Raw genomic sequence first — 72,089 nt, 5'->3', positions numbered from 1 at the left:
AGTGTAGCACTGTCACCTCAAAGTGGGGCCATCCTGGGGCTGTGGAGTACTCTCCAGGTACTCCAGGTTCTTCCCACAGTCCAAAAACAGTTGTTGTTAGGCTTCTTCATATTGTGCAAAGCAGACCATCTGCTTTAGAGGTTTAACAAAAGTATTAACTATTCAGGAATTACAGACATCTTTATCCATAGATGTTCAGATGGACAGTTTTGTGATCAGGTGAGGTCTGCTCCCTCCCTTTTCCATGACAGATGAGACAGATAAAAGCTCCATTGTAGATTCCTAGTGTTGGGTCTGTTTCCATTGGCGTTCTTAATATGAGCTCTGAAAAAGATGCCAATGAGGATGCCATCCTTATTTTGGCTGAAAAACCAAAGTAAATCTGTAAGAGTGGCCAAACCAACAATCTGGTATGTTCTTAAAATGAAGGAATGCAACTGGGCACCTCAGCAACACCAAAAAGCCTGGACTACCACACAACACAGCTAAAGTGGATAGCCGCAGAGCTGTCTCCCTGGTTCACAAAAACCCATTTACAACATACAACCAAGAACATGCTGGAGGAGGTGGGCACGCCTTTATCAACAACACGTTCTCAGTATGTTACGCTAGGTGACTAATCATCAACATGTTACGCTTCTGGGCACCCAACACGTTCCTAAATGATGACATCGGGAAAAATTAGGAAACATGAGAACCGTTTGGAATCAATCCACACGTTTGTTCATTTTCCTCAAATCGCTTTGGAAAATATTGTTTCATGTCATTAAAGTGCTGGTTAAGGTTAGCGATAAGGTTTTACCGCAGGACCGTCATTCTACTGTATTTCACCCATACACCCATACCTTATGAACGCCGAAGGTCGCCTTTCATGTTCCTCAGGAACGCCAACGTGACAAATCGTCAGGATGTTACGCCTCGGGAGTGAGAACGGGCTGTTATCAGTGTCTGTACCCAAGAGACTGTTTTATGAGTGTAATTCTTCTTCTTCTTTTGTTTGCTTCCTTTAGGGATTGTCACAGCGGATCATCTGCCTCCATCCCAGCCTATTCCTGCATCTTCCTCTCTCACCCCAAACCTCCTTATGTCCTTGTTCACTACATCCATGAACCTCCTCTGTGGTCTTTGTCTTTGATTCCTGCCTGGCAGCTCTGTCTTCAACATCCTTAGTCCAGTATCTTCAGTGTCCCTCCTCTGGAGCTTTCTAAACCCTTTCAGCGTGGCTTCTTTTACTTTCCAAACTGCACCAACTTGAGTTGTCTCTCTGATATACATGTTCTTGATCCTGCCCCTCCTTGTCATTCAAAGTGAAATTCTGGGCTGCTTTCATGAATGGAGACATGGATGGTTTACATCAAGGTGCAAACCACTGGTTATACTGGAGAACAAGAAGGTCAGACTGTAATTTGCCTAGCTGCCTAGCTCTGCACAAGACCTGTACCATAATGACAGGAAGAGAAAAGAAAAACAGCTTGTGATTGGAAGCGAACCACGAGCACATATAGCTGTCAGTGGAACAGGGTCACTGGTGTTTATGTGGCAGGATCAGTTCTGAAGTACCGGGCTATACTCTCTGCTCAGATTCGGCCAAATGCTGCAAAACTGATCAGACAGTGCTTTCACAGTGCAGATGGATAATGACCCAAAGTACAGTGCAAAAACAGCCTAAGGGTTTATCAAAGCAAGGACGTGGGATATTCTTCAGTGGCCAGGTTAAACCAGTAGATCATACTTTTCCATTACTGAAGACAAAACTGAATGAACAGAGACCCACAAACAAGCAACAACTGATGGCTGCAGGCCTGGCAGAGCTTTGTAAGGGAGGAAACACATGTGACTGTCAGGGAGCATTTTGAGTTTATTTTGTAATTTTGATTTCTTAGTTTAGATTTGAATAATTTCTTGTGTTATTTTTAGTTAAGGTTTAGTCTTGTCTATGTTATCATCAAAGTCCCTTTAGTTTTGAGTCTTTGTCTGTCTTCTGTGTTTAACGTTTAGTCATTCCAATGCCTTCATCTCCCTCATCTGTCCTCATGTGTCTGTCCTTGTGTCTGTCATGTGTTTCATGTTGTCAGCTTGTGTTGTCATGTCTACATCCCGTTATGTTCCTGTTTTATTTTGAAGAGTCTCGTGTTCCATGTTCGGTGTGTTTAGTTTCGCTTCCCCTGTGGTGTTCAGGTTCATTTGTGTCAGCTTTGTCTCCCAGGCGCTTCCACTTCCCTCATTACCCTGCTGTGTATTTAAGTCCTCTGTCTCCCTCTGTTCAGTGTCTGGTCTTCTGTTTATCTCACCTCATGTTCCTGGAGTTCATGTCATCTCATGTTCATGCTCATGTTTAATGTTTGTACGTAGAGTTTTCCATGTCTAGCTTTACCTTTCCCAGTTTAGCTCATAATTTAGTTTTCGCAATTTTGTTTCTACGTTTTTCTAACAGCCAGAATAAAAGGCTTGCTTTTTGTTAAACTCCAGTTCGTGTTTCCTGCTTTTGAGTGCACTCCTCAAACACGCTGGTTGTCCCGGCCTTGACAGGTGATATCCAAAGGTTCTAGACTTCAGGCAGTCATTAATTTTCATCCAAATATTTAAAACATTTTCATATTTAAAATTATGTTAGCCTCTGAAAATATGTGACTCTCTGAAAGAACGGCTGTAATTCCGATACAGTAAATGTAATACTTTTGTTAAGATCCTTGAATAATGTAAAAGTGTCATTTTCCAAATCTTTCGGCCTCACTGTGGACGAGGTCTTTTCCATAATCATTTATCAGCTGTGACTAAACAGTTTTTCTTTCTTTTACTTTCCCCTCCCCCCATCGACTGGCACACGCACACACACACACACACACACACACACACACACGCACGCACGCACGCACGCACGCATGCACGCACGCACACACACACACACACACGTACAAAGCAGAGTACCTCATCTGCCAAATAAAAAGATGGAGAAAAAAACGAGGGGCTTTGTAAGTACAAAAAGCTGTGTGCTATAAGCCTGAAAATAGGTGCAGACAACAACAAAAGCATTTTCAGGGAGCTGAACACAATGTGACGGTGAAAAGAATGGAAAACAGGAATGCCGTGCGTAGATTCCCCCTTCTTTCCCCAACTCATCTGTCCATCCCCACTCCTCCTTTTCTCTTTCCCTCCTCCATACCCATCTCTCCGCTCAAAAGGTTAGTAAATGTCAGATGGGAGTTGTCATCATCTTCAATGGCGTCATCTTTCTTCATAGAAACACTGTCGGTCTCTGTGTGTGTTTGTGTGTGAGAGGGAGCAAGTTAAAGGGAATACAGTGAACAGAATGAAATAGAACAGGATATTGAAAATGGGAAATTACTGCTTGCAACAAAGAAGGTGCACATACACATATGCACACTGAGGCATGCACAGAAACAGAACTGAAGCAGAGCAGAGGATGCACAGCATATACTTCTCTATAGCGCGTTGTATGACTTTCCATTTCCCCCCCTCTCTGTTTGTCATGTTGAATAAGAAGAACAAAAAACTTCACTGAGAAACTTAGCATCAGCATAGCTGGCAGTGACTTCCAACACACACATTCCAGCTCCCTCTGTCTCGCTGCTGTGTCTTCATCACAGCCTGTATTTGCCTCTCTATATATTTTATGACTAATAGAAGTAGCGGGCCTTTGTAGCGATGACAAATCCCCACACTCAGACAGTTTTACAGCCCCTAAAGAGCCCCTTGACAAACGACAGGGCTGTAAACCCAATATTCTAATGCTGTGTGTTATTGTAATGGCGTGTGTGTATGTGTGCACCAGTGAATATTTAGGAGATGTTAAGAATTGCTTATCTCTGCCAATTAGAAAAGTGCTTTAGCATCAGAAACAAATCTCAGTACAGACACACCAGCGCACTCACAGAATGGTTTATATACTGAACAGACCACTGATATGTCTGCGTTAACGTTCATTGAATAACACAGTATGTGGAAGAGGCGCATTCTCAAAGCATCAATGTGCACCCGATGATTCATTCGTATACTTGAATATGTTTGTGCTGAAACGTTTCATGAACTTGTGCAGGAAAAAGAAGTGAAGCATGGGCCTGACAGAAACACCTGACATGTATCAATGATTCAAACAAATCCAGTTTAAAAATATTGGATTCCAGTCAGTTTATGGACACAAGTGCGAGCACGGTTAGTTAATGAGGTGCTCATAAGGCTTTATAACACAATATAATATTGCGTGTCGATAAGCCTGGGTATATATAAGGATTCGCCAAAGTTATTGTCAGTAGTTATAAAACATATTTATTGAGTTTATTTGTACATTTACTGGCAGTTGAGTTTGCATGGATTATTGCATGCTTTTGTAATATCTACTTTATCAAGGCTTCTAATTTGCACAATAAAATCCACACTTTGGCAAATGCCATGAAGAATGTTGTCAGCTGACTGTGTGTAAATGTTGGTTGGTAAAAATTGTGCACGATTTATAATTAAAAATAAATTTGTGCCAAATAGTCACCGAACAGGTTTGCATGGCTTCAAATCATCTGACTCTTATCAGAATTAATTTTGCAGTATCAGCAAAACTACAAACACAACATTGAGCTCACTGAAAAAAGTGCTCTTACTAACGCTCATCAGAAGCGCCTGTCATTTATAAGCTGTTGCATCTGTGACACCTCAGGGCCCACGTGCACAATCCTCCAGTCTTACAGTGCATATGCCTCACACCTTTTCTTCCTTTACTTGTCCATAATCCCCAAACGACTGCACGCAGTTATTTCCCCTGAGGGCCGGTGAGCTGATCTCTGCTGCAGGAATGCATTAAATTCAAGAGCTGTTGACGCATGCTCAACAGAAAGCAATAACCTGTGCGGGGTCATTTTTCCCCCCTTTCCTTTCATTTTCTGAGGTTGAACCGAATTGCCTTTTAGTGCTAGTGTGATTATGTTCCGTTTAACATGGGAATTACAAGAATTACACACACAAGTGTAGCACAGCATGCCCTGAAAAGATTAAAAACAGCTGCACTGGGAGGGAATAAAAAGGCACCGAGGACAGGGGTGTAGGGGCAGAGTGAGATGTGTAGCTTTACAGTTTTAATAATAATACAGAGCCTTTAACTTCTTAAGGATGACTTATAGTTTTAAGGAAAGCAGTGGCTTACATTTCTTCACTGTAGCCCGAATTTATGTCGTCTGAACAGTTTGCCTTGACTTGGCTGTTGGGCGAAGATATTTTATACTAACAAGATGCTCCCTTTACTGGCCACCTGCTGCCACCTGCTTAACGTCCCTGGCATGTCACAGTGTGTGTTATGGGAAATAAGCTGACTTGTTTTGAGTGTTAACCAGCTTCACTGGTCAATCAGAGTAGAAAAGCACTATAAGACCCAGTCCATCCACTAAATATGGGAACACAGAGCCCCGATCTATGACCTGCACTTTGTGTAACCTCGTTAATAAAAATGCAGGAAGGTGAAAATAGCCTATCACCCTGAAAATCCTTCAGTCAACAATCAAAGAAGCATCACTGGCAAGGGGAATCCCAAGTTGCATCACCCTGAAAGGCATGAACTCTGCTCCCTGTGGGTCGGCCCGGAGGAAGCGGCTAAATTAAACGGTGAAAATGGCTGTAAGAACCTCACGCCTCTCAATCTGATGTGGACTAACTTCATTATCAGAATCAGAAGAGGAGCCTTTTCAAGCTGCTGGCACCAGACAGTTCATTAAAGACCCGTCACCGCTTTGTTACCCAGCAGCTCCCAGGGATCGATGTGTAATGTGCTTTTTGTTTATGGAGACAGAGAAAAGGGGAGGAGAGAGGACAAACTAATTGAGCTCCCCAAATTATTATCCTGATAGCCTCGTGACCTGCTCCACTGCGGGCGAGGGCGCAGCAGAGGCATCCTACCAGTCAGCAACTACAGGTGTGTTTCCAACTCGGACCTGCCACATGTACCATTTCTGTTCAAAGGCAAATTTGAGTCCTCCTGCCTCTTGTCAATAGAAAATGGAAATTACTTTATTTCTTGTTTGATTCTCGCTATCAACAGCCAATAGAACTGAACTGTAGGTATAATTAAATGTCTCAGCTTTCACACACACACATATATATAAGTACATATAAGTGAATAGCACTAATATGGTGTCTCACAGTCCGTGGTGCTTTTCTTTAATTGCCACTCTCCTTTTCTATCTATCCTTTCTTCTCCTTCCTCTGCTCTCGCTCCATCCCAGTCTGTCCCTTCTCAACATACTGCATTTGAAGAATTAGCCGCACTAACGTAGGCCCTAATTGGCTGTCACTGTGTGCCTGAAAATGTGAAGCCACTTCCTCGATATAATCATGTTTACACGCGAGCGCCGGGTGCCAGACTGCTGGGCTTGTCTCTATTGAGCTTGTTTAGGGAGTAATTTACTGTAAAATTGGCTATGATAGTCAGTCACTGTGTGTGAGAGAGAGAGAAGAACCAACTCAGCGTAAAATGGGGGTTTTTCTATACACTGACTCGCCGAACTGTGCAAGTTATTTTTTTATTGTTTGAGGAAGGAGGTTTGTAATGTAGAATCAGCTGAGATGAACCTTATTATGAGCAAATGAGCTAAACCAGTTTAATGCGAGCGACACAGACTATCAGCGCATTAGAAGAACTAACAAATCACGTAAGATGGATTACACAACACCAGAAACAAACAACATCAACATCTTGCTGCTACATTTGTTTATAGACAATTTCTTTCTGCTGCTTCACTTTATCACACTAATTGGAGGCAATAAAACAATCATTTGAGAAAGTGACAAATCAGGATCCAATTTGAAAAAACGAACGACCATAATTTCTCTGTTACCGCACTTAGAGAGACCTCGATCACAAAGCAGTCGCTTCAAATAGAAGGCTTCATCTTTAGACTTCAGGTACGGTTTTTCCATGAGTGTCAAGAATGTTTCTAATTAAAAGCATCTTCATTCTGAAGCACAGTGATCCCAGGAATTTATTCCTTATGAGCTCGCCCCGTTAATTCCCATTCCCAGCACAGCTAGGGCCGGGGGTCCACTTGAGAAGTCGACACACTGTGAAGTAGCCCTGACATTTTTCTCCTCTAATTGTGTTTTCCTCTCTTTGCTTCGGATTGCAGGAGCACGTTTATTTGTTTCAGTTTGTGTTTGTGGCTGTGCAACAAAATGTGGCTGTATGTTCGAGCGCCTTGTGCTGTGCGTGTGCGCACACATACTTATTCATCTCTTTGTGTGTGTACAACAACACTGTGTATGTTTTTTGCCAATTAGGCACTCAATGACAGGACATGTGGCGAAGCAGCTAGCTGAGCTATTCATGGATCAGCAGTTATGGGAGGAAATTTCAAAATACCAACTGGACACACACACACACACACACACACAAAGAGCCACAGTAATTTCAATAGCTCAGTGAATAAATGTGATCTCAGACAGTGGATGCTGTCTTTCGTTGGATCATGTGTTGACACAGTTGTCCTTCTTTGGTGAGCTCTTTATTTCACAAAAATGTTTTAGAAATAGCATTTTGAAGCATTAGCTTGTAATTATTATTACATTTATATTAATTATTTTATTTTTAGGTAGCAGAGGCAGTTTATGAAGCCAGAAGCTACCACATTTGGATGAGAGGGTTAGTTGTCAGATGATGCACATGATAACCAGCTGCCTTTACTGGCCAGATAACTAATCAAATAGAAGTTCACAGACTTCATGTGTGGACCCAGTGTCGGGTATAATGGTGGAGGTTAATTTTATTTTTATTGTACAAAAGGACAAGAGTGCAATGGTAAAGTGGAAAATGCATCCACGACAGGAACAGCTAAACACACAACATGCTAACGCAAAGCTAGCCAAGAACCCTGAGTGATACTGAAACTCAGTGCATGCTGACCCCAACCCAGCAGTCACACCTGATCTTCGTGGGGTAACAAAGGCAGCAGAAGGGCTTGTAGCCTCCATTTCTACCAGTTCATGTGTCTAAAGTAGAATCAAGATCGGTTTGAAGCGTCTTTAGGCCGCTTTTCATCTTTGCTTTGTGCTCATATGTAAAAATGATCCTCATTAGGACAGGGACTTGCATAGATGTGTGAGACTGTAGTCTGCAGGCTCCTATTAATAGTTAACTAGTAATTATGTGACGAAGTGTTTCAGGTCATCTTACGGAGTAACAAAAACTACTGTAACTGGCAGTGTAAGGTTCAAGGTTCTCTATGCATCACATGCATAGTTATATAAGTATAACACACAGTGAAATGTAACCTGACACGCTCCTCGACTTGTGTAAAAGTGGCGGGAAGAACATTATATATAATATATTCATTAGGTGAATGTGCAGTAGTAGCATGTTTGCAGCAAGCAGGTGAATTCTGTACATTGTGTAAATTAAATAAGAATAGACAATCTGACTATTTTACAGGATGGACAATATGAACATATTTAAAATTAAAGGAATTTGAAATGTACATTGTGCTGGTGGGTTTAGAGTGTCTGGAAGAGAGTCGTGTCTCAGTCACTTATGGATGATGTGAGAGGGCGGGTGTGTGTGGGGGGGGAGCAATCCTGCAGCAGCGTTCTGCTGTACGGATCACTCTCTGGAGAGCTTTTTGGTCCTTCACACAGCTGTTCCCAAACAACGATGTCATGTTCTGTGTGAGGATGCTCTCCACAGCGCCTGTATAGAAAATCCTGAGGATCTTTGGAGAGACCCTGAACTTCCTCAGTTGTCGTAGGTGATACAGGCGCTGCCTAGCCTTTTTGGTCTGGACCTGAATGTGGGCAGCCCATGTCAGGTCTGAGGAGATGTGGACACCAAGATACTTGAAGGACTGCAGCCTCTCCACTGGAGCTCCATTGATGATGATGGGCTTGTAGTCTCTGTGCTGACCCCTTCTGAAGTCCACCACCAGCTCCTTGGTCTTGCTGACGTTCAGCTGGAGGTGGTTGTCCTGGCACCACGATGCCAGATTCTTCACTTCATCCATGTAGGCCGCCTCATCGTTGTTGGAGATGGCACCCAACACCACTGTGTCGTCAGCAAACTTCACAATGGTGTTGGAGCCGTGGGTGGCCACACAGTCTGAAGTGTAGAGGGAGTAGAGCAGTGGCGAGAGGACACAAGGGATTACTGTCTCCGGCAAGTAATTAAGTAAACGCAGCACAGAAGTCCAGTTCAGCAAATCTGAAGTCTTTACCTCATTGATAGTGAGATATTTAAGAGGAAAAAATGTTTTAACCATTTGTTTTAATCCTGTTACAGCCCAGAGTCTGCAGCCTGGCTGTGACACAAAAACAGGACCACAGCGTTGAGATGATGGCCAGCCTACCACACCTGTACACAGGTAAGGTAGGAAAAGGTTAATACCTGCTGAAAGACTGGGACTGTCCTCTGAACACACTTTCGTAAGGCAATCTCATATTTAACTGGATACTCTTAACACTGAATTATCTGCAGTGTCACTGACTTTTGTGACTACGTTCATATTTGAAAGCGTGATGTTAATACAGCAGTTTAAATCCTGTGGAACAGGGGAAGGACACAGGAAGAGGCTAGTGGCCGTTCCTACTTTTTGAACCTCTCAACAAATTCAAGCTTGATTTGAGCTCCACAGATTTTCATATACATGCACTAAATAAAATAAAATGTGACTAAATTGGCTCAGGGAGCCAAAGAAGTATTGTAAGTATTGTATTTGGTAGGTAAAATATGTACAGCTGATTATGTTACATGTTAAGAGGCTCTGGTCTATTTTTACAAACTTACAGAGAATTAAGAGAAGCTTTCACTTATTTTATTTGATAACTAAACTGATTGGCTGTGTCCCTTTAAATACAGACAAGAGAAAAACGATAGAAAAGCCTCAGTATAAGAAATGAGAGGTGAACACAGAGCGGGCACGAGTCAGAGGAAAAAGATGCAGTGGCTATAAAACAACGATGTCGTCTCTTCAGTATGTGTATAAAGTAAGACCTGTGTTTTGTGCTGTTTGCCTTTAGATTGAAACATGTTGAGTGGATTCTCCGTGTGATAACTGTCGCCCACTGGACCAAATGTGCTCTAAGTCACCTCTTCCTCGATCAATCAGCTCAGCTCTCGTCTCCTGAAGCGATGCCATATGGCCTCGCTTCCTCTCTCCTCGCACTCTGTTTCGCTGTCCTAGTAAATGTCTCACCTTCTTGCCTTCCCTCTCCCATCTCCCTCCTTTGTTCATACGTTACTCAGATACTCTGTCCCGTGCTCGCCTCTTTTCTGTCTCCTTCTTTTGTCTGAACGCACAGATGTACAAGGACTCACACTTCCCAGCTTGCCCTCCTGCCACCAATTTTTCAGGGCCACACCTGTGCATGAGTGAGAGCTCTGCCAGTGGACATGACATGTCTCCTTTTTCCTCCCTTTGCCTTCTTCCTACTCCTACGCTTGCCTCCACTACTTGTTTCTCACCTGTTTAATGTGATGTGTGGCGATCAATGCAGCAGCAGTAGAGCCAAAGACAAAGAAAAACACCTTTTATCAGTGATTATATGTTATGTTGTGATTTTTTGGAAACATATATCTGTGTGAGTTGTTCTCCATGTTTAGGAAACGATAGCTACTGTGTGAGTGAATCTGTTTTTAAGAATTAAAAATCACAGCGATGGCTGTCACTGCACTCCATGTCCCTTCACCTAAGGAAGAAATTTCTCTCAGTGTTGCTTCTGGTAGAGAAGTGGTTGCGTCACCTGGATAATTGGACAGTATTTCAGCCGTGTGTATGCTGCGAGGATTTTAAACATTAGATCTTTATTGCAGTTCCATGTTACAGGTTCTGATTCTGTGCTCAGAATCTGTAAGGATGCTGTAATAGGTTTTACCATTTCACAGTGCAGAAAATAAATGTGACTGTTGGTGCCTTAAAACATCTCCAGATTTATGAAATTATCCAGAAATACTGCTTGTTTATTTAAATGATTGCATTATGTGATACATGACCTTGGCAGCATTGACAGACTAATATGGGGGACTGCACGTGACTGAAGAAAGTCCCAAATGTGATGTGCTTCAGTATTACTGCTGTCGCTGCGCCCTCCTGTCAGCGTCAGCGGCCTAAACAGTTCGACTGACATGTTGCTTTCTCACCAAACATGAAGTTTCATGTTAATTGTGTGAATATATTTGCAGTGGAAACCCTTAAATTGCAAATAAAAGCTAACTACGTATAGTGGGATGTTAGAAGTTGTCCTAAAAGTCGTACGTTTTCTCTCGTTTTTCTTTACATGCTCTTATATGGTAAAATTCAAACAGATAGCACCAAAGAATCGCGAGTGTTACAGTATAAAGTGATTTAAAGTAATTGTTTTGTCTCTGTTTTTGTAATCGGGTGCTGTAGAAGTGAGCTTGAATTTAACTGAAAGTGCCTTCCATGGACAGCATGCCAGATATCCTGTTTGTGCTGCTAAGTTTAAGCAACATATTATGATACCACTATTGACATGATGATGATGACATCTAAACAAGATGCCGCCGAGTATGGCAGCCTTGTCGCGAGCTCCCCCAAGCAACAGCTTTTTTCTGTGTTTAATTTTACTTTTCCTTCATTTTTTCGCGAGTAGCACATGTCTCCTTGTGTACGACCGACAAACCTTACTGGACATAAAAGACGGTCTTTCTTATAACTTTCCGGAGTTCAAGTTTTGCAACACGGACGCTCCGTTTGCAGACCCCCCATTCATCTCACCTGAGACGCCTTTGTTCTCTGGCCCTGGAGGCCGCAAACGCCGACGCAGAGAGAGAAGATCTGGCGTTCTGGTTCGACTGAGACGGCGCAAGACCACCGTTACCCAGTTTATTACTGGCTAATGTGCAGTCTCTGGAGAACAAGCTGTGCGAGCTTCGGGCACGGATCTCATTCCAGCGAGAGATGCGGGACTGCTGCGTGATCTGCCTCACAGAAACCTGGCTATCGGACAAAGTACCGGACTCCGCAATACAACTGCCGGGGTTCTCTGTGCACCGCGCGGACAGGTCACAGGATCTTACTGGGAAAAGCAGAGGCGGTGGTGTGTGTTTCATGATCAACAACAGCTGGTGTGATTATGCGAACGTGCACCCGGTCAAATCCTTCTGCTCACCGGACCTGGAGTACCTGATGATTAAGTGCCGGCCATTCTGGCTACCGAGGGAATTTACAGCAGTGATTATTACGGCTGTTTACATTCCCCCACAAGCCGACACTGACCGAGCACTCAGGGAACTGTACAGCGCGATCAGCAGCGAGGAAACCGCACACCCAGAGGCAGCGTTTATCACAGCCGGGGACTTTAATAAGGGAAACCTGAAGAAAGTCTCACCAAAACTCCATCAACACATCCATTTTAACACGCGTGGAGACCGGCTACTCGACCACTGCTACACCTCTTTCTGGGATGCGTACAAAGCCCTCCCCCGCGCCCCATTCGGCCAATCAGATCACTGCTCCATCCTGCTCCTGCCCGCCTACAGGCAGAAGCTGAAACAGGAAGCTCCAACCCGGAGGGCGGTGCACTGTTGGACGGACCAATCGGAGTCTGCGCTGCGGGACTGTTTTGATCACGCGGACTGGGAAATGTTTCACGTGGCTGCTAGGGACATTGATGAATACACAGACTCAGTCTGTGGATTTATCAGGAAATGCGTGGAAGATGTCGTCCCATCCAGAACAGTCAAATCCTTCCCAAATCAAAAACCCTGGATTAACGGAGATGTTCGCGCGGCACGGAACACCGCCTTTGCCTCCGCGAACACATCGGACTACAAACACGCACATTACCAACTCCGGAAGACGATCAAAGCAGCCAAACGTGAGTACAGGGACAGGGTGGAGCAACAGTTTGACAACCCTCGGAGTATGTGGCAGGGACTAAACACGATCACAGACTTTAGAGGGAAAACCAGCACACCGCAGACCACGGCCTCTCTGTGTGAGGATCTAAACGTATTCTACGCTAGATTCGACACAGCGAACACCATGAGACCGGACAGTGTGCGCACCGCGGATGACGTCAGTGCGCACACTGTGTCTGAGGAGGATGTGCGGAGGTGCTTCAGGAAGGTGAACGCACGCAAAGCTACTGGTCCGGACGGGATTCCCGGCCGCGTCCTCAGGTCATGCGTGGCTCAGCTGGCTGGAGTGTTCACACACATCTTCAACCTTTCCCTCTCTCTGTCTGCTCCAGCCTGCTTCAAAATGGCCACCATCGTCCCTGTACCCAAATCCTCCACCATCTCCTCATTGAACGACTGGCAACCTGTAGCCCTGACCCCCATCGTAAGCAAATGCTTCGAGAAGCTGGTCAGGGACTTCATCTGCTCTGCACTACCCGACTCACTGGACCCTCTACAGTTCGCATACCGCCACAACAGGTCCACTGATGATGCCATAGCCCTGACACTACACACTGCCCTGTCACACCTGGAGAAGAGAGACACGTATGTGAGGATGCTGTTTGTAGATTACAGCTCAGCATTCAATACCATCGTTCCCTCGAAGCTGGACAGGAAACTGCAGGATCTAGGACTGAGCAGCTCCCTCTGCAGCTGGATCCTTAGCTTCCTGTCTGACAGACGCCAGGTGGTCAGACTGGGCAGCATCACCTCATCCCCCGTCACACTGAACACTGGTGCTCCACAGGGGTGTGTACTGAGCCCTCTCCTGTACTCACTCTACACCTACGACTGCACGGCCACTAACAGCTCCAACATCATTGTGAAGTTTGCGGACGACACTACAGTGGTGGGTCTTATCACCAACGGTGATGAGACGGCTTACAGGGAGGAGGTCAGCGCCCTGACCCACTGGTGTCAAGACAACCATCTCACCCTCAACGTCGCAAAGACAAAGGAGTTGATAGTGGACTTCCGGAGGTGCAGAGAAGTACACACCCCCATCACCATCAACGGCGCTGCTGTGGAGAGAGTGAGCAGCTTCCGGTTCCTTGGTGTACATCTGGCTGAGGATCTTACGTGGTCAGTACACACAAACAAAACAGTGAAGAAGGCGCAGCAGCGCCTCTTCTTTCTCAGGAGACTGAAAAGATTCGGCATGAGCCCCCGCATCCTCAGGACCTTCTATCGCTGTGCCATTGAGAGCATCCTCACTGGATGCATCACCACCTGGTACGGCAACAGCACCGCCTACAACTGCAAAGCTCTCCAGCGAGTAGTGCGGTGCTCTGAGCGGATAATTGGAGGTGAGCTTCCCTCCCTCCAAGACATCTACAGGAAGCGCTGCCTGAGGAAAGCGGGGAGGATCATCAAGGACTCCAGTCACCCCAGCCATAAACTGTTCAGACTACTTCCATCAGGAAGGAGGTTCTGCAGCATCCGGTCCCGTACCAGCAGACTGAGAGACAGCTTCTTCCATCAGGCCATCAGACTGCTGAACACGTCATAGACACCTCAGCTTCACTACTGGAACTTCAACATTATGCACTCCATACTGTACAGTAATGCCACTGTTTTGCACATATTCAACTCTGTATATTTTATTTTATATATTTTATTTATTGTTTACTCTATTTAATTTGTAAAATATGTGTACACACACACACACACACACACACACACACACACACACACACACACACACACACACACACACACACGTAGAAAAATATGTAGTATACACATCCAGAAATGCATATACTATTATATATTGTACATATATTTATTAGTTTCAGATGTAGCCATTCTTGTATTTTGCTTGTTTACATTATTGTATTTTGCACAACTCTGTTGCTTGTGAAGCTCGCACACAAGAATTTCACTCACATGTGCTGTACCAATGTACCTGCACATGTGATGTGACAATAAAAGTGATTTGATTTGATTTGATTTATTCTTCTTTCACAGCATGCAAAAGTCTGCAGCCATTTTCCATTTTGCAGGCTTCCAGGCTTCTTGAAGGACGGTATGGTATTGGTACAATGGTACTGATGGCATTATATCACTAAAACTGCACCGACCCACTAATGATGCTAAGTTTAGTTTAACTGGTCCAAGTGGCTCTTTGACTACATTAAGCAGTCTCAACTCTGACATTAACCACTGTTAACCACCTGACAGTCAGAAGCTTTGCATTACCTTTGCGGCATTTCATCTGACCAATAAGGTTGAGCTGAGACAATATCATGTCTTATGTTTAACCACCGACGTTTGTTCATGAAATTAAGCGGCTCTGCACCTTTGGCTTTTGCTGCTCTTTGACTTTATAAGTTTCTGAGTTATTATAGAAAAGATAAAAGTGGAAAACACATTGTTGGAAGAATCAGAAATATCAGCTTGTTTACTTTCAGTCGGTTTTTTTGGATTTGTGTATATGGTAAATGGCCTGTATTTATATAGCGCTTTACTAGTCCCTAAGGACCCCAAAGCACTTTACACATCCAGTCATCCACCCATCCACACACACATTCACACACTGGTGATGGCAGCTACATTGTAGCCACAGCCACCCTGGGGCGCACTGACAGAGGCGAGGCTGCCGGACACTGGCGCCACCGGGCCCTCTGACCACCATCAGTAGGCAACGGGTGAAGTGTCTTGCCCAAGGACACAACGACCGAGACTGTCCAAGCCGGGGCCCGAACCGGCAACCTTCCGATTACAAGGTGAACGCCCAACTCTTGAGCCACAATCGCCCTGTAGATTATAAACTGTAGATTAAGGACAGAGATGCAGATTAAGAGGCAGATGTGATGAACAGTAACGTAGCTTGTTTCCCACCTACTCGCGGTGAGTAAGTACGTGGGAAACAGGTAAACGAGCAGAAAGCACAGGTTGACTCTAAATGTGTTCATTTAAAAACACAAACACAGACTCGTAGTAACTAAGACACGTGGGGGAAAGAAAAGCAAACCAAAACTGTATTTAAGCTTTAAAAACATGGCACAAGTCTTGTAAATTTGCATTTACCTTCGTTCTTGTCACATAGTCACTTTTCAGTCCCCTCACTCTCGTCCAAACTCGGCTGGCCAGACTGGCTACCTGCTGGATGCCACAAAACCATTAGTGTGGTGTGAGAGGCTCCCACTGCAGCCCTGCACTCCTCTGCTCTGCACTGAGCTCTACTTCTGTGCTCTCATTTCATCTTTCTTTTTCTCATCATATACCCTCTCCTGCTGTCATCTTTTTCTCTCACTCCACTCTCTTCTTTCCCTTTGCTTTCTCATGTTTCTCCCCAGCACTGCAGGACCTGCGTCGCTCGGGTCTTCACATATTACTTCTGTTATCTCAGACTTGTCTTGTTCATAGTTAGCACTTTGTTTTAACTAGTCCTGAATCCTGTTCATTCGTTCTGTGACAGATCTGTGAGCCTCCTTTACCCTGGTACAAATAAAGATTTTATTCATTATAAATACTTTGTTACAATAATGTTAGCTAAGTTTTACTTTTAGGCAAAACTGTCTGCGTCAGAGGGCGACGCTGTCAGGGGCTGTGACCCAGTGTTTTGAGTTTATTTTGTATTTTTGATTTTTCTTATGTTAGTGTGCCATAATATAAAGTTGTTGTGATATTATTTAGTTCAGGTTTTGTTTCAACCATGTCTCCATGATTTATGAGTCTTTTCCTGTCCTCTATATAGTCTGTCTTGTCCTGTGTTTTACTTTCTGTTATGCCAGTGCTTTAGTCTCCATCTTCCATGTCTCCTCAGGTATTTCATGTCTTGGATTGTGTGTTTGTCTGGTTACATGTTCCTGTGAGTTTTGGCTTTTCATGGATCAGGTTTTTCCCTCAAGCTCGTACTCTGTTTATCTCACGTTATAGTTTTTCATGTTCGTGTTCAGGCCATGTTCATGTCAGAGTTTTCATGTTTTAGTTCTCGCCCATGTTCGCCTTGCTTTGTTCTTGTGTTCATGTTTTTCAGCCAAATAAGCGGCTCGCTTTGTGGTTAACCTTAGTTCATTTTCTCCCACGTCTCCTTAGGGTCCATTTTGCAAACACACATATTCATCTCTTATTTTATTAACAACAGCAGTGTGATTCTGAGAAAATGAGAAAAAAATGTCCCACATCTATAATTAAAGGCAATCGTCATAATTTCTTGACTTAAAAACTGTGACTGAACTGACATATTTGAGACTGAGGTGATAAGGGTCACATCTCGTCACCATCACATGTCCGTGACTCGACTTTGGCTTCATGCATGAAGGTATTTAGCTTCATAATCACGAGCGAAGTTCCTGCACTGGGGAGAGAGAAGATGGAAACAAATTGCCAGATAAATACTGAATTAATTACCTATTATTATTGTATTAATGAAAGCAATCTTTACAAAATGTTGTATTCCGTCAATAATAATTTATTCAGTGTACCACATTAGACAAATATCTGTCAGGTCATTGATCTGTTTGTTCCTAAAGTAAAACACACATTCATGGATTGATTCGTCACCACAGCAAATATTTTAGCATACTGCAGGAGGAAAAACATACATATAATCCATAACATAAATAATGTTCAGTTAACTGCACATTCAGGCTTTTGTTTATGCCTGTGATAAGCATTATTATCATCCGAAGTCCACCATCTTTATTTAGTAGAAATGTATGTGGGTTTAAAATGTGCAGCCTTGGTTCCTCTACGGACTAACAGCTGCAGCACACTGTGCAGAGCCTCTTTAATGGTTTAATTACCTGCATAAGGTTAGCATTGTTTTGCACTTACATTTGATGTGACACGCAAAGGCTGAGCTGTAGTGAACTGCTGTATTATCTTTACAACATGTCTGTGCAGGTTCTCCGTCATGCAGGTCAGTGTCATCTCTGAGCTTGAAACGAAGGTGAGTGGACTTCTTTAAGTGTCTTCGTCTTACTTAAAGAAGTCCAGCTGCCTTCTTTTCAAGCGCTTAAGGTACAAAGAGCGGCTTTGCACCCTTAGCTGTTGCACACTCACACATAAGCCTGTATCACTGCACTGCAGTCATGCTGCTACACTGACTACATGCAGTGGACACATGTGTAATCACAGAAGCATCCAGGTTCCTCAGTGTGTGCAGTACTGGAGCACAAGCTGTGAAATGATGTGTGACACTGCAGACAGTAAGAGATAATGTTAAGTGTTCACCGTGACACAAATTAAATAGAATTTAGATTAAAACTCTTGTTTTAAGTTTTTTTAGGCACTGGTAATACTAGTCCATGTACGCGGAGAAGACAGATGTGGAAATCAGATCACAACGATGTACTGACCTTATTAATTTAACAAAAACAAATCCAAATGGATTTAATTTGTTCTTTGCAATAGTCTGATTTATGTGTTTACGCTGAACAGACCTGGTACTCAGCATTTAGGTGTTCAAAAAGAGTTTGTGACTGTCAGAGTGACAAATCTGATGCATATATTAATCTACTGAAACATTTGACACATTATGACATGAAAAGGAGACATAAAATCTTTTACGTCATAAACACCAAAATGCCAAAAGTCCAGCAGCTGGGCTCCTCAGATCACAGACATTTATAGACTGTTGTTAAATTACAAAAACATATAGACCTGAGATGTGCTGCTACCATAAAATTCAAAATGAACTAATATTTTTTATTTAAAAAATGTAATGTGTGTATTCTCAGTGGACAGTACAAGGACAAGAACAGATTTAGTCTGGTTTGGGATATTCTTTTAATTGAACATTTAAAATGTAGTTGAGCAGCACGATTTTTATATTTATGAAGATCTTTCATCAGTTTGTGTTCTTCTGAGAACATCCCAGCTCAGTACGAGCTGCATGGGTTTATTATATTCTATTCTTTGTTGTGTCTTGTATCTGTCTGTAATTCTGTGTCCTGGTCTCTCACCTGTGCTCCCCCATCACCTTAGCTCATAACACAAAATCAACACGGGCAGTTTTGCTCGTGAAGCTGGAGCCTCACAGAATCACAGCACATGTGTCCATCATGACTTACAGCTTCCTCTGAATGTAACAAACATTAAATATTTTAATTTAAAAATAAATATTAAAAATAATCATCATGAAAACTAATTTATTAAGTGTTGATGTCATTCATTTATTTCTTTTGGGCAGTAAATAAATAATTTGCAGAGAAACAGTTGCTTGAGGAAATTGATTATGTTGTTGTAATTGTGTAAACCTGCGTCGACCTACAGTTTCTGGTCATGTGGAAAAAGCTTTTGTAATCCAGTCAGAGAGTGCCTCCATCTAAAGCTGCTTGGAAACAGCTCAGTTATACAGAAAGTGTAAAGGCCATTTCTCTGAGTCTGTGTCGCTGCTGCTACATTTAGTCTGTTTGAAGTTTGACATCATATGCACCAGTTTCACAACAGTATCATAAAATCCTGCCTTTGGGATACATGGTTGCAACTTCAATGAAACATCTTAGTGTTCTTGGAATATCTCGTAAAATGTTGTTAGTCGTGTATGTGAGTCTCATTTAACTGCATGAACTCAACTCCTGAGACCCACGTTTGTGTGTGTGTGTGTGTGTGTGTGTGTGTGTGTGTGTGTGTGTGTGTGTGTGTGTGTGTGTGTGTGTGTGTGTGTGTGTGTGTGTGTGAAACAAAGAGGACGGGCGTAAGCATGGGTGCCAGATCATTTAAAAATGATAGAAACTCATTCTGTATTTGTGTAACCTCAGAGTGAGTTGGGGTGTAGAGGTCATAGGTCATCTTTCATTTGAATAACCGCAAAGGATTCTGGGAAGTAGCTAGCCGGTCGTCACGGCAAAGCTACGAGAGCGTCTCTCAGCATGGGCCCGAAAAAAGTTCTGTCAGCCGAGGAAGGAGACGATATTAAGAAGTCGCTGGAGTTTATGACAGAGGAGATTTCTACTGTCAAACTGCAGCAGAAAGCCATCCTGGACCTGGTCGAGGAAGTTAAGGCTCTCCGCATCCAGAACGCCGAGAAGGATCGGCGGCTGGCGTACCTGGAGAACAGAGTGGCGGATTTGGAGCAGTACACCCGGATGAACGATGTTATCATCACGGGGCTTCGCATCAAACCCCGGTCATACGCCCGGGCGGTCGCCACTGACAATGTAGGAGGGCCAGGAGAGGAAGATGTCAACTCCACGGAGCATCAAGTGGTTACCTTTCTACGGTCCAAAGGTGTGGAAGTGGATTATAACAACATTGAGGCTTGCCACCCTCTACCCCGAAAAAATGACAGTGACAAACCAGCCATCATTGTGAGATTTGCAAACAGAAAACAGAAAACAGCACTGTTAAAACAAGGAAAGAAACTGAAAGGATCCGATGTCTTCATGAACGAACATCTGATAAAAAGAAATGCGGACATTGCCAGGAAAGCACGTTACTTGAAGAAACAGGGAAAAATTCAAAATGCATGGACCACCAACTGCAAAGTATTCATTAAACTCAATGGAACACCGGAACAAGCCAAAGTGTTGGTCATCAGAAATATGGAAGAGCTGGACAAATACTGAGGTCAACTTACTCTGGAGGTATGAATACACATGTGACGTGACACACAACACAAAACATGGCACAGTCCAAAAAGAACTTCATCTGCATCCGGCAACAATATCAACATGACTCATTGGAATTCTCTTTATGATAATCTGGAACTGAGAACATTTCGATACACAGACCATAATGTTCTAGACTTAGAAAAGGATATAGACCCGGAAAATAATTTCTTCTACAACGTCAGCTGTAACTGCTGCTACTTCACTGATGAACAGTTTAAGCACACCATCAACACGGAAAATAAATTATCAATAATCCATTTTAATAGCAGAAGTCTGTATGCCAACTTCAACAATATAAAGGAATATCTAAATGAGTTGACAAATCCATTTGGAATTATTGCCATTTCTGAAACATGGATCAATGCGGAGAAAGGAATGGACTTTGGACTGGAGGGATATGAAGTGAATTTTGTAAATAGAAGGAACAAGAGTGGAGGGGGAGTAGCTGTGTATGTGGATAAAAACCTAAACTACAAGGTGGTAGAAAGTATGACAACTGTAATTGATAATTTACTAGAATGTATAACAATTGAAATTTATAAGGAAAAAGAAAAAAATGTAATAATTAGCTGTATATATAGAACACCTGGCTCTAGTATTCAAGTATTTAATGACTTCATAGAGGAAATATTCTCTAAAACAAATCAAAAAGTTATGTTTATCTGTGGTGATTTTAATATTGACCTGTTGAATCCAAAAAAGCATAAAATGACCGACGAATTCCTAAACACTATGTACAGTTTGAGTTTACATCCTAAAATAACCAGGCCTAGCAGAATTACACCACATTGTGCCACCTTACTTGACAATATTTTCACTAACAATATGGAAAACAACATTGTGAGCGGATTATTAATTAATGACATCAGTGATCACCTACCAGTTTTTGCAGTTTATGACACTAATTATAAGAAAAATCAGCATGAAGAACAACTGAGATACAGACGTGTAAGGACAGAAGAAACTATGACTGCATTTAAGAACGATCTATTAAATCAGGACTGGGACAATGTGTACAAAGAAGCTGATATTGATATTGCATATGGCATATTTTTAAGAATATTCATGGAGTTGTACGATAAAAACTGTCCAACAATAAAATACAACAGATAAGGTCAACAGCTTTAATCATTATTTTGTAAATATTGGACCAAAACTGGCAGAACAAATTCCTGAGTCACTGCCATCAGTGGACTGTAGTGAAAACCTGATTGATAGGAACCCTAACTCAATGTTCCTCACATCAGTGGAGGAAAAAGAAATAATTGACATTGTACACATGTGTAAATATAAAACATCCACTGATTGTAATGATATTGACATGAAAATCGTCAAGAAGGTCATTGAAGGAATTGTAGGACCTCTAACATATATTTGCAACTTATCATTTCAGACGGGAAAAGTGCCAAACAAAATGAAAATAGCTAAAGTTGTGCCGCTGTATAAAACCGGGGACAGACGCCACTTCACAAATTACAGGCCTGTTTCTTTACTACCACAATTCTCCAAAATCCTAGAAAACCTGTTTAATAAACGATTAGACAAATTCTTAGATAAATATAAATTACTCTCTGACAGTCAATATGGATTCAGATCAAAAAGATCAACATCTCTGGCATTAATCGAATCAATTGAGGAGATTACGAATGCTATAGATCAGAAACAGTATGCAGCTGGAGTATTTCTGGATCTCAAGAAAGCATTCGACACAATCAATCATGACATATTAATTAATAAACTGGAACGGTATGGGATTAGGGGGGTTGTACTGCAATGGGTGAAAAATTATTTAAGTGACCGGAAACAATTTGTGAAGCTGGGTGTCCATTCCTCATCATGCTTGGACATTGCTTGTGGTGTTCCACAAGGCTCTGTACTGGGTCCAAAATTATTTATTATTTATATAAATGATATTTGTAAGGCATCTGATATATTAAAATTAGTATTATTTGCAGATGACACAAATATTTTTTGTTCCGGGGGGAATCTAAAGGAGCTGCTGGATACAATTACTTCAGAAATGTGCAAAATTAAAAAATGGTTTAACAGGAACAAACTATCGCTAAATCTAAGTAAAACTAAAATTATCTTATTTGGGAATTCCCTTAGAAATGCACAAGTGCAGATTCATGTAGATGGTGTGGAAATTGAAAGAGTACTTGAACATAAGTTTCTTGGTGTGATTATAGATGATAAATTAAACTGGAAGTCTCATATAAATCATATACATAACAAAATTTCAAGAAGTGTCTCAATCTTGAGTAAAGTAAAACACATTCTGGACCACAAATCACTCCACATTATTGTTCCCTGATTGCACCGTATTTGAATTACTGTGCAGAGGTTTGGGGCAATACTTACAAATGTTCGCTATCATCAATCTTTATATTACAAAAAAGGGCCATAAGGATAATCCATAAAACTGGTTACAGAGATCATACAAATCCACTATTCTTAAAATCAAAAATTCTAAAATTCACAGATCTGGTTCATTTTCTCACAGCACAAATTATATATAAAGCAATAAATAACCTGCTTCCTGACAATATTCTAAAAATGTTTTCTAAAAGGGAACGGGGATACAATTTGAGGGGGGAATTAAATTTAAAACATCCTCGCATCCGTACAACATTAAAAAGTTTTTGCATCTCTGTGTGTGGAGTGAAGCTGTGGAACAGACTAAGTAAAGATATGAAGCAAAGTCCAAGCATGGCGCAGTTTAAAAAGCGGTTTAAGGATATGGTTTTTACAGGGTACAGGGAAAAGGTAGAGATTTGATAGGGTGTTCTTGTCTAATATTTTCATGTGTGTGCGCATGCACGGGTTTGTTGGTATGGGTATGTATGTATGTGTATATGTATGTATATGTATGTATGTATGTATGTATATGTATATATGTGTATATGTATGTATGTATGTATGTATGTGTATATATATATATATATATATATATATATATATATATATATATATATATATATATATATATATATATATTAAATATATATAAAATTGTAGGTTGTGTATCCTTCAGGTGTTAATGGGGTTATTGAAAATGTGTATATGTGCGTATGTGTGTATATACGTAGGTATGGATAGATAGAAACATATATGTGTATATATTAAAAAAAAAAAAAAAAAAAAAATTACACATAACATATAATGTAATTACAAGGAGGTATTTCTGTAGTCTATTGATACTAGATAGTGGAAAAGGGGTGGGATTAAATAAGCTTATGCTTCTTCCTGCTCCTTTTTGAACATGGACGTTATTTGGAGTTGTGGTTGCTCGTTTTCCTTTTGTTTGCTTTGTTCATTTGTCTCTTTTAATTCTATTTTTTTTTTTATACTTTTTCAACATGTTCAAAATAAAGATTCAATCAATCAATCAATCAATAACGGCCTTCCTGGAAAAGCAAAATGTGTTAGAGGTTTTCCAGTCTGGTTTTAAACCCTTTCATAGCACTGAATCAGCCCTTTTAAAAGTTTTCAATGACATATGTTTAGCGACTGATGCTGGGGACTGTGCTGTTCTTGTGCTTTTAGATTTGACAGCTGCGTTTGATACCGTGGATCATGCCATTTTATTCTCTCGTTTGGAGCACTGGAGTGGTTCAGGTCCTACTTGGCGGGGCGAAGTTTTTGTGTCAGCCTCGGTGACTATGTGTCGTCCTCCGCTCCCCTCTTGTGTGGTGTCTAGGCCCCCTCCTCTTCTCTTTATATCTGCTTCTGTACTGAGAAAGCACGGCATTGCTTTCCACTTTTATGCCGATGACTGTCAGATCTATGTCCCTCTAAAGAAAAAAGGCGGATACCTTACACAGCCATTACTTCAGTGTCTCAATGACATTAAAAGACAGAGGTGATGGTTTTTGGTAGCCCCACTGAGACCCCCAATGTGTATGTAGATTCCCTGGCCCAGTATGTTAAGCCAGCTGTCACAAACCTGGGGGTCAAAGTGTGATCTGAAGCTTGACAGTCAGATTAAGGCAGTGGTAAAATCAAGTTTCTTTCACCTCAGGCAGCTGCAAAAATAAAGCCAATTCTTTTTTCTCGGCAGCGCTTTGAGACAGTGATCCAGGCCTTTGTTAGCACTCGGCTGGATTACTGTAATGCACTTTATATTGGACAGGCCAGTTCTTTACCTGTTTTTAAGTCACTCTTGAAAACCCACCTCTTTACCCTGACCTTTGACACCACGTGAGATGTTGGTTTTTATTTTTATTTCAGTTGTTTTTAGGTGATTCGATACTGTTTTATCTTGTTTTTGTTTTAATATAGAGCTGTTTTAATTTTATGTTTTATGTGTTTTATTTATTTATTTTGCTGCTTTCTGTTATTCTATTGTTTTAACTTATTTTTTGTACAGCACTTTGTTCCTGTGCTGGGTATTTTAAAGTGCTTTATAAATAAAATTGGATTGGATTGGACCAAAAAACTTGCTGGTCCTGCTTTTTTCTTCTTTTTTTCCTTATCTCGATGTCAGTCTGCATTGCTGGCTGTTAGTATTTCTTTTTTAATGTGTGTGTCTCCTTGTCCATCTGGCTGAAGTGAGAGGGCACGGGGGCAAACTGTGGATGGCAGCAGGAGCGGAGTGTGTGTCTGAGTGTGTGTCTGAGTGTGTGCATACTCTCGGAAACTGTAAACAAGTATGTGTGTGCACATTTCCATAGAGCTGAAAATACAATGCTGCATCAGACCCAACTGTCAGCTTTCTGGTGACATTGGGAGGAGAGAGGTGGAGTACGATGGAGAGTACAAACAGCAAACACGTGCACGCTTTGTTTGGCATGAGATGACCTGCTGCAGACAATTATGTCTCCTCTGCTCTGCCACAATCAAATTAGTGGTGGAGGACAAGGCCTCTGAAGAGACCCACCGCTGCGAGGGAAATGAAAACACGAACACACACAACTCCTCACTTTAATACACACATTCCACCACGCACACATGCACCTATATTATTTTATAAACGTTATGGCTAACATTTATGTACGAAGACACATTTGAGTAAATGCATTCTAAGAAAACGATGCACGAACAAGTAAGTTATAAACGAGGAGATGGATCTCTCAAAACGCCATCATCTCCGTCGTTATGGAAACAAACATGTTGTAAACAAATTGTTAATTAAAGAAAGGACAGATGCAAAGAGAAGATGACATTGAAGGCTTATCGCCACATTTAAATCTGGTGCAATTTCATTTTTCATGGGAGAACTTTGACATTGATTAGTAGGCAATCCTGGAAGAAATCAAATCTAAAATGTAAATCCCAGCAATAGGTGCCTGCTCAATAAGCTCTATATACAGTGTTCAGCAGAAAAGTCCTCAATTCCAGTCATGAGATGACAATGAGACCTGTTTGATGTACAGCAGGATGCCGACTGCTTGCCATCTGTCACAACTTGCGTGATGTGCAAAAGATACATGAGATCAATTTAACAGTTCCACTTAACAGCACAAAGAAGAATGTTTGAGTGCATGATGTAATTGATTTTAGGAATGGAATCTGGGACCACCGACTGTGAGTCAGCTATGAAGATAGCTTTTGTTTTTCCTTCCAGCTCAGCAGAAAAAGGGTTGGAAATTAAGAGGGTTAAATGTATATATGCTGCACAGAGGATCGTGTTGCAAGTAAGGTAAAGTAAAATGAAACTCAACTGGTGTGAGCACCTACAAGACAGTGTCATGGAGCGTGTCAGAGATGTCTAATGATGTGAAAGAACAGCTTGATTGTTCTTCTTTGTTAGAGAGAACAGATGCTACATGGGTTTTCTATAAAACACCAAAATCTTCTTTTTCCTTCCTGCTGCCCACACACAGTCATGATTGGTGCCACTGGCTGCAAAGTGTAAGGAGACGTTATAAATGGACATTTATGATGCACGTGTTTGTTTGCAGTTCTAAATTAAGCCACCGACACTCAGCGAGTAAAGCCAGCCGCAGTGGGGCACAGCCACAGGGCTGTGGTTATATGTGTCACCAACAAAACAGCAGAAAAACAGAATCAGCTTTTTACCCTGCAAATGAAAATGTTGATATTTGCATGAATCTGGATGTTCAAATTAACCAACTGTCCGGAGGAAAGAGAAGACTTGAAATAGTTTTAGTCGTGGCCTGTAGACTTTAGGTGCTGTGAAAGGCCAGAGTGCCACAGAGGAAATATGACCAAACTAATTTACCCTTGTAGAAATAAAGAAGAGTAAATAACAGTGAAGTGGGGAAAGAGAGGGTAACCGATCCATGGGGAAAGACAGCGTTGCAACATTGTCACCACTCAAAACACGTTTAATAAAATGATGCAGTGGGTTTTCAATGCGGACAAACCCACCCCACTTCATCCACTACAATCATAGCTGGTATCACTATGACTGTGAACACTGTTGGTTGTGATCACATTACATTTTTAGGAGTGCAGTAACATAGCATGTTATAGCGCTAAATTTAGTGAGCTGCACGCTGGTTGGATAGAAAGAAACCAAGTCAAACCAACATGTCTTTTTCTTCCTGCACGTTTGCAGCACAGCTGATTTCAGTTCATGCGCAGGAAGAGGAAAATGGTGGAGCGGTTTACAGCAGAGATGTGGACAATACTTTTATTTTCAACTGCATCCAGGACAGACACAACCCCATTATACTGCTAACACACCACACAGTCAGCACACCAAGAATCCAGAGCAATGTTAAACCTGAGTGCATGCAGACCCCAGCCCAGCAGTGAAACCCTAAACTTCTACAGGTAACAAAGGCAGAGATGAGCAGTCGGACGTGAAGCTTCCAATCACCGTGGAGATAACTTTGAAGTCTAGTTTTTAGCCTTTGTGTTGTCAGCTTTGTGTTCATTTAAAGCGTAAAGTGCTATACAAATACAGGCCATTTACCATTTTACCATTTCATATGTAGAAACTGAAAGAAAGATCATTTGTGTGTTCTCATTAGATCAGGGATTTGTGTTGGTGTGTGAAGTTCAGGTTCAGGTCATTTTATGGAGTAACAAGAAGGTAATGTAGTGAGTGTAGTGTAACTAACCGCTTTCTCCTGTGAGTTAATAAATAACATAATGATTTGCTTTTGCATTACTTGTACGAAACATAATGAGTGATGTGTAATACATGACTTTTCTCTAATAACAACACCAAAACCGACTGAATTATACTGAGTACTACATTCAGATACTATATGTTTTAAATTCTAATGTCAAAAAACTGTAGTTGTAGTATTTATACTTCCCACAAAACGCTACGTCCAGATGAACAGAATCAACCTTTGGAGATTTACTTTCCTGCATAAAGACGTCTGACTGACACTTTCTTTGAGTTTTAGACTTGAACTTTAGACTTGAATCCTTAAACAGTGTCAGCAAGAACCAACATGCAGTTATTTCTCTGTGCTGTATTGTTGCTCCTTCTTTCAGATGTGCGATCGGCAGCTGCATCAGGGCGAAACTTCCTGCAACCCTCCCCTCTCCTCTCTAAGCCACGCCCAGTTGTAAGCATACGAGGTCAAGGAGCTTTTGAAAGGTCGCGAATGATTTTTGATTTCCCAGCAGAATTTAAAATCTGCTCTTTCAGTCCTTAATACAGTGTTTCACTGCAGCTTACTTTTTGCATGATTTGCTGTGGTCTTTGTTCTGCTTTGCAGCTGTTCTCTGATTGGATAATGTTTCCAGGCTAGACTTTAGAGGACAGATGACCTACAGAAGTCTAGTTCCCTAACAGACCGACTTTGCTTACCCCAACTGTAACAAAAAGGTCACACGTGGGCTGTATTCAGCTTTTCTGAACATTTCTCTTGACCTGTTATGGTTTAAATATTTACTCAGAAACGTAATCTTCTGTCTCCTCACGAGAGACTGCCGTCACCATTTGAACATTGATTCACTTGGCCTGCTCACTTTTTCTCAGAGCTCCATGATCAGATTCAGCCTTGTCCCGTGGCCTTCTGCTGATTATAGGCCCAGCAGATGGTTGGCTTAGCATAGACTGCAGATATAGAGGAGGTTGATAACCAGTAAAATCAGTCACAAAGAAGGTGCTGCACCAAAAACCTCTGTGTGATTTCTTTCGTCACTAGCAGAATGTGGTGGTCTCCTGTGTTTTGCATGAAATATGGCCTTTTACTTTGAAGGCAAAAGAAATGTCCAGTTTCAGCTTGTAGTTGACTCGGATTTGCAAGCAAGTTGGCATCTTCTGTGCAACTGTGAGCAACCAAAGAAAGATGTTTTCAGAGGAGCACTATGTACCCATTTGCAACATATCTCCACTCATTAAATATGCATGCTGTGGTTACCAGAGGTTCACTGACCGGTTCAAAGGCCTGTGTGACTCAAGCCTAAACTAACCAGTTGCACATGCCAACCTGCGAGCACTCATTGCCTTTTTATTAAATTTGGGGAGTGAATGAGAAACAGAGAGAAAGAAGAACAAAGGAGGTGTGTCCAGAAACAAAAGACTGCTTCATGTTTTATATTCCACAACATTTGCCAAGTAGAATTTGGAAAGAAGATGTAGAAGAAAAGAAAAGGTTTGAAAAGAAGGAGACAAAGACAGTGAGACAGATGCACAGAACAGAAGAAAGTTAAAGAAAAGATGTGAAAAGCGGGAATACAAGGAGAATCAAGTGTTGGAAAAACAAACGATGAACAGAGGACATGACTTCAGGTGAAGAAGAACAGTGAAAGCAGGAAGAACAGGAGGAAGGAGGGATCGGGAAGAAGACGGGAGATGATGTTGATGTTTGCTTGTTATTCCAGCACTAATTTTCCCCCTGGAGCTCATTAGAGTCTGGAGAGGAACAAACCACAAAACCTTAAAAATCAACAGAGTGGGGAGAGAAAGAGAGACAGAGTGGGGTGAGAGAGAGTGTATGAGCATAAAAAAGCAGTAAATGGAAAAGGAGGAATGAGAGTGAAGGACCAGGGGAGACAGAAAGGAGGACAGAGGTAGTGGAGAAGAACACGATCAAGCAGATTTCAGTCAGTGTGTGTTTAAGGTGACTCACTGAAAAGCTCCATAGGTCCAAAACACACACATGCACACAGACACACACATGCACACAGACACACACATGCACACAGACACACGCACACGGTCATATACAGTGAACACAGCCCACCGTTAGACATGTCATCAGGGATCAACGAGTTTCTGCTTGTTTTTCAAGACTGAACAAAATAAAGTACGAGGACAGGCTTAAAGTAGGTTTAAGAAAAATAAAAGTACCATTTAGTTTTATTGATTTCTTCAGAGCAAATAAATAAGAAAACAGTAGATAAATCGATTTGATTGATTCATAAATCAAATATTGTCATAGTCTAAATATTCACATGTAATTTACAGTCAAATAATAATAATAATGATAATAATAAAAGTACCTTTTAGCTATAGTTTATTTTATATAAGTAGTAGTCTCAGCTTTTTAGCCACAACTTGGTTTGACCCAAAACAAAAACAAGAAGCATGTTTTCATCAGAAGAGCAATGGCAGCCTCAGATTTCCACACAATCACTAAGTTTCATTTAGAATATTTTTTTCATTATATAACACTGAAGTACGGAAATACAGATACTGTAGTCATCAACCAGATTACGTTTTCAGTATTAGTATTACCATTATTTTCATCTTAAAACCAGGAGAATAGAAATGGTGGCTTAGATTTCATTATATTTATATATCCATTTGTATCTCATCATATATATATATATATATATATATAATTTTGTAAAGTTGAAGGTTGTTTCATTGTCCACAGTCCACATTGAAGAAAAGCAGGAAAGGATCCGTGCTAGGAGGCAAATGAGCAGCAGCGGATAAAGTACACACATGAGGAAGGGAGGATGGAGGGGATAACAGAGGTGTGCTAAAAGGAAGCCAAACCTGCACTTGTGGGTAAACAGCATAGTTAAAGAGAGAAAAGGGATCCTACATGGAGATACTATATCTAAAACATGGCAGCAGTGACAGGGAGGAAGCAGACTGACTGTACGGGTGAAAGGACAGGTGCACAGAAGCCTGATTCAGAGTCGTGATTAAAACAGTGGAGGAACAAAGTAAAGTATTACTTCCTGTTTGACTATCAGTGTTCGGTTCATTAGATATAGACACCAGAGATTGATGGAGAAGTATTGAGTACCTGACTAGAGAGTGGAGACGGTTTATTAAACTGAACTGTTCTGTCTTCTACTGACTTTTGTTCTCCCCAGTTGCACTTTGTATACAAGTTTAATGACTGCCTACTAATGGACCACGAGTCTTAGTGGGTGGGGTGGGGGCACTCGGATGAGTGTAGAAAAAACTTCAGTTTATTGTAGAAAAATGTTGTCGCCTAAACACACACAGCAAAGTATTTAAGCCATGTTTTCCTAACCTTGACCCCACTGCTACGAGCGCTGAACCATAACCATTACAAAGCTGAATCCTGCTACGTGCTAAATATAATGAAGAGGAGAAACAGGCGTGTGTTTAAAGAACAAATGATGCATTTATTGTAAAAGGCTTGTGATTATGATGATAAATAAAAGGTTAGCCCCTGATTCTGTGATCAGACTTTACTGTTTACACTCTAAAAAGTATAGTTTGGCTTCAGGGGAAGAAGCTGATCCAAAATCAGTGGCGTTTATGTCGAGCATGAGAAAAACACAAACACACATATGGGCACAGTAAACTGGGGTTAGCGAGGAATAGTTGCTCAAGTAATATTGGTCAAAGCTTATGCAGATGGTGATCGATGAAGAAATGATGGGATTGTGGGGACAGGAGGGAGGGTTACACGTGGGCTTCAGAACACTCTGGACCATATCAGTGATCGATCTGTCAGCAGAGTATAGAAAAGGTTTTGGCTGTCCAAAGCTGCAGTCAAGCCACGAGGAAACAGAGGGAGGAGAAGGATGCATGAAAGGATGGATGAAAAGAAGAAGCAAAGTGAAGAAGCTGACCGTACACTCTCATGTGCCGGCTCTGTAACTTTCTCACATCACGCTCATATCTCTCTAACATCTCATCCTTCCTCTGCAGCGTCCCAAACACAAGTCTGTTGTCATGTTTCCCTCCCATCTTAACCATGTCCTTTTTCTTCTTCCTCCACCTGCCTTTTCGTCATCTTCCTTTTGCTTTCCAGCTTCCACCAGCTCGTCCTCCTTTGTTTCCATCCCTGCACCTCCTCCTCCTCTTCCTCTCTACATGGGGAACACCAGGAAGCCTGAGAAGGTGGAGTATTTCCATCCTCCCATTAGGTTTCCTCTCTCCAATTTGAGGTAGGCCCGGTCTCCCTTCTCCATCTGGATCAGAACACCATTGCTGGCTGCCTCACGCGTCACGTCCTGGTCCCCGGCAAATGCCGAAATCACTGGCCAACCGTTGTGCATCAGGCTCACCTGGATGAAAAGGACAGACGGCGTATAGAATGAAAAGTGTGGAAAAGAGACAAACAGTCCTCAAGTTGCTCACAGAAGCAGGAACATATGGCATGGCAGACTTCCAAAACACTCAGTGCAATAATGATGCTTCCATGAGGACTAACAGCATCGTATTTCTGGACTTTTTAGTTGTCATATTTTAAAGAGGAAACGCATGGAAAGATTTCATTTGAAGCTTTGTGCTCTGCACATTATCCACTTGTAGAAAGACAGAGATATGCGCACAAACACTCACACAGTGTCTGATTCAACAAATGTTTCCGTGGGGAATAACATCTTCTTCTTCTTACAGAGAGACGAAGCTGTGAGCGCTGTGTCCCCTCCCTCGCCCAGGTTCAAACCTGACAACGGCTTTCATCGCTTCGCTTCTGAGCTACAGCAGAAAAACAAGCGCTCCCTATATGTTTCCCCCTTACACTTCACTTAAACAAAATCATCGATTCGTTCTACTTCTGGTACCTGCGAACGTCTGTTTATGCAGGAACACACTTTATAAACCCTGTGAGATTACAGACCGTCCTGTGAGAAGTCTCACTGCAACCTGATAAGAGAAGCAACACAATGTTTCTGTTGTACTGCCTTTCTTCAGGTTCTTGTACGAGTCTTGTTTTTTACAACACTAGGGTGGCTGATGTGAGTTTGTTATGTCATGCTCCTATTTTAAAATACAATCATAAGATGTTAAAATGTGCCTAAAACTAATTATTTTCTGCAGGAATCACTGACGTGAAAAATAGATTTTCCAGCATAAAAAATATTTATTAATTAGAATAATAAAAAACGCTGCCGATAGCTCGGTCTCTATCTTACACCAGCAGTATAGATGCGAGACGCTTTCACCAGGCTGTGTGCAGTGAAGCTCCTCACAGGTGAAACTGTCAGCCTGGAGTTTGACTGTTTCAAAGAAAGAGAAAGTGAAGCTGCAGGAAATGTGTTGGGGTTTTTTGGTCACACCAACACAATTTTTTTGCATTCACTGGATTTCCCCCTCTATCCCAAAATGAAATTCAACTTAAAAGTTAGCTTTTTTGTCCTTTTCTGATCTGATGGAGACCCAGAGTACACTCCAGAGGCAGATGTGCAGGCTAGTTAATAATCTAGGAATCTACTGGAGGCTGGAAATGTCAAAGAATGACCTTGGAAGGGCAATCAGCCATCGATATCTTATTTTTCTCCAAGTGAAAACTATATGGTCACACCTAATGCACACATTAGTAAATGTAACAGAGTATGTTGTATCTCAAACTGGTGGACAACTTCTTGGATGGCTAGATGGATTAAAAGATGGACTGGGCACTATTCTTCTACCACTCGTTCCTTTAAAACTCCCAACATATATTGTCATCTGCTTCCTGGTGCACAGAAACAACACGCTGGCTGTTTGTTTCTGTCCAGGTCACTCTGGTGTAGTAGTGTTTTCATTTTCAACAAGCTGACTGCAGTTTGAAAGATTTTGATTCCTTAAACAAACGTCATACAGGCCATGTTACCTGTCTACATGATCTTTACAGTATGGACATCAGGAAGAAAAACTCAAATTTACAGCTGAGAGCTAAACATGTCAAAATATTTCTGTTTGCTCTCGAGGTAAAAAACTGTAAAACCGTCACCAACTGATGGAACACAGTCATAAACATCCCATAATTATACACTTATCCAAGTCATTCTGCCTGATGGTCAGGAGTGTGTGTGTGTGTGTGTGTGTGTGTGTGTGTGTGTGTGTGTGTGTGTGTGTGTGTGTGTGTGTGTGTGTGTGGGCAGGAGATGGAGAGCCTGTCAGAGTCAAGGGCTCTCTTGGCCCAGCACTCCTCTTAATAGCAAACTGAACATGGCGACTCAGACTGTATCTGCATGTGTGGGTGCGTGTGTGCAGCTTTGAACAGGCAGCTTTGAATCTGATGGAAAATACTCAGACTATACTGAAATTATTTTTTTAATTCTTACAAAGGAAACGCGGCACAGGTCATGGACAAATTTACATTTCACTATCGGCTGAAAACGCAGTCACTGAGTTTATTACACCAGATAAATGTGAATTATTTGCTTTTACATTTACAATGAAGTATTAGCAGAAAGACAGATTTGTTGCCACACGTAAAATATCACTCTAAACCACTCACTAAAATAATCGTAGATCTCAGGCTAATATATGTGAGACCTTGGGCAGATTTCAATTTCATAAAATTGAAATTTCATCAGTAAAGCTGAAATTAAATTCATTGCTGACACCAAACATTTTTTTCCCGTCTTTGACTGTGCTGTACATCACAGTAACAGGGTTTGGGTCATGTTTGGGTTATGGTAGGGTTCAATTCAATTCAATTCAAACTGATCGTGGACTTCAGGAAGACCAGGAAACACTTGACCCCTGTTTCAATCCAGGGGGTCAGTGTTGACATTGTGGAGGACTATAAATACCTTGGAGTACACATTGACAATAAACTGGACTGGGCTAAAAACACCACAGCACTTTACAGGAAGGGCCAGAGTCGTCTCTATTTTTTGAGGCGACTGAGGTCCTTCAACATCTGCCAGAAAATGCTGAGGATTTTCTATGAGTCTGTGGTGGCCAGTGCGATCCTCTATGCTGTTGCATGCTGGGGGAGCAGGCTGAGGGTCGCAGATGCCAACAGACTTAATAAACTGATCCGTAAGGCCAGCAATGTTGTGGGGATGGAGCTGGACTCCCTCAAGGTGGTGTCGGAGAGGCGGATGCTGTCCAAGATAAAGACAATGTTGGATAACACCTCCCACCCACTCCATGACATGTTGGTCAGTCACAGGAGCTCGTTCAGTGAGAGACTGAGATTACCGAAAAGCACCACTGAACGACACAGGAAATCATTCCTGCCTGTGGCCATCTCCCTGTACAACGCATCCACTTAACACACTGTTTGCTGCTACAACTACACATGTTTCTTTTCCAAATATTTATTTATAAGTGACTTATGTATGTATGTATATATATATATGTATATATTGTACTATTCTTAGTTAGCGTATTGTCTGTCTTGTCTTAATGTTGGTTTAAAATGGAGCACTGTAACAAAAAATAATTTCCCCCAGGGATCAATAAAGTATTCTGATTCTGATTCTGAATTCAATTCAATTTTATTTATATAGCGCCAAATCACAACAACAGTCGCCTCAATATCTTTATATTGTACAGTAGATCGTACAATAATAGATACAGAGAAAAACCCAACAATCATATGACCCCCTATGAGCAGCACTTTGGCGACAGTGGGAAGGAAAAACTCCCTTTTAACAGGAAGAAACCTCCAGCAGAACCAGGCTCGGGGAGGGGCGGGGCCATCTGCTGTGATTGGTTGGGGTGAGAGAAGGAAGACAGGATGAAGACATGCTGTGGAAGAGAGACAGAGGTTAATAACAGATATGATTCAATGCAGAGAGGTCTGTTAACACATAGTGAGTGAGAAAGGTGACTGGAAAGGAAAAACTCAATGCATCATGGGAATCCCCGGCAGCCTATGTCTATTGCAGCATAACTAAGGGAGGATTCAGGCTCACCTGGTCCAGCCCTAACTATATGCTTTAGCAAAAAGGAAAGTTTGAAGCCTAATCTTGAAAGTAGAGATAGTGTCTGTCTCCTGAATCCAAACTGGAAGCTGGTTCCACAGAAGAGGGGCCTGAAAACTGAAGGCTCTGCCTCCCATTCTACTTTTAAATACTCTAGGAACAACAAGTAGGCCTGCAGAGCGAGAGCGAAGTGCTCTAATAGGGTGATATGGTGCTACAAGGTCATTAAGATAAGATGGGGCCTGATTATTTAAGACCTTGTGTGTGAGGAGCAGGATTTTGAATTCTGGATTTAACAGGAAGCCAAAACAGGAGAAATCTGCTCTCTCTTTCTAGTCCCTGTCAGGACTCTTGCTGTAGCATTTTGGATTAGCTGAAGGCTTTCAGGGAGTTTTTAGGACTTCCTGATAATAATGAATTACAGTCGTCCAGCCTGGAAGTAATAAATGCATGAACTAGTTTTTCAGCGTCACTCTGAGACAGGATATTTCTAACTTTAGAGATGTTGCACAAATGGAAGAAAGCAGTCTTACATATTTGTTTAATATGTGCGTTGAAGGACATGTCCTGGTCAAAAATGACTCCAAGGTTCCTCACAGCGTTACTGGAGGCCAAGGTAATGCCATCCAGAGTAAGAATCTGCTTAGATACCATATTTCTAAGATTTTCAGGGCCGAGTACAATAACCTCAGTTTGATCTGAAGTAAGAAGCAGAAAGTTAGCGGCCATCCAGGTCTTTATGTCTTTAAGACATTCCTGCAGTTTAACTCATTGGTGTGTGTTATCTGGCTTCATGGACAGATAGAGCTGGGTGTCATCTGCATAGCAGTGTAAATGTATGCTATGTCTTCTAATGATGCTGCCTAAGGGAAGCATGTATAATGTAAACAGAATTGGTCCTAGCACTGAACCCTGTGGAACTCCATAATTAACCTCAGTGTGTGAAGAGGACTCTCCATTTACATGCACAAACTGGAGTCTATTAGATAGATATGATACAAACCACTGCAGCACAGTACCTGTAATACCTACAGCATGTTCTAATCGCTCTAATAGGATATTATGGTCGACAGTATCGAACGCTGCACTGAGGTCTAGCAGGACAAGCACAGAGATGAGTCCACTGTCAGAGGCCATAAGAAGATCATTTGTAACCTTCACTAAAGCTGTTTCTGTGCTGTGATGAGCTCTGAAACCTGACTGAAACTCTTCAAATAAACCTCTGCAGATGATCTGTTAGCTGTTTGACAACTACTCTTTCAAGGATGTTTGATATAAAGGAAGGTTGGAGATTGGCCAATAATTAGCTAAGACTGCTGGGTCTAGAGATGCTTTTTGAGTAAAGGTTTAACTACAGCCAGCTTGAAGGCCTGTGGTACATAGCCGATCATTAGAGATAGGTTGATCATATTTAAGATCGAAGAATTAATTAATGGCAGGACTTCTTTGAGCAGTTTTGTAGGAATGGGGTCTAAAAGACACGTTGATGGTTTGGAGGAAGTAATTATTGAAGTTAACTCAGAAAGATCAATTAGAGAAAAAGAGTCTAACTTAACATCGATGGTACTAAGAGTAGCTGTAGATAATATTACATCTGTGGGATGATTACTGGGAATTTTTTCTCTAATGATAAAAATTTTATTTGTGAAGAAGTTCATGAAGTCATTACTAGTTAACGTTAAAGGGATTGTTGGCTCAACAGAGCTCTGACTGTTTGTCAGCCTGGCTACAGAGCTGAAGAGAAACCTGGGGTTGTTCTTATTTTCTTCAATCAGTGATGAATAGTAAGATGTTCTGGCTTTGTGGAGGGCTTTCTTATAAAGCAACAAACTATTTCTCCAGGCTAAATGATGATCCTCTAAATTTGTGACAGACCATTTCCTCTCCAGATTACGAGTCATCTGCTTTAGGCTACGTGTTTGAGAATTATACCACGGAGTCAGGTACTTCTGATTAGAGACCTTAGTTTTCACAGGAGCTACAGTATCCAGAGTCGTACGTAGTGAGGAGGTGAAATTATTAACAAGATAATCGACCTCTGTTGGAGTAGCGTTCAGATAGCTGCTCTGCTCTGTGTTGGTACAGGGCATTGAAGATGATAACAGTGGGTGGATTATATTCTTAAACTTAGTTACAGCGCTTTCAGAAAGACATCTACTGTGATAAAGTCTACTCTCCACTGCTGTGTAATCAATTATTGTAAATGTAAATGTTATCAGGAAATGATCAGACAGGAGAGGGTTTTCAGGAAACACTGTTAAATGTTCAGTTTCTATGCCATATGTTAAAACAAGATCTAGAGTGTGATTAAAGTGGTGGGTGGGTTCTTTTACATTTTGAGAGAAGCCAATTGAGTCTAATAACAGATTAAATGCCATGTTGAGGCTGTCATTTTTAGCATCTACATGGATGTTAAAATCACCCACAATAATTATTTTATCTGAGCTCAGAACTAAATTAGATATAAAGTCTGAGAAATCAGACAGAAACTCTGTGTAAGGCCCAGGTGGACGATAGATGATAACAAGTAAGACTGGTTTCTGAGTTTACAGCTAGGGTGGATGAGGCGAAGCATCAGGCTTTCAAATGAATTAAAAGTCTGTCTTGGTCTTTCATTAATTAATATGCTAGTGTGAAAAATTGCTGCCACACTGCCCCCTCGGCCTGTGCTTCGAGGTTTCTGGTAGTTAGAATGACTCGGGGGTGTTGATTCATTTAAACTAACATAATCATCCTGTTGCAACCAGGTTTCTGTAAGGCAGAGTAAATCGATTTGTTGATCAATTATTAAGTCATGTACTAACAGAGACTTGGAGGAGAGAGACCTAATATTTAATAATCCACATTTCACTGTTTTACTCTTTGGTTCAGATGTGGATACTGTATTGTTCTTTCTTTGTAATTGTTTATGTTTAAGTTGTTTGTTGCTGGTTTTTAGTTTGTTTTTTGTCTGTGTGGGAGCTGACACAGTCTCTATGGAGATGGGTTTTTGGGGGGGTAGCAGGAGGAGAGAAGCTGCAGAGAGGCGTGTAAGACTGCAACTCTGCTTCCTGGTCCCAACTCTGGTTAGTCATATTTTGGGGGGTTTAATAAATTTGTCCATATTTCTAGAAATGAGAGCTGCTCCATCCAAAGTGGGATGGATGCCGTCTCTCCTAACAAGACCAGGTTTCCTCCAGAAGGTTTGCCAATTATCTATGAAGCCCACATCGTTTCTGGGACACCACTCAGACAGCCAGCAATTTAAGGAGAACATGCGGCTAAACATGTCACTCCTGGTCTGATTGGGGAGACCAGAGAAAACTACAGAGTCCCACATTGTTTTGGCAAATTTACACACCGATTCGATATTGATTTTAGTGACCTCCGATTGTTGTAACCAGGTGTCATTACTGCCGACGTGAATTGTGTTTTATTTTACATTTACCCTTAGCCAGCAGTTTTAAATTTCCTTCAATGTCGCCTGCTCTGGCCCCTGGAAGACAATTGACTATGGTTGCCGGTGTCTCTAGCTTCACGTCTGAGAACAGAATCACCAATTACCAGAGTTTGACCCCTGGCAGGTGTGTCGCTGAGTGGGGAAAAACGGTTAGACACATGAACGGGTTGGTGGTGTACCTGGGGTTTCTGTTTAAGACTATGCTTCCTCCTCACCGTCACCAAGCCGCCCTCTTTCCCCAGCTGCTTGGGGTCTGCCGGGGAACAGCTAGCGGGGCCTACGCTATCTTCGGCTGCACCAGCTACAGGGGCCTGGCTAGCTATGGGTGAATGAAGGGTGTGAAGCCGAGTCTCCAATTCAGTAATCCTGGCCTCCAGAGCTGCAAATATGCTACATTTGTTACAGATATTACTGCTAAAGGAGGCCGAGGAGTAACTAAACATCTGACACAATGAGCAGGAGGGACAGGTGAAGAGGCCATGCTGCTAACGAGTCGGCTACGAGCTAAGCCAAGCTAGCGAAACAGTACAGAGACAGTGAGTGAATACTTTGGCTATAAATTAGGTAGTGAGTACACAGAGAGTGTGCTTCGGATGAAGCATGTGAAGATTATACTATGAAAGAAAATGTATCTAAAAGTTTTTAACTAAATTGCTAAGCAGATAAGCTACTCAAAAACACCACTGTGTTTGAGCAGAAACAGGAAGTGATACTCTACCACAGAGAGAGCGACACCAAGTGACAGCGCCCCTGTAGCTGGTGCAGCCGAAGGGTCATGTTTGGGTTAGGTTTGGGTCATGTTTGGTTCATGTTTGGGTCATGTTTGGGTCATGTTTGGTTCATGTTTGGGTTAGGTTTGGGTCATGTTTGGGTCATGTTTGGGTCATGTTTGGGTTAGGTTTGGGTCATGTTTGGGTCATGTTTGGGTCATGTTTGGGTTAGGTTTGGTTCATGTAAGGGTCATGTTTGGGTTAGGTTTGGGTCATGTTTGGGTTAGGGAAACCAAGATGGAAGCTCAGTCGCCAAAGGCGGCCGGGCTTCAATGCACAGGCCTTCCTTAGTCTCCACTCAAGGGTCCACATGGTCCCACTACAGACCTGTAAGAGGGCTTTATTCCTCATTCACAATTGGGGATATCAGTTGTTTTTCAGTTGGATTAGAGGAGGAGGGATAGGTGAGGGGAGAGCGAGAGAGAGGAAGAGCAAGGGGGGAAGAGAGGGAGAGAAAAGGAGAGAGGGGGGGAAGAGAGGGAGATAAGAGGAGAGAGAGGGAGAGAGGGGGGGGAAGGGAGAGAAAATGAGAGAGAGAGAGAGAGAGAGAGAGAGAGAGAGAGGAGGAGAGAAAATGAGAGGGGGGGAGGGGAGAGGAGAGGGGGAGAGAGGGGAAAGGTTAGGTTTAGGGCTCAAATAAATCCCGGCATGGGGTTTAGTGAGGTTAGGTTTAGGATAAGTCTCAGGGTGGGATGTTAGAACCGTGTGTGTTGAATGGGACATAACAGCACTAGAAACACATATAGAACAATAACTATGTACATCACACCAGACGTGTTTTTCAACATCCTCTTTCATTCAGTGCCCTGGGATACATTGTGTCTAATTTGGCAATCCAAACTTTTTCAGCCGTCCTCCTCTGCTGGACTGACCATGTGGGATTTGCCTGTATCACAGTCGCCTTCACAGATTCCCAGCCATGAGATACAAAGTGTCTTACCAGGTACTTATGGGTGTTCTTTCTCTTTGAGATATTGTGCCTGTTCTGTGTGAATCTGGTCAACAGTGTATTACGTGTCTCCCCGACATACTGGATACCACATTTTGTACAGGTGACCAAGTATATACAGTTTTTAGATCTGGGAGTGCCTTTGCACTGTCAGGGTTAGGTTAGGGTTAGGGGGGAGACTAACCAGAGGAAAGCAATGGAGGTGTGTCGGTATGAGAGGAGAGTACGTTGTATGTGGCCGTCTTACCTCAACTTTGAACATCCAGTAAAGTTTCAAACAGCAGTCAGAATATTAAATCACTTCGGCATCTTTGCGTTTATTGAGCTAAAAAGATATCTGGAAGTTATAAACAGACATTCTAGGTTAAGTGCACTCAGGAAGTCTTCATTTGTAAATGACTAAATTATGAATTGTTATTCATACACCTAAAGCATTAAACTAAATTGAAGGTTATAGGAAACTATATTTGATGAGTGATGATCTTAATCACGCTAAACCTTCTCATCAGATTAAAGGCACCGACTTCTTTCCAGTGATGAAGGACTGAATGATGTATAAAAAATATTAAATATAAAGTCTGTAAAACGAAACTTTTGCTCAGAGGCGATCAGATGTAAAACAGCAGCAGGTCAAACTTTGACAAATGTATCCCTAAGTGTGGTTGATGGCCTCTAAGATTCACTCACAGAATCAAAACTCTAACTGTATTTCATGGATGCCATCCATTCATCTGAGACACTGCCTCAGTGTAATGCTTACATTTAAAGAACATCATGTACACAATAAAAATATCTCTATGAACAGCTAATACGTGGACTGATGAGGCAATTTTTGAAATCAAATATATACGCCGGGGATGCACAATCTATTTTTGCTGATAACCAGTGATTTCCTTTGACGATTCATCTGGTGACACTGTCACTGACACCTTCAGTACTACTGTATGTGTCTAACTGGAGGTTAAGTTTTGCATTTGTATTGCAACTCCAGACTGTGAAAAAGAAAAACGCTGCTTTAGTGCATGCATTGATTGATTGTAGTCATTACTCTGTTTCCAAGAGTCTTCAATCACTGAAGAGAGATGAGCCTGGATTGCTTCAACACAAATATACTAATATCAACACTGGATCCCATCCTGCTATGCAAGCATCATCAATATCTGCATCACTTCAACTGATCTTTGAGTGATAATGTCCAAAGGAAACAAGTACAGAAGCAGAGAAATCTAAACATTACTCTTCGTTGATGCTTGATGAATGTATGAACTTGTATTTTTATGTACCAACTCTTTCTTGTTTCAAATAAAAAACATCAAGTACTTCCTCCACCATGTCAAATATCAAGCTGGGCCCAGTACACTTAGAATACAGATGAGGATCACAAAGCTAAAGAGAACATTTTATGTGGAGAGATGCATCCGAAGACTCCGGGTTAGCCTTATTAACCCTTCATATCATAATATAAAATAATCATTAGAAGGGGAGAGACAGGAGAAGCAGAAGAAAACCAGGCAGAGATATCAGGATGGGAACACACACAGACGAACAACAGATGAAAAGTAGGCCATTAAACACAGGAACAGGCAGAAAGACAGCAGAGACGGAGGGGGGACATGGTTCGTGTCCAGTGTGCGTGTAATGCTTCCAAAGAGAGACAGAGATGGCAGACAAGGAAGAGCCAGCATCACTACATCACTCCGTTACCCTCAGATAAACACAAGAGCACACACAACTACCCAGCCATTCAACCAAGTCACTCCTGGGGACACCTACAAACTAAGCCTCCATCCCTCCAGTCCCGCATGGTTCCCCACATATACATGAAACACACACGTGATCTCTCTACCTGTCAAAATGTGTTCCCCTGCTGTCCCTGCACACTTGCAAAATTCAAACATGGGCAGGCTTTTCTATCAGTTAGAATCGGGGTGGGGGGCTGCACACACTTTGTTAAAACACAATGACAGGACAATGAGGGGACAGTGCCAAGTGGGCTTGTGTGATTTGTGTCCAGCCAAGTCGGGCTCCAACATGTGAGACACCACAGCAGCTAACAAATCATTTGATAGCTTGATGATGATTTTAATTCAGACTGTAACACATGAGGTCTATGAACAGAGGACATATGAATAAAGTCATGTTTTCAGATTTGGATGTGTTTCTGTGTTACAGGGTCAGTGATGTATGGTTCTAATAAAGCTGTGACAGTGGCTTTGGAAGGATGAGACTGCAGTCAGCACACACACACACACACACACACACACCTGTACAAATAAAAAAACCGCATTGGCTGTGCTTCTGTGTGGCCATCTACCCACCCCACCCTCACACTCAGCTACACCTACACTCATTCAATTAGCAGCCATAAATATAAAAGCATGATAATAGGGCTTCGCGTCATGTCAGGCCGCGATCGATCTGCATTCATTAATGCATAAGCACCAATTAACTGGCTGAGTAATGGAAAGGAGAGACAGAATAACGAAGGAGAGTGAGAGAAGAAGAAGGAAGCGCAGAGAAAGGAGAGAGAGACGGCTGCACTGGCAGGAGGATGTCGGAGAGGGCCGAGAGACAGCAAAGACAGAATCTGTCTTTCTCTATGCAAATAGAATTTGTCTGACGTCTCCGTGCTGCACTTAATGTTTAACGACACGATGACATCCTGTTATTGCATCATCAATTCCTGTCCGGTTGTCTGTCTTGACATGACAATGATACTCTTCTGGTGGTCCCCCACCCTTTTCATCTTTCTTCTTTTCAACACGTTTCCTTTTCTCTCATCTTTTGGTTTCCCTTCTTTTTCCCCACTGGACCTTTCACATTTTCATTTTCATCCACACTTTACAGACACAGAGTGATGATACATAAGCTACATAATGGTGCATCTGTCTGAGGACTGTGACACCTCCGTCTTTAAAACAGCAAGTTTCCAGAGTTTTCTAAAGTTCCTCCAGGGTCATTGTGAAGATGGCTAAAGATAACAAAAACAAAAGAAGGCTGTGTGCCTCAGTGGGTAAGGATGGATACGATGGATATTCTGTATGCACTCTAAGTCAAAGTGCGTGCCTCTGAAATCGTTTAGTGGTAATATTGTTTGAGAAACGTTGAATATATTAATTGGCCCACTCCTATTAGTTAGGGTCCACCCATTCATTTCCCTACACAGCAGCATGAGCAGAGAAGCTTAGACGTCGCCGTCCACCTCCGCCAAGCCGAGCAATGTCATCTCTTTCAAACTAGAGGAATATATAGAAAACAAGCGAAAGGATTTGGTCGGAGTGCAGAAGAGGATTTACGATGAGGATGGGATTCAAACCCACACGCACAAAGCACAACAGATTAGCAGTCCAGCGCCTCATCGGACACCTTCGGTCCTTCGAGCCTGGTTCTGTTGGAACTTTCTTCCTGCTAAAAGGGTGTTTTCTTTGCCACTTTCACCAAGTGCTCGCTCATAAGGGGTCGTCAGACTGTTGGGCTTTTCCTCCATGCTTGTTGCATCTTTATCCTTTAATAATGAAAATGAAGCACCTTCAGCTGATTGCTGTGATTTGTCTCTGTGTAAATAAAACAGAATTGAAATGAAATGGAATTTAAATCAAAAGTAAATGTAAACAGGCAGTCTGCCCCACCCACAGCCAGGATAATGGAATAATCCTGAAGGGCTCTGCTTTCTCTGTGAAGGATGTTAACACATTAGCACATTAGTCATGACAAATCAACAGTATGGAAACAACAGCAGTTCCTGGTATAACACAACACTAACAGAAGGACTAGTGATAACAAGCACAATAGGAGTCAAAGGAGCTTGCAAAGAAAAGCGTCTGGACTTCTTCTTTCTTTCTTAAAGAAGTCCAGACGCTTTTCTTTGCAAGCTCCTTTGACTACGATGACCTGGATGACTGAGAACCTTCACAGACAACCACAATAGGAATATTCATAGATAATTACAGCAGTACCACTTCTTAATGGATGAACAGTAAACCTGAGGTTTCTGGCTAAACTCAGTAAATTGATCATTTCCACTATCATGCTTTGCATTTTGGGGGGGAAAGCTTTCACTGTTTCACAAGCTGAATCATTATGTGAATGTGGAGCATGTTTGCTGTTATTTAGGTCATCTCTGCATGTTTATTTTGTGCTATCGACCATCTTCTCTATTTTCAGATTTTCTGCTTTTGTTGTTGCACCATTTCATCCGATTTTGAGGAAACAGTAGCTGCTTTCTCGAATACAATAAGGAAAAGGAATCTCAAAGTGGGTAATGGCTGTGTTTTGTAATCATTTAAAAAAGGCATTTTTTACCATTCCAGATGAAACATGTGCATAAAAGGAACTCGGAGACAAAGCTGTGTGTGCACAGCGACCGTATGCTGCTAATTTGAAGTTACGATTGTGAAGCGAGCAATCAAGAGTGTACATCCAGTATAACCAGAGCATTATCGTTCCTAACATACGATTTGTCACAGTCGTCCGTATGTTACACATTGGGATGACAACGTGTTGGTATAACAGTCATATATTAGAAAAAGCACAGAAAGTTATTGTGTAGTTATTGTTCACTCTGATAACAAATAATACACAAAGTATTCTAACACACAAAACCAGAACTGGCCTCTCCAGTCTTCAGATGTATTAACTCAGTGATCACTGCTGCTTCTTCTCCTTTGCCAGCTGTCTGACTGTCACTGTCCTTAATTTCTGCTTCAGTACGTCTGATTGTTTTCGTTTGGTAGCAGGAAGCCTCATTAGGAATGAGTTTCCAGATGCCATTTTGAAAACAGGCACAGAAGAAATGACTCACTGACCAAAGCAGGTACAGAACTTTTGAAAGAAAGCACACAAACTCTGTGGTCACAAAGTTTAACAAAAGAACTATTTGACCCTATTTCAGCATTGCTTAATTACTTTTACATCTTAACATGAAGTCGTTTTGATCCTATTTTCTGTATTAAAGGCTCAAGATAAGGAAAGTAGCAGCTGTTACACAGAGACTAACGACGTTTTTCACCTCAGTCTCATGCTCAGCAGGTTTGCGGGTGTTCGGTAACGGGCCTCTGGGGTCATCTCCTGGCAGTTCAAACTTTTAATACCCAGAGAAAACCAAAATGTGTAATCTGTCGTTGGCGTCTACCACACTAACTTTATTTGTCCCGTCACACTGAACTGTGGGACCGTTTTGCTTGGTCCGTGTGTTTCACTGAGCTTGAAGTAAACGTGCTGTCTTCACTTCACCTGGCTGTCCCCATTACTGTGTGTGTCAGACCATAAAGTATATCACAGCATCGTTTGACTGTCGTCATCAACCTTTGAAGAAAAAAGCTGGGTTTCTGTGTAATCAGTTATATTCATATACGAACGCAGTTTGGAGACATCCAGTTTGTTGCAGCTGTGAGTGAAATCTTTGCGCTGTTTGCACTGTTAAGGAATACTTAAAAAGAAGTGCTAACAATGTGTCCCAAGTTAGCAACAGACTTATTGTGATGAGGACTGGGCTGATAAGGCTGCACTGACGGCATCACTACAGCAGCTGCTTTACTAAAGGAGTCAAACACACTGAACAGCTCCAGATAGAAAGAAGCCTGGATTTTCCTGGAGTGTTTTATAGCAACATTTACATTTTTACATAGAATATATAAAAGAATGACCAACATTTGCTGAAAATGCTACATTTGCCCTTTCATCTACACAGTTGATAACAGAATCTAAACACAACATAATATCAAACATGATTGTCATCATTATTACATTACAGGACAGCGATGTTAGAACTGATAGCAGCATATTTTTCCTGGGCGCTGTTCTGGCACTCGTACCAATTTAATGCAGGTCTCATTCGAGTTGGATGTTTTGGGGTATTTGTTGATGTTTTCTGACATGTTATATTGTAAACAATCAATGAATGCTTCACTTTGAAGAACATGGATTGGCACGTGCTGCCTAACTGTCATCCACTGGCACAAATGACTGTTTTCTGTTCAAAGCACTCTGAAAAGTTGATTTGGTGCTTTTGTAAAGAGTTTCTGTGAAAATGATCAAAAAATGAAACAGCATTTATTCAAAGAGATGGAGGCAACCAGAGAAAAGGTCACAACTGAACTGTGCGCACACACACACACACAGACTCACACAGGCACAAAAACAGATCTTAACAAATGTCAGCAGATCACACCCGTCTTCATCGATACTGCCTCAGGGAACAACATCATTAATTTGAGGAAACCGCTGGGCAGAGCCTTCAACTGTCTTTTTTTGTTGTTGTTTTTTCCCCACTGGTGAAAGTCAGAAAAACATGCAACTCTGGATCTGTTGCCAAATGTCAAACCACATGAAAGATAATTAAGACAGATCATCTGAAAACTCCAACAAGACCAGATGGTCCTATGAGTCTCTAATATTTATATTACACACACCATAAGCCAGAGGAAATTGAATATACCCACAATTCAGCTACTTAAATTATTTATACCATGCAATAAAACACAGAGTACAAGAAAGACAAACGTCAAAATCAAATAAAACTGAATCTAAAATTATACCGAGCAAAGCACTGAACCTCAGACTAAGTGCCCATCATATCATAATGCTACAGACTGTGTGTACTGTCTGTGGTATTAACACAGCTGCCCTGTTTCATCTTGCAGCCGTGCAGACACACACCTTGCGTCTGCTAAATGCAAGAGTTGTTTTTACTCTGGTAATTAACAGGAAGCGGTTTTGTGTGGTGCAAGTCCAGCCACGAATGGCTAAAAGTTTTTTCCTATAATCCTGAGAGCTAAATTTAAATATTGCTCTTTGTTTAGAGAGATGTCAGTGAGATATGTAAATCTTTTCACATTATGTCCTAATGACTCATTTGTTACATCAACCCTGTTCGATTTAAAGAAAATGAATATCCAAAGAACGCCGACTCCTCCTCTCTTTCACACATGAGCATAAATTCAGTGCAACCTTTGCGAGACTGAGCACAGGTTCATTAGATAAATACGACACCAAGCATCTGGCTGGCAGACTGTGTGTCACTGTATAAATCTGTGTGTATCACTTCAATAGAATCAAGTTGTACCTGCCACCCTTTTGGTGGGAAAAAGCAAATCCCCCACAATGTAACAAAATAAGTCATTTAATTGAAAGGATAAAACTGTACTGTCCTCTGACGCAGTGAAAACAAGGGTGTGTGTGTGTGTGTGTGTGTGTGTGTGTGTGTGTGTGTGTGTGTGTGTGTGTGTGTGTGTGTGTGTGTGTGTGTGAACTATAAATGAAAAGGAAAAGCGTAGAAACATCTTCTTTGTTATTAGATGCTCACAATACAGAACATTTTGAATATATGTATTCTACATAAATCATAATATTGTGTAGCTATTAATTACCTCTCACATTTTAACGATGTTCTGTATATTCGCCTGTTTATCACTTTACTCTGGAAGAGCGCAGTGTTTTCTAATCAAATGCTTCATCTTCTGACAATCGCCCAACCAAACTCATTGAAATGTCAGAGTGTGCAAAAAACGAATACATGGCAAACGCTCAAAGGTGACTTTCTGTTTGACCTCCTGGCATATTTTTCATAACACAACCAAAAGGCATAGCTCTGCATTCTTAGATTCTTATTAGTGTCGGCTGACTATTGATGAGTATCAGTTAATTGGGAAATTTGCATGATCTGTAAATTATAATTAGCATAAAGTAAGTCCAAGAATAAAAATGGGTGGATCTTTTGTGCCACACTAATGCAGAGCCACAGCAGTTTATTGAGGAATGTGTCTCCTGCTTAAAGCATCACCGTGGATCCATCCTCACTGTTACTAACACCTGGCACAATTGTTTTTGGCTGGCAAGAATTTTTTCTTCTTCAAACACTTCTATGTTTTCTTACCTTTTATGGGGCATTTAAGTGTAACAGAGCCAGATGGAAGCTTAGGAGAGCGGAGTGACACAGGTCACAGGTACACCGCTGGAATAAAACCAAAGCACAGACACGTGTGTGCTGTAACCATGTAGCTAACAGGACGCTACCAAAAATGTATGTTGTTTACAAATGTTGTGATATTTTCACATGAGGGTGGCATTGCTTGTGTATCGACTTGGTACAATGTGGTGCGTATATAGGGTGGTTTTACATTACAGTTGAGCCCTGAATCACAAATGCTAATGGTGGTACCCATTTGGCTTTAAAACGCAGCTGATCACTGAAATTTGTATGTGTCCTCGTATATGTACCCTTTATATAAAATTTAATACAGTGATTTTTAGATGACCATAACGGTTGCACTGGTGTGAAACAGTAGACCGACTGATTACCTGTAGAGCAATGCTTACCCTTGCCATACTTTCAAGTCAAGAAAACCTAAGAACAGATAAGATGTTTATTTATGTGGCTTTGACTCGCCTCTCATTTCCACTGCATGAAACACTCTCTGAACCAGGAGCAGAAGCCTATCGTATTTCTATTATTTATTTGTTATATTTCATGCAGGTCATTCTGTTCACGGTGCAACAGATCCATGTGCAGTACAGTCTGCTCCACATTAATGCTAGGTTACCTGGGTTTCAGTCTATTCTTTTAATTGAAGCTACGTAGTTTAACTTTTTCCCATTTCCAGCAATAAAATCAAATAAATATTATCATCACGGTACAATGTGCACCATAATTATAATGTGTATTTGTTGACCTTCATCGGCATTACCACTAGTGGTAATTTACTGTGCCAATCCTTGTTGTAGTGTTTAACGCTCTACATTAGATACACTTTGAACAAGTGACAGGTGCTAAATGGCTACACATATATTACGTGTTGGCGCTACACTGGGTGCTGGGGCAGCCTTCGGTTTGAAACAAGCTGTTTTAGCTCACTCCTTTTAAGGCCAACCGCCCTTTTTTCTCCTGACCGGCTCCACCTTACAAACACACAGAATATGTGAACAGCGGATGGGTGGTGCCTTTAGTGGTCAACGCCAGAACTGTGCCTGAGACAACTGAATGAAAAAATACTTTGACATCATCCAAAGTCAAGAAGTGTTGAAGACTTTAAAGTTCAGTTATTAAAAACTTCAGCCATCTTTCATATGGGCGTCTAGCATTTTAACATAAAGGCATCAAAGAGCACTTTTTAAACAATGTTTGTACGCTTGTTTGAATTCAGTGCTGAATAGTGTCAGACGAGGCAGCAGGTTCTTTCAGGCCCTAGCTTGAAACTACGACCGTTTGCCATTTTCAGAAATCATTTTTTAATCTTTTTGGCGTGATAATTATTTGCCGTGTCTTAACACACACCTCGGTTGAGGTAACGTGGCCTCCCATTTTTGTGCTTGTGTCTAATAAATGTGTTATCTGCAGTGGAGAGCAGCACGGAGGAGTCACACTATATTAAATAAACTGTTTGAGGATATTTAAGTACGTTTAGAAGGAATGTGGCTTATGCAAATGTTCATCTCAGTGGTGTGTGCACGTATCAATCTTTAAAAGTGTTTTTAAAACAGAATTTGCCAACACTTTAATGAAGTGGTGCTTCTATGGCAAAACCACTTGAGACATGACTAAAAACTATGGCCTTATGTAACGCAGTAACATGTATACTGTGAATTTATAGATCTTATATCAATGTTCTTGGAGTGTATAATTGTCAAAATATACTCCTATTTATTTAAATAGATTTTTAATACTGTACATTCTAAAAAAAAAATAGATTTGACCAAATCTGATTCAAACTATGCTCTTTGTAATATCTTATTACATGTTACTGTGTAATCAGAATAATTACTTTTTAATGTAACTAATAGCAGCACTGCTCAGAATATGAAGCAGTTGAAATATTTAACGTTTTGCTTCAAATGCAATTTTTTACTTTTAAGCTTAAACAACTGATAAACTGGCATTCTTTATAATATCATTCAGATAAATGTGATTTCATGTGCCACAGTAAGTGACGACAGTTACCAACGGTGATGGTAAACATGCGTCTCAGTGTCACTGTGGATGTAGCAGACTAACGTTATATTGGGCCCCTGTGGTCTTCTTGCTATAGTGTAGTGAACACCGGGTTTCTGTACTGCATGACTTCTGAAATCGTGTTGAGCAGCACTTCTGTACATTTGCTTTCTGTATAGCAATATAAACATCTGTATATAATCTGCTCCTATTGCACTTCTGATTAGATGCAAACTGTTAGCCTGTATTTATACATGTGTAATGACAATAAAGATGTTTTATTTGAATGACCCCACTCACTTTAAGCTGAGAATAAAAAACGTTGCCTTGGGAATACATGTAGGTGTGTTAGGGACATGTGCAACTACTTGGTCGAAGAGCTGTGTGTAAAAAGGTAACATTTCTTGTTATTGGGCCGTGTACTATGAGCAGCTTGAAGTCAAGCCTCTGGGTTTTTGCTCTAAATGGGAAAATCCAAGTAACAGAAAGGCCTATAATACACACAGCGTGAGGCATTTTAGCTGTTCTTTGTGTCACTTTCAGAGCTACAGGCCGGCTTTGACTTGAGGCTTTTATGAAAGCTACTTCTGAATATGCTCACATGCTTAAAATACTGCTGTAAAATATCTCCTTTTTACATTGTAAAACCAGATGGCAATATATTTTTCATAATGTTCTGCTGGATCTTTTACTAACAAAAACTAGAATTGTTTATAGGTCGCTAAAATGAATATCCAGTGCAAATTTCACAGAGATAATTGAAACCAATTTTTAAAACAATGCAAACATCTACTTAGTAATAACAAGCTGTTGATAATAGGCTGTGATCCTGTGTTTTGATAAAGTTGCTGCGCAGTGGTCAAAGAGCTTATTAACCTCTGTTTACTACCTCCAGTAATTTTCAATATAGATTATCACGTCTTCAAAAATGCACAAAAAATAAACATCTAATTAAAAATCAGCCCACTGAAGTCTACCAGCACCTTGTGTGAACGTCTTATTGATATTTGAGTTACAGATGTGAAACATTCAGAATTCATGATGTGGAATTTATTTCTTTTATTTGTTTTGAGTGCTGTGGCACATGCTGCAAATGCAACTCATTTTCACAAGTGGCAAAATATTTCATAGCTATACAGTCCGTGATTTTTATAAACACTGTAAATAAGCCCCCTATTAGCCGACATGGATGGCTAGAGCGATACGAGCTCCCTTTAGATGGGAGAATATGCCGCGTTTCATTTTCCATATGTATTTTTAATTCGGAGGCATAAAGCAAAGACACCCACATTACCTCTCTGAACCTCCCAGATAAACAGGCAGATCCGTGCACCGGAAAAGACTGATGAGACGGAACAAAATGTTTATCCTTTCCTACATGTATGCAGCATTTGCTAATCAATAGCGACTCGTGATATTTGGCTTTTTCCTGTCTCATTTGTTCGTTCTCTTCCCGTTTGGTCCATTATGTCTCCTTTTCTCTTTCATGCATTCCTGTCTCTCCTTTCCATTTCTATCATCCCCCATTTTCCTCTCCTTTGTCCTCTCACCCCTGTGCGCCCACCCCCTTCTTCTCCATCCCCTTGTCCCTCTTTTTTTTTAATTTACTCTCAACTGCTACTCTTTTCCTGCTGTCTTTCGTCTCCTGCATGCACCACAGTAGCTGCCTCTAAGGCAATCAAACAGTGGGAGTTTTCAACACAGCAGATGCGCTGGATGGATGGGAGGAGGATGAGTGGAAGAGGTTGAGGGTGAGCAGCACGCAGGCTGGATGCTTGGAGGAGAGAGGACAACCTACACTGGTCTATTTTATGTCAGAAAGCATGCCAGAATAAAGCTTCTTCGAATCATCCACAATCAGTTTTCAACAGTTATTGATTTTAAAATGTTTAAGACTTCAGAGGGCTTATATTGAACAGGACTTAGCCCAAAGTGCTTTTAAAACTCAAAGTTTTTACTTTTATATCTCGTAGCTATAAATGATAATGTGACAGTACCAAGAGTCAAGCGTTTGCCATCCAGCATCTTCTGCATACAGGCACACACACACAGCTTTCCCTCTCAAATATTGCCCGCTCTCCTCGCTGCTGTTATTGTTGTTTCTTCCACTGCCATGCTAATTAATGCAAGACTCCAATAATAATGTATAAGTAGCAAAACATAATGCCAAAGCCTCAGGGGAGCCAACAGCATAATTACACAACGGATTAAATTGCAAGACTTACATTGTAATTAACGCTGTGTGGCTTGTAAAGCATCATCACACGCATGTTAAATGTTAAAAATGGGACTGCTTAAGAGCTTCCTATCACTTGACACATCAAAAGAAATGTGGAAACTACAGCTAAGCTATAAGAGGAGTAATTAGTGGGATAAAAGAAGACTTGTGACGGACCACACTCCAGGCGGTGCATGCGAGTGAGGGTGTGACAAACAAATAAATAGAAAACATGTTACTTCTACTTAAAACCTGTTTGTGTGTGACGTTGTGTGCTTGAGGGAGAAAATTAAAATGCCTGTCTGTGTTTGCTCTCTTCAAAATCTCTTCTAAATAATCAAAATCTTCCTGTCGTCTCATTTTGTCAGGGAAAGAGACAGAGGGGGATGTTGCTGTCCGTGGTGCTGAAAGTAAAGACGCCGGAGCCACGCACCCCTCGCGCTCACCACAGCAGCCCCATCCTCCTGCTGGTTACACAGGCTTCATTTGGCTCCATCCTCTGTGCATGTATTGATTAATTATGATTGGCCCAGCAGGTGGCGGAGGGCTAGCTTTCACACTATTAACGGCGGCCTCTGCTGTTGTTGTCTCTGGAGAAAGACGTCTCAAACATCTAATGACCGACGGTGCAGCTCATGTTCGACTTATATGGGCAAGAACATTCAGCTGTCACGCAGTGTGGTCGAAAAGCAGAAAAGCACAGGTACACACACACACGACAAATACACAAACAGGCGTTACCTGTATAGTTTGGCGATTGTAGACTTTAACTACGTGGAAGTTAAAACTGTAAATTCCTTTCCGTGGTGCAATGAAGTTACTTCTCTCTTCGTCAAAATTCCTCCCAACATTTACAAGAACCTGAAAGACAGACAGACAGAAAGAAATTCACTGGTACAAGCGCTTTGTCATGCTGTGCGAAACACAACTGCAACCAACTCAAAATATTTTTATTTCAAAACTGACTTGACGAGGAAACAAACTAATTTGTGCTGCCCTTTGGGAGAAAATGGATTCTTATACAGCCAAATGCTTCATCCAGAATTTCTTCTATTGTTTATTTGGTGTGGAATTGACTAATCCATTCAACCCACGTGTTTCTGGAGCAGACACCCTGTTAAGACTCTTGTGCCCCCCGCCCCAGACCACACACTCAGATTCACTCATGTAGATGGAAAACTCTCTGCTTTTTATCGGGGATTTTTCTCCTTGTCAGAACTTCTAAACTTTATGGGGACTGGAAGGGAACTTGATCGAGCTTTCAAATGAATTTTTCAATTATGCACTCCTGCAGCCAAATGTCTGATTTTATGGATGGAGGCGAATTATGACGTGAAATTGAACGGCAGTTTGAGGGAGAATTAACCTTTAACGGCAGCCGGGTACGATCTCACTCTCGTGACCTTCCCTTACTAAATTATTTGGAGAGATGTCAGTTCCCATATCCCACCCCGTCAGCTCAAAAAGTTGAGATATTGAAAAGCCTCGCATACCTGGCTACACAGCCACTTTACCAATAAAATTTACTACCTAAAAAATGAATCCACAGTCTGTTATCTCCGACAGCCAACACCACCGGAGACACGATGCATCTGCGCACAGCTCCGCCGCTGTGGTATTATCTATCCCCCAAGTTAACCCGGATACTTGTTTTTCGTCTTTCTAATGGTCTTACGCAACATGTCTGTTGACTAAGTGGAGTATTTGTTGCGCACATTCTAAATTCGTAGTTTGCGGGAAGGCGAAGCGGAATATCTGTGGTGCTCTAACGTGCAGGGGGAAAATGCCAGTTTTATTCCTGACGCCTTTGTGACATCGACTAAATTATATTTTACCCCCACCCCCGCCATCAGTAGTAAAAACTGTCTTCCCAGCATATTAATACAGTTCACCTAAAACAGCACGCATTCTATAGTCTACACAATAAAACAGATCATCTGAAACTTTTATGTCTTACAACATTCCTTCTTCAGGTTGTAAGAAGATAAAAACAGACAAACACTGAGCTGGAATCTTTTTTTCTTCTCTCTGTCACATTGGACTATATCTTTTGTCTCCTACCCGATCGAAGTAGATGACCATAGTCCGGTTGCTCATCTCGGAGGGCTCGTGGTTGGTGTTCCTGACTGCGGAGAACGCCACCTTTGCGCTTCCCGAGCGCACCGAGATCCCGAGCGCTGTGCCCGTGGGGTCCGAGGTCGGGTTGGAGTCGCACACCACGAGGCACTTTCCCTCCAGGACGATTGGTTCCGTCTCGTTCTGAGCGCGGACCGGACTCGCCGCAAGCCACACGGCACTTAAAAGGCAAAACGCCAGCATGCCGGAACCGAGCAGTGAACTTGTTCAGGTCGTCTTCACACCTCAAACCGGAGTGGGTCTATTCCCCTTTTTAAAAAAAAATGTCAGGTAGGAAGAGTTTCCCACTGTTCCTCGATTAACCTTAAAAGGTTCGTTTTACAACTAGGTGCTACTCCGCTTTCTTGGATTTAATTAGCCTAACGTGAACTCCCTGGCGGAGTGTCTCAAACCCAGATGGTTTAGTTTTAGGCGTCTCTGCTCCTTTTTTCAACAATTGCTTTATTAACCCGTATCTCCAGGCGAGTCCCCAGTTTTCACCTGTTCCTTTCCTGTTTTCCCACCTCTCGGCAGCTTATCTGTCACTTGGAAACACAGTAAGGGAGAGTCGTGCGCGCAGCGGAAGGGCCCTGGACGAGTGACGAGGCAGCAGAACTCATAGCGCAGAGGGGGGAGCTCCGTCTGCTCTGTCGCGCGCGCTTGAATTATTGATATGGGGGATATGAGAGTTTCAAACACAAAAGGCTCAGAAGGGACGCGGCGCGCGAGCGAAAGATGCTCCCGCCCAGGTCCCACTTTTTCTTTTTTTTATCTTTTTTATTTCCACAGACCCCCCCCCCCCCCCCCCCCCCCCCCCACACACACACACACACACACACACACACCCCTCCCTGCCTCTGTAACGGAGACTCATCATCGGATTAGCGCGTGCGCGTCTTCGATATTTTCCAATCACTGCGTGCGGACCGCCCCCTCCCCGCCCCACTACTTAAGAGAGCCTCTCTCCTTTTCTCTCTTTCTGTCCCTGCTCCATCCCAAACTACTGCTTCAATTTCTTTTTTACAGTCTATCTATCTATCTATCTATCTATCTATCTATCTATCTATCTATCTATCTATCTGCAGACAGACAGACAGATAGATGTGTTGAAATAATGCAGAATGTGCCAAATGAGCACCGCTGGGAAATAAAGACAAAAACATCACGAGTCCTTTTTTTAAAGATCATCTTAGTGATTTAGTGTCACTGAGTAAAACGTAGACTTTTACTGCCCTGCAGTGGCGCTAGGTGTATCGATCTCCAAAGCATCGATGCATCCAATACAGTGTTTAAAGTATCGATGTCGTGCCAATAGAAAAAACATAACTGGATCCTACACATATAAGATCACAGACTGGTTACATGAACCAGGGTTGCAGTATTTTCTGCGACTACTGTTCACATTAAGTATAATCAGAAGTATCTTATATTCCACTCAGTTAGCCATCACATCACTTACTTCCCTAAGTGAGAGTAGGCCTACATTAGTTCTTTATGGCAGTGTAAAATATTGATATGCATATGCCACTGTATATCGTGGCTGTGCTTTAAAAATCACACTGCTGTCAGTTTACAGAGGCTCTCACTTCTGCGCTCTTGGTATTTGTCATGGGCCTGAGCTTGTATATAAAACACGACTCTGCGTTGTGTTTTTAAGAAGACAAGGAGTCTCTGATCGATCGTTGCCACTTTATTTCCTGAATGGAAACAACAGTGTTGTATCAGTGCACAGGCTCGCCACCAGAGATGGGCAGTAACGTGTTACTGTAATCCGATTACTTTTTTCAAGTAACGAGTAAAGTAAGGGATTACTATTGCAAAAACGGTAATTAGATTACAGTTACTTTCCCGTAGGAACGCTGCGTTACTGCGTTACTAAACCGTGATTTTTTGCGAGAATGTCTCATGACAGTGACATAAGCGAGTGCGACTTCTGGCAACAGCTGTGTGCAGATCAACAATGGATCATATATCGAGTGCAGAGAGAGTATGAGCGTGCAGCGTTTAAAGCGTGGAAGTACTGACCTTACTTTGAGTTTGATTCCATAAAAAGTGACAAAAACATTAGTGTCCGCTGTGCGTGGGAAGAAAACTTCTTTTTACAGCGAAAAAACCCCTAAACTTCCAAACAAGCACCGAGTAGCTATGACGTAATGGGAAACTCACAGAGAAACTCACGGATTCTTCCACTGACCGCGGCACACCTGCACCAGGGTAAACCTCCGCCTACCCCACTCCTGCTTTACAGGTGAAAATAGAGCAACAGGACCGCTGAGTCTTTGACTTTATTTATTTTCTGCTGTGTTTTACTTGCATCTATTTGAAAGACTGAGTGTAAACACAAAAATATTTTATTTTATGTGCTGGAATGTGCAGAAAATAGGTTTCAATGTTAAACAAATTTCTTCCAGTCAGAGAATGTTGCAGATAATTAAATTTTTGCTTGATGCATAAAGTTAAAAGATTAAAACTAATAAAACAAGTTAAAAAAAGAGACTTTTCCATCTGATCACATTTTGTATGATGGATTATGCAGAAAAAGTAGAATTGGGCTTAAAGATCTATCGCTTTATCACCTCTTCGGGTTGTAAATCGTGTTTTTAAAAAGTAACTAAGTAACTAAGTAATTAATTACTTTTGAAAATAAGTAATCAGTAAAGTAACTGGATTACTTTTTTGGGGAAGTAATCAGTAATTAGTTACTGATTACTTTTTTCAAGTAACTTGACCAACACTGCTCGCCACACACCACTCCGCACAGCCCACTAAGGCAGAACATCCCATTAGCATTCCGCTTTAGCATACAGTTTTACACAATAATAAACAAATGAAAAGTACATAAAACTGGTGTTAGACATGTGTCCACTAAGCACTTATTACACTCGGTGCCCATCAGCTAATCAAACATGTTTTATGTGTCTGTACTACTTAGCTACATCGTGTGCGGAACAATACAACTCACCTCTCGTATGGCTACGGCAGACTGGCAGCGATTACTGCAGCCAGCCTCACCTAACCAGCCACACCGAGAGGGGGGGGCGCTGTTTCCCCATTACACTGACATTTGTGGCAAGTGGAATAATACCACATAAACACTGTTACACTTGGTCACACACTTCAACCAGTTTTTGCCAGCCAGTGTGGTTTTGTTGGTCACTCTGGCATAAATATCACACCCAAGCTGATCGCACAAGTGATCAATGGGGTTGAGGTCAGGACTGCAGGCCGGCCATTCCTCCACTCACAAATTCTGGAGGTCCCTGACAAACCCTACCCTGAGGGGTTGGGCGTTGCCATCTTTGACGATAGAGTTGGTTCCCAGACTGTGGATATATGGGGTGGGCACTGGTAGTAGACTCTCACCTCAATATCTCTCTGCACTGAGACTTATTCACCAGCCCATCGCAGCGCTTGAAAGGATATTTTGTACTCATAAAACAAACAAACAAAAAAACATGGAACGAGAATGTCGTTAGTTTTAGTTTGGGTGTGTATCGTCAAATTAGTGATCCCAAGCTGCCAGATGAAGCTTTGCATCACACTCTTATTGAGCACTGACATGTTTACATGACTGTAAGTTAAAGACCTTCAGAAAGTAAATGGTAAATATGTAGAAATATAAAATAATAAGAAAAACAAAACTGTAATAATCCTGCTTCTTGATATAGATAATAATTTAACTCTGACATATAAAATCTGTTAACCTTATAGCTACGTGTACATTGCTAAAAAACAACAACAACAAAACCTTTTTTATTTAGAGTATAACATGAAGTCAGTTAAACCTCTGGGGCCTTGGTCTGGTCAGGTAAGTAACAGAGGAGATTTCAGCATCACTGGTGTTAATGAAATAACACCAGGTGCATCAGAGGGGTAACAACTAGGCAGCTACTCCAGGAGAGCTGCACAGGACAGTAGAGCATCCTCGAGCCATCAGCAGCCCTGCATTATTCCTACAAAATAACCTCCAGCAGGCCACTGGTGTGAATGTCTCTGACCAAACAATCAGAAAAACAGTGGCCTCGTGAAGTCGTTCAGCATGACCAGTTTGGTGATGGTGATGATCTGGGGATGCACAGACCTCTACAGGCCTGGCAACTGCAATCCTTGGACCCACTGTCAGACTCTACACTGGTGCAGTGGGTCCTGGGTTCCTGCCAGTACACAACAATGCCCGGCCTCATGTTTTGACAGTGTTGGGAAGGTTACTTATAAAATGTATTCCATTACAGATTACAGATTACATGCAAAATGTATTCTGTAACGTATTCCGTTACGTTACTCGATGAGAGTAACGTATTCTGAATACTTTGGATTACTTAATATATTATAATGCTGTTTACAACTACATGAATGTCCTATTGCTGTGTGATTTATTACTGTTACTGAAGGTCCGCGACTCCAAACCGGACCTCTGGCTAATACGTCGGGTTCGTGTCGGGCTCGTAGCCAAAAAATAGCTTTACTTTGTTGTCTGGGTCAACTTTGCTAGTGAGAGACAGAGAGAGGCGTTGAAAGGCTGCTCCAACAGAACTTATTGTTTTCGGAGGAAAACACGAACACGGTGTACAGTCGAGTCTTAATAGCTTACTTACAGCTGGGCTCGTCAGGCACTCTTCTTGGCTGCAGTGGTTATTATTATATTTACATGCTTCCAGCTCCCGTTTCTGCTCGGTGACAGCTCGTACTTTTCCTTTTTCTCCCTCCTCGCGCTCACAGACACATAACGTGTATGGCAGTCCATTCTCCCTGCAGCACGGACTACACTGCCCATCAGGCTGCATGCTTTAGGGCGATGCCTGTAGCATTCTGCCTGTTAGCTTAGCACAACAACAACAAAAAAAGGCGCTCTCTCACCAGGAAACACACAGTCGCAGAGAGAGCGTCACCATGGCTGCCGCCTGGAACAACAGAGCATAGCTATCAAACAAACCCAAACAGTCCTGACCCGCCACAATATAAAACAGGAAAAGACCGCTGTGTAATCCATTTATTTCAACAAAGTAACTGTATTCTAAAAACCAGCTTTTTAAACGGTAACTGTAACGGAATATAGTTACTCATATTTTGTATTTTAAATACGTAACGGCGGTACATGTATTCCATTACTCCCCAACACTGAGTTTTGATCATGTGGTGCGGAGTATGCAGTTCTTGGAGGATGGTGGAAACAAGGCCACCAAATGGCACCCATGCACACCTGATCTACAGCCAATAGAAAACCTCTGAGAGTTCTGTTTTGGTCCATCTGACATCACCAGGTTGAACCGCCCAGGAGCTCAGTGATGCCCTGCTCCAGATCTGGAAGTACAGACCCCTCAGGACGCTATCCATCGTCTAATTAGGGACATCCGCCAACATTGTCTGGCATGTGGGGGCCGTAGAAAATTAAAACTAATATCCAAAAGTTTGTTGTGGTTTTACCGGAGAGTTGCTCCACATGGTTGACAAAATGTTTTATTTTCGTAGACTTTAAACAGGAAGCGTGTCCACATGTCTGCCCTTCTCTTCCTACCAAGCGTTGACATTTTGTTGCGTTTTCATGAGAAACAGGAAGCTAGGTGTGATCCAGCCTCACTGCACAAAGAGATTACTTCTGATTGGATCATTTCCAAACTCATCCCGCCTTTATACACAACTTGATTAGTTCTGATTGGATCTTGTCTATCCAGAACATTTTCATCTTATTTTCATCAATACATTTCATTATAGTTTTTGTCCTCTCGCATTAGCTTTTTTAAAATTTATTGTCTTTGTTTTTGTCCATAAAAGCACTACGACGAAAATTAATAGTCCCCAAAATCAACACCTCATGCCACGTCAACTTTTTCACTTTGAGTTTTCGTGTTTTAGTTCAGCCCTCTGTAGGGTGATCATTTTCATTTCCATCTAACAATGTGGCATCCCTTTTTGTACCTAACACACTAACCAGTCCATATCACTACAGATATGCAGCATGACTGAGATATGAGGTACTTTCAAAGTCAGTGACCTACAAATCTTTTTTTAGAGTGTTTCCCATTTGTGGTAGATTTCATGTGTGATTGAGCAGCATTGTAATTGTTGCAGTTTGGCTTTTTGTAGCTGTTTTGTATCGACAAACTTGATGAAATGAAAAACAGAAGCTGTAATTCATGCTGAGTAAAACGCGTGTAAATACAGTGTAACTTTGGCAACGTGACCTGTTTTTAAAACTCTAATATTTCTCTTCTTTTTCTTCCTCGTTTTGTATCATCCTCCTTCCTCTCACTTTCCATTCCCCCACTTCAGCACCACTTTTAATTGTTTCCCATCCTTTTCCTCTTTCTTCTAACCTCTCTCATCTCTTATCCTCTGCCTTTGTCTTTCTCTGTGTGTGTGTTTCTCCTCCCCTCTGTCATTCCTGCACTTCTCATCACCATCTCCCCGTTGTTGTTTCTCTCTCCCAGGGGTTTCCTTTAGCTTCTAATACAAGCTGACGGTGAATGACAGGCCAAAAGGACTTCTCTCTGATGCAGGGCGCCGGGGACAAGCCACATCTACTCTCTGTCACTCTCTCTCTCTGTGTCTTTCTGTCATACACTGAAATATAGATGCTGCCACACACTCGAACCCCCATTCTCCTTCTTCTTCTTACCCATGACCACATAGCTCTTTTGCCAAGACAGTCAGCGTGGAGTGTCTGGGCGTGTGTGGGTTAGTTGTCGGAGGTTGTCGCGCTCACCCTGGAGAAGCAGAGCTCATTGTTTGTCAGTGTGACACTGGCCTGACTGCAGTTTAACTGGACTGACAGACAGGAGCAAGCTGTCACCACACACCCGCTTTGTGTGCGCATGTGTTTGTTTTTCCACAGCAGAGATTAAAGAGCGATCATGGGTGTCATATTCACTGCCTCCGGACACGAGGCCTGTCTCCTGTCCCGACTGTCTGTCCGTCCACCTACCAGCCTAATTACCTGTCTGTCTGTCATCGTCGCACGTCTGTCTGTCTGCCTGCTGGCCGATGATGCTGTGCAGCTACAGACTGAGGATGCGCAGTGCTGCTGTGACATTTTGGAAGTGAGATCACCAAAGTTCATCTTTTGGGGGTAAAACGGAGAATAGAGACTATAATTAATCAAAGTTCATGTGTGGAAAAGACTTCTGCGTGTAATCATTAGTGTAAAGACAGCATTAGTGAACAAAGGCAGCAGCTAAAGCCAGCGTAAAGTGAGGAAAAATATGGCTTTAGTCAGTCAGCATATTGTCTGGAAAGAGTCCGATTGTCGTCACTGGACTAAAATGTGCTGTTTGGAAGTTAATTAGGTGTGAATGCCGAGAGGAACAAGTATCACATTCTCTATTTGCAGGCATATTTTAGTCTTAATACTTATTGCACATGGATACATGATATGAAATTAGATTTATTCTTCCTCTACTACAGTGTAGGCTACACTATTGTTTTCAGCTATATCCATATAGACAGAGGTGGAAAATCAAATGCACACATCTATAGGAAACGAAATGTTTTAGATAATTGCTTCATTTGCTGTCCCTGAGTGTCACTACACAGGAGCACCATGGAGCTGGTTCAAGGGCACGAGGAAGCCTCTTAATGAAATCACAGACAGCTGTTTCAGTTTAAATGAACGTTGCTTCCAAAACTACAGATCAGGAGCTAACTACCACTACCAGCAAATACTAGTTTAGTCATAATTTAAAAATTATTATTATTAGATTGGACAGAAGAGGTAGGCTCAAGAAAAGGGTCTGAGTTTACACCAAGCACACATAAAGTGGCTCATCACAAGAACAAGATTATTTCTATCAAACAATAAGAATGTGTTGGCAGTTTATAAATAATTTGGAGCAAATCATTTTCAAGTTCCAAAATCTGTAATCATACAAACAAATAGAATTACAGCATTTCACACCTCCCACTGTGAGCTTCCACTTAAAGAGTACTAAAGAAGTCTGGCTCGTCACATTGTCCCCTCCTACTCATCTACAAGAAAAAGAGCACCATAAGTCTTTTGTACTCTGCACACATACAAATGTCCTCTCGTATTACCACGGCTCTTTTTTTCTCTTGCTTTTCTCTTGGATAGCCGGAATATTCCTGCATCCTGTTTGAAGCCTGTTGTTTGCTTCCTTTCAGGTTTTGCTATGATCACTTCATGATGCACAATCATGTTTAGGTGGGTGGCAGTGTTGGGTGTAACATGCAGTACTGTAGTGACAACTCCAGTACTGCATTACAGTTCATGTGCAAGAGGACAAAATGGCAGAGTGGCCCACAGCACTTACTTCTTGTTATTACACAAAAGGACAAGAGTGTGATTGTAACGTGTACGTCCAGGACAGAAACAGCTGATGCTGCCAGCACAACATCAGCTCTTTGCAAGCTTCAGTACAGAGAGCGTGCTAATGCAAAGCTAGTCAAGAACCCAAAGTGATGTTACAGTTTTTTCTGAATGCTTAAAGCCTAACTGTGATTCTTACAGCACAATTTCAAAAACTATTAATACTTATACCAAAATCACTCACCGAGTTTTCAAAACTAAAAGCACAAACACTGCTTTGCACTCAGGTTGCCATTTTGTAAGACACACTCTGCAAACCTGTAGCTACAATCCACTGCACAGCACTCTTTTTGCAGAACTGTAAACACAACTCACTGCTTTACACTGAATTTCCAAATGATCAACACACTCCTAACAAAACTATACACATTTATGGCTGTTAGTTACACTATTTTGCCAACTGTCTGGCGCACTGTCTCATGTGAAAACTGTTTTAGATAATTAGTTCACTTTGCAATCAGCCTACGCACTATAAATAAGCTACAGGTAAGCTGTCCGTGTGGAGTACAATGGAGGGAGCAGGAAGAGTGAGAAGAGTGAGAATTAGAGGAGGCCGAGGAAGAGGACGTGGAGGTGAAGCAGCAGGACAAAGAGGACGACACGAACAAGGAGGTGAAGTTAGAGGAAGAGGACAAGGAGGAGCAAGAGGAGGACGAGGAGGGGGAGGTGGAAGGGACCATGTAATCAACCATGGAGTGACCCTGAGCGAAGCTGGCCAACGGGTTCAGCCTAACTCGAGCCGCTACACTGTAGCATTTTGAAATGAGAATCGGTGAGTACAGTCACTTTGCACTAAGACTTGTAGCACTGCCGTATGCTAATGAGGAACACAACAATACCATAGATGTAACAATACTGAAACTGTTACTTTATGGAATTGCTAGCTGACCAGATGCTGGTGCAGAGGAAGCATGTCCACTGCAGACCAAGAAACCCATATAGTCAATATGGTGATTGCAAATAATTCCATTAGACTACGTGAAATTCAGCAGCACATAATTGAGGATGACACCACCTTCCAAAACATACGAAATGTGAGCATTTCTGTATTAGGTGGTGTACTTGCCCGCAACAGAATCCGAATGAAACAAATCTACAGAGCACCTTTGGAAAGAAATAGTGAACGTGTAAAACAGCTGCGATATGTGCAGGTAAGCTATAGTATCATTGGTACTGAATCTGGAAGTGCACACTGTAGTGTTGTGCATGTGCCTGCTGTGCTGAATTTGTTTTGTCTTGTCTAGAGAGTGATGGAGCTCGAGGCAGATGGGTCATGAGCAGTTTTTTGTGGATGAGGCTGGTTTTCACCTCACTAAGACAAGGAGACATGGCAGGAACATCATTGGACACCGTGCCATAATCAATGTCCCAGGACACCGTGGTGGTAACATAACTATGTGTGCAGCTATAAGTCAAAATGGAGTTGTTCACCATCATGCAACCCTGGGCCCATATAACACTGCACACATTACAACATTCCTGGACACCTTACATGACATGCTCACCAATGTTCAGAGACCAGAGCAGACGTCATCATATGGGACAATGTTAGTTTCCATAGGGCTGCTTCGGTCCGCAACTGGTTTACAGATCACCCACTCTTCCCTGTACTCAGCTCAAACTGACATAGCCTACCTTGTGCACAGAGAAAGCAAAAGCCAGATGTGTTTTTTATTCATACCATCAGTGTTTAGTTGGTGCATTGTGTGCTTATTAATATGATGGCTTGTGTTAACTGTTGAATACGAAAATACCATTTTTACAAAGGTGTGGAGAGAAGCAAGGGTTATTCGCTTTTACAAGAAAACTACAATGTTTTGCTGATTGGGTGAAGAGTTTTCTTATTTGTGTGTAGAGTTTTGCAAAAATAGCCAATAGTTACAAAAAATGTGCTCAAGCCATCAGAAAAAAACTGTAAAGTTGAGTGCATGCTGACCAAAGCCCAGCAGCCAGACCCTGATCTTCAACTCGTAACAAAGGCAGTGATGAGCAATCAGGCTGCAGCGTTTAATGTTCCTAAAGTAGAATCACTGCGGTGATCGCTTTGAAGTCTCTTTAGGTTGTTTTTGATCTTTGCTTTGTGTTTTATGGAAAAACTAAAAGAAGGACTGTGAGTGCGTTCTCATTAGAACAGGGGTTTGTTCTGGTGTGCTGGACTGTTCTTACTTTGTAAATATGTGACAGTGTGTCTCAAAGTAACGTAAGTAGCAGTGTAACAAAATACTTTCTCCATACTGCATTACTTTTATGAAAAGTAATGTGTAACATATTACTTTTTTTGAGTTATGTCCCCACCACTGAGGCTGGTACATACCCACATAACATCCACAAGCATGCAAGGAGCTAGAAGAACATTGCAAAGTAAAACAGAGGAGCAGTGTTACCCAGCTAATTTGCAAAAATACTGCGATGGTTGGTCCAAAAAGAATAACTGATGTTAGAAATATAAATCTAATGAATGAAATGATAAGAAAAGAAATATTTGCACCTTGTGCAGCATACAGTATCTGTACCAATCACAGAGGAGAGTTTTCTTTTCCTTCTGACAGAATCTAACAAAACATGTTGTGTGCTAAGTTTGGCTGGTGCCATTGTTGCATATGGTAAGGATGGTAAATCACAGTCCTGTCATTTTATACAAATATGCGTCTTTCCCAAGGAGTGTGAAAACCTTTACCATGGTTTTTCACTGTGTTAGGCTTTAATTTTATATGTTTAAGTTTAAAACCAAACTACAGAGAAAATATAGTGTTCACTTAAAAAGAATCCATGCATACTACTTCACAGTTGTTGACATCTGCAAAGACATAAATGTGATTTTTCAGCAGCTAAAAAGAACATCGTGGACGAGAAAAGTCAGGTCCTGCAAATTCCTGCAAAACAGTATACACACACACACACACACACACACACACACACACACACACACACACACACACACACACACACACACACACACAAGCTTGCACGGAGATAGAGGCAGCCTTCTAGAATAAAATGTGCACACACACATACATGCTCAGGCACACAGAGCCAGGTAAGCAGAGACGGATCAGGGTTAACCAGGCATCAGTGCAATGTACTGTCGGGTGATCGGGGGCTTCCCTCCTGAGAGCCACGTTTGTATGAGCGATGAGCATGTGTGTGTGTGTGTGAGCATGCCTTGTCACTGCGTCATACCTTTGCCTGAGATAAACGGCATTATCCAAAAGAACCAGAAGCAGAGAGAGGGAGGAGAAAACGCTAATGCCCTCTGCTTTATTTCTGCCCTCTTTTTGTTTCATTGGGGAGCTCGAGCTTTGCTTTCCGCTTGCTTGTACATGTCATGCATCTCAGAGAAATGTGGGTGACTAAACTCAAAGAGAAAAGCAAAGAGGCAATGGATGCAGTTCACCACTGGGACAGTACACATGGAGCTTTTTAAGGAGCCACTGGTAGACGTGGAGGCAGTCGGCAAGGTAGTGTGTCGTCCCAATTACTCGACAAACTCATGCCCACTATCCTGTTTCAAGCATCAAACTGACTCTCAGTCTTGGCACACAGTGTTTAATCACAGTAGAGGCTCATCTGTGAGGTCGTATCTTATGTTCTTAAATGTTTACATTTTCACTATTCTATGCAATAGTTCGGTCATTCATGCTGTAAACGTCAACAAACTTGTCCACTGTCTGTAGCTAGAGTATATTTTGGGTAGGAAGTGTTGAGGCTTTCAAAGCCCAACAGCCTGATTAGATTTAGATCTAAGGAAGCCACAGAGGGCATGGCTCACTATATATATATACAGTGGGGCAAAAAAGTATTTAGTCAGCCACCGATTGTGCAAGTTCCCCCACTTAAAATGATGACAGAGGTCAGTAATTTGCACCAGAGGTACACTTCAACTGTGAGAGACAGAATGTGAAAAAAAAATCCATGAATCCACATGGTAGGATTTGTAAAGATTTTATTCGTAAATCAGGGTGGAAAATAAGTATTTGGTCACCTCAAACAAGGAAAATCTCTGGCTCTCACAGACCTGTAACGTCCTCTGTAAGAAGCTTTTCTGTCCCCCACTCGTTACCTGTATGAATGGCACCTGTTTGAACTCATCATCTGTATAAAAGACACCTGTCCACAGCCTCAAACAGTCAGACTCCAAACTCCGCCATGGCCAAGACCAAAGAGCTTTCGAAGGACACCAGGAAAAGTATTGTAGACCTGCACCAGACTGGGAAGAGTGAATCTACAATAGGCAAGCAGCTTGGTGTGAAAAAATCAACTGTGGGAGCAATCATCAGAAAATGGAAGACATACAAGACCACTGATAATCTCCCTCCATCTGGGGCTCCACGCAAGATCTCATCCCGTGGGGTCAAAATGATCATGAGAACGGTGAGCAAAGATCCCAGAACCACACGGGGGGACCTGGTGAATGACCTGCAGAGAGCTGGGACCAAAGTAACAAAGGTCACCATCAGTAACACACTACAACGGCAGGGAATCAAATCCCGCAGTGCCAGACGTGTTCCGCTGCTGAAGCCAGTGCATGTCCAGGCCCGTCTGAAGTTTGCCAGAGAGCACATGGATGATACAGCAGAGGATTGGGAGAATGTCATGTGGTCAGATGAAACCAAAGTAGAACTTTTTGGTATAAACTCAACTCGTCGTGTTTGGAGGAAGAAGAATACTGAGTTGCATCCCAAGAACACCATACCTACTGTGAAGCATGGGGGTGGAAACATCATGCTATGGGGCTGTTTTTCTGCCAAGGGGACAGGACGACTGATCCGTGTTAAGGACAGAATGAATGGGGCCATGTATCGTGAGATTTTGAGCCAAAACCTCCTTCCATCAGTGAGAACTTTGAAGATGAAACGAGGCTGGGTCTTCCAACATGACAATGATCCAAAACACACCGCCCGGGCAACAAAGGAGTGGCTCCGTAAGAAGCATTTGAAAGTCCTGGAGTGGCCTAACCAGTCTCCAGACCTCAACCCCATAGAAAATCTGTGGCGGGAGTTGAAAGTCCGTGTTGCTCGGCGACAGCCCCAAAACATCACTGCTCTCGAGAAGATCTGCATGGAGGAATGGGCCAAAATACCAGCTACTGTGTGTGCAAACCTGGTAAAGACCTATAGTAAACGTTTGACCTCTGTTATTGCCAACAAAGGTTATGTTACAAAGTATTGAGTTGTATTTTTGTTATTGACCAAATACTTATTTTCCACCCTGATTTACCAATAAATTCTTTACAAATCCTACCATGTGGATTCATGGATTTTTTTTCACATTCTGTCTCTCACAGTTGAAGTGTACCTCTGGTGCAAATTACTGACCTCTGTCATCATTTTAGGTGGGGGAACTTGCACAATCGGTGGCTGACTAAATACTTTTTTGCCCCACTGTATGTGTATATATATATATATATCAAATAGTGTCCAGCTGGTGGCAAAAGATCTTACAGCTGATTTAGCATTAATGCATAGCTGGCCGGAGGACTCATGCCTAATGTTGAACACCTCAGAAACTGTCAGTATGTATTTTTCAAAACGCCCCTGAAACTTGAAGCAGTCAAACGTATTCCTGGATGGAGCAGAGCTTGAATTAGCTCCAGAATTTAAATATCTTGGGGTCATTCTAGACCCAACATTATCCTTCAAGAGTCACATAAATAAAGTGTCCCAGGTACTTAAATTTAATAATCGAAATTTTAATCATATACGTAATAATTTAAATATGAAATTTGCTGCAAAAACTTATTTTTACTCAATGATCATCTCTCATATGGACTATTGTTTGACGTCCTGGTCACTTGCTTGTCCAACAACACTTAAAACTATTGAAAACATTTATAAAAGACGTTTAAAACTACTTGACAAAAAACCGACCTCCCACCACTGTCATGTGTTAAAAAAACATAAATTACTGAACTTCAATAACTTAGTGAAACTTAAAAGAGTGTGTTTAATATATAAAGTCTTACACTCCCTTGCTCCACCACCACTAAAGCAGTTCATTAGGCATAAAGAAAGCTCAGACAGGACCACTCGAGCTACAATCCGAGGAGACGTGTTTATACCCCACAGACGGACAGCATTTGGGAGGAACGTCCTCTCTGTCCAGGAGGCCATCTGTGCAACAGTCTTCCTCAACCCATTAGAGAATGCTCGACATTCAATTTGTTTAAGGCAAAGGTTAAAAACTGGTTATGGACAAATCAAGTGTGAGATCATGTATGAGTTGTATAGTTTTAATGTTTTATTTGGGAACAGAATGGTGTGTATGTGTAAGTTTGGTGATGGAGTTTTTATTATGAATGAATGATGAATTTTTATGAATTATTATGTCTATTTTTTTATGTTTAAGGACAACAGATGGAAATTAGCCTTTGGCTATAATCTGGCATGTTTACATTCATGTAATTTTTTTTTTTTTTACATTTATGTTCATTAACATGCACTGTCCTGAATAAATAAATAAATAAATATATTTAGAATGTCAGTGTTGTTACAATTTCTTTGTTAGGCTGTTTGTGTAAGAAAGCATTAGAACAGTTGTTTTTATTTCAGAGCGTGTGCAAAATGAATATTACAATTGAGTTATTAGACTCAGTTGGCTTCTCTCAAAATGTAAAAGAACCCACCCACCACTTTAATCACACTCTAGATCTTGTTTTAACATATGGCATAGAAACTGAACATTTAACAGTGTTTCCTGAAAACCCTCTCCTGTCTGATCATTTCCTGATAACATTTACATTTACAATAATTGATTACACAGCAGTGGAGAGTAGACTTTATCACAGTAGATGTCTTTCTGAAAGCGCTGTAACTAAGTTTAAGAATATAATCCACCCACTGTTATCATCTTCAATGCCCTGTACCAACACAGAGCAGAGCAGCTATCTGAACGCTACCCCAACAGAGGTCGATTATCTTGTTAATAATTTCACCTCCTCACTACGTACGACTCTGGATACTGTAGCTCCTGTGAAAACTAAGGCCTCAAATCAGAAGTACCTGACTCCGTGGTATAATTCTCAAACACGTAGCCTAAAGCAGATGACTCGTAATCTGGAGAGGAAATGGTCTGTCACAAATTTAGAGGATCATCATTTAGCCTGGAGAAATAGTTTGCTGCTTTATAAGAAAGCCCTCCACAAAGCCAGAACATCTTACTATTCATCACTGATTGAAGAAAATAAGAACAACCCCAGGTTTCTCTTCAGCTCTGTAGCCAGGCTGACAAACAGTCAGAGCTCTGTTGAGCCAACAATCCCTTTAACGTTAACTAGTAATGACTTCATGAACTTCTTCACAAATAAAGTTTTTATCATTAGAGAAAAAATGACCAGTAATCATCCCACAGATGTAATATTATCTCTAATTGATCTTTCTGAGTTAACTTCAATAATTACTTCCTCCAAACCATCAACGTGTCTTTTAGACCCCATTCCTACAAAACTGCTCAAAGAAGTCCTGCCATTAATTAATGCTTCGATCTTAAATATGATCAACTATCTCTAATGATCGGCTATGTACCACAGGCCTTCAAGCTGGCTGTAGTTAAACCTTTACTCAAAAAGCATCTCTAGACCCAGCAGTCTTAGCTAATTATAGGCCAATCTCCAACCTTCCTTTATATCAAACATCCTTGAAAGAGTAGTTGTCAAACAGCTAACAGATCATCTGCAGAGGTTTATTTGAAGAGTTTCAGTCAGGTTTCAGAGCTCATCACAGCACAGAAACAGCTTTAGTGAAGGTTACAAATGATCTTCTTATGGCCTCTGACAGTGGACTCATCTCTGTGCTTGTCCTGCTAGACCTCAGTGCAGCGTTCGATACTGTCGACCATAATATCCTATTAGAGCGATTAGAACATGCTGTAGGTATTACAGGTACTGCGCTGCAGTGGTTTGTATCATATCTATCTAATAGACTCCAGTTTGTGCATGTAAATGGAGAGTCCTCTTCACACACTGAGGTTAATTATGGAGTTCCACAGGGTTCAGTGCTAGGACCAATTCTGTTTACATTATACATGCTTCCCTTAGGCAGCATCATTAGAAGACATAGCATACATTTACACTGCTATGCAGATGACACCCAGCTCTATCTGTCCATGAAGCCAGATAACACACACCAATGAGTTAAACTGCAGGAATGTCTTAAAGACATAAAGACCTGGATGGCCGCAAACTTTCTGCTTCTTAATTCAGATCAAACTGAGGTTATTGTACTCGGCCCTGAAAAGCTTAGAAATATGGTATCTAACCAGATTCTTACTCTGGATGGCATTACCTTGGCCTCCAGTAACGCTGTGAGGAACCTTGGAGTCATTTTTGACCAGGACATGTCCTTCAAAGCACATATTAAACAAATATGTAAGACTGCTTTCTTCCATTTGTGCAACATCTCTAAAGTTAGAAATATCCTGTCTCAGAGTGACGCTGAAAAACTAGTTCATGCATTTATTACTTCCAGGCTGGACGACTGTAATTCATTATTATCAGGAAGTCCTAAAAACTCCCTGAAAGCCTTCAGCTAATCCAAAATGCTACAGCAAGAGTCCTGACAGGGACTAGAAAGAGAGAGCAGATTTCTCCTGTTTTGGCTTCCTGTTAAATCCAGAATTCAAAATCCTGCTCCTCACACACAAGGTCTTAAATAATCAGGCCCCATCTTATCTTAATGACCTTGTGGTACCATATCACCCTATTAGAGCACTTTGCTCTCGCTCTGCAGGCCTACTTGTTGTTCCTAGAGTATTTAAAAGTAGAATGGGAGGCAGAGCCTTCAGTTTTCAGGCCCCTCTTCTGTGGAACCAGCTTCCAGTTTGGATTCAGGAGACAGACACTATCTCTACTTTCAAGATTAGGCTTCAAACTTTCCTTTTTACTAAAGCATATAGTTAGGGCTGGACCAGGTGAGCCTGAATCCTCCCTTAGTTATGCTGC

General features: G+C 41.7%; 1 protein-coding gene across 1 annotated transcript; it reads right to left on the bottom strand.

Annotated features, from left to right (window-relative positions):
* Window positions 1-29,677: 29,677 nt before the first annotated feature.
* On the bottom strand, window positions 29,678-55,469 carry cbln1 (cerebellin 1 precursor). Its single transcript, XM_080874229.1, has 3 exons — window positions 54,781-55,469; window positions 53,461-53,580; window positions 29,678-31,836 (listed from the first exon to the last, which is right to left on the bottom strand). The coding sequence occupies exons 1-3, from the start codon at window positions 55,036-55,038 to the stop codon at window positions 31,639-31,641; spliced, it is 576 nt and encodes a 191-aa protein (XP_080730355.1). The 5' UTR covers window positions 55,039-55,469; the 3' UTR covers window positions 29,678-31,638.
* Window positions 55,470-72,089: the final 16,620 nt, after the last annotated feature.

Source organism: Rhamphochromis sp. 'chilingali', assembly GCF_963969265.1.
Source record: "Rhamphochromis sp. 'chilingali' genome assembly, chromosome: 2".
Classification (NCBI taxonomy): domain Eukaryota; kingdom Metazoa; phylum Chordata; class Actinopteri; order Cichliformes; family Cichlidae; genus Rhamphochromis; species Rhamphochromis sp. 'chilingali'.
Note: the sequence above shows the minus strand (reverse complement) of the source record. Positions and strands in the feature narration are given on the sequence as shown.

What these genes read in the sequence shown, in the direction of transcription:
- cbln1 (XM_080874229.1), bottom strand. Translation starts at nt 55,038, where the DNA reads ATGCTGGCGTTTTGCCTTTTAAGTGCCGTGTGGCTTGCGGCGAGTCCG. An exon ending in TGGTCATCTACTTCGATCGG is followed by an intron (nt 53,581 to 54,780) that starts GTAGGAGACAAA and finishes TCTGTCTTTCAG; the next exon opens with GTTCTTGTAAATGTTGGGAG. An exon ending in ACAATCGCCAAACTATACAG is followed by an intron (nt 31,837 to 53,460) that starts GTAACGCCTGTT and finishes CTTTTCATCCAG; the next exon opens with GTGAGCCTGATGCACAACGG.